The sequence below is a fragment of the Microtus pennsylvanicus genome, chromosome 2 (assembly GCF_037038515.1).
Source record: "Microtus pennsylvanicus isolate mMicPen1 chromosome 2, mMicPen1.hap1, whole genome shotgun sequence".
NCBI classification, from domain to species: domain Eukaryota; kingdom Metazoa; phylum Chordata; class Mammalia; order Rodentia; family Cricetidae; genus Microtus; species Microtus pennsylvanicus.
This window is the reverse complement of record NC_134580.1, coordinates 33,357,083-33,418,030: the sequence shown is the minus strand read 5'-3', so window position 1 is coordinate 33,418,030 and position 60,948 is coordinate 33,357,083. Positions and strand designations below refer to the sequence as shown.

Here is a 60,948-nt window from a genome sequence, read left to right as displayed (position 1 = left end):
AACGTGTGCTCATGTGCCATCACGCAGGTAGAACTCAAAAGACAGCTGTGGAAGTCAACCCTCTCCTTCCACCATGTGGATCCTGGGGACTGAATTTAGGACGTTAGATCATCAGTTTTGGTGGCAGGTATCTTTACCTTGCTGAGCCACTAGGAACTACACTTTTTTTTTTAAGACAGGGTCTGGCTCTATAGCCCAGTTGGTGCCATATGTGTGATCCTCCTGCCTCAGTCTCCTGGATGCTGACATTATAGGTGCATGAAATCATACCCAGAAAAAAAAAGCATCTCATGTACCTGTTAATTCTTCCTTATCCCCCCCCCCATGTGTGCACTGGCATGAAATCCAGGACTTTGTGCGAATCTGCCATTCACCCCTGAGTTATACCCAGCCCTCCTTTCTTCATCATTACCGCAAGCCCTTCCCTACTCTGATCTTTCATCCAGTCTCCTCCAGACCTTTGCAGAGGGAGGTACTTTGCAGCCCCGGACTCCCAGTCATGAACGGAAGCGTGCAGGCTGTGATCTCTGGCAAACTCTCCAGGGATGAGCTGGTTAGGATTATGCCTTTGTGTCTGGCCAGGAGGTTGTGTGCTCAAGCCCAGCATCTGCCTGAAAGCCTGCCTGTTGCCATAGCAACAATGACTAACCTTCATGGTGCCCCTCTGGGCCAGGCCTTACACCTTGCCAGTTAATTTATCACAAAAGAGATAGATGTCAAGGAATGTCCCATTTTACAGTTGGGATAACCAAGGCACGGAGAGGTGAAGAAACCTGCCAAAGTCCTGTTAGTAAGCGGAGAGCATCACCACAGATCTAACCCTGGCTCCGGACTATTGGCTTTCATATTAATGCTCATTCATTTGTGACCTGACTGGGAGAGAAGGTGTCAGAGCGTGGACACAAGCGCCAGAAAGTCCTTTAGAGTTCCCCAGGGAAGTGGTCAGGTGACACCTGGTACCCAGTGAGGCCAAAAAAAAACGAGGCCTGCATTGATCAGATAGGTCATCTTAGTTCTGTGCTGCCGAAGGCCCTCTACAGGGGATTTTCTGCCTGGCCTGAAGGTCTTAGGGAGGCAAAGCTAGCTCACCCAGCGGCCGATAGATGGAGCTCGTAGCCCAACACAGCCCCTGCGGCCTGCTGAAACCCAAAGGAAACAAGAAAGCTAGTTAACCCTTCCTAACCCAGGTGGGCCGAGTAGCTGCCTCTGGGCCTCAGAGGCCGCTCCACAGCCCAGCGCGCACCTGCTGGTTCTTCCTTGGCCACAGTCAGGATCTGCAGTCGTCCCTACCTCACAAGGCCATCAGGCACTGTCAGCCTGTCCCTTGAAGGCTTCTGGAGGGCAAGGCACCTAGGGAAGGGCTATGCTCGTCTTTCTCCTCTGGATCTCTTTCTAATGTCTTTAGCAGAGATCTGAGCCCACAGTTTCTGAAAGAGAGAAGGTGTGTGGGAGGGGATGTGTGTGTGGGGGTGTAATGGTAAAATAAAAAAATGCTGCGGATCCCCCACGGTGACAGGCAGCAGAAAAGCTTCAGGTCCCCAAGCGGTGACTGGTCCAGGGCAGGGAGACACGTGGTGGCGGGCAAGAGACAGAGACATGGATAGGCACACCATGCAGAGTGAGGCTGGATATTTATTAAGTGGGTTATGGGGGGAAAGGGAAAAGGGGAGAAGAGGAGAGAGAGACAGAAGGGAGAGACGGAAGGGGAGAAGTGGGGAGAGGCAGAAGCTGCCTCTTGGAGAGGGAGATGGAAAAGAGAGGGAACTCAGGCTGGAAGCTGAAGATCAGCCTGTCTCCGCAGATGGGGAGGGAGTGACTGGGTGAGGCAGAGAGGGTGAGCCTTAGCAGTTCATCTGCACCTCTGTTTCTCTTTCCCTAGGGACTCAGAGCTTCCAGGAGTCCATGGACTCACAGGGACAGAGGAGTTACTCAGTTCTATGGAAGTTGACATTAGGTGGTGACTGCCTTTTTTATTTTTATTTTTTGTCTTTGTTTTGAGAAAAGGTCTCACTATGTACTTTGGTGTAATGACATTTCATTTGTATTTTAATAAATAAAGCTTGCCTGAAATTCAAAGAGAGTAAAACAGCTGCACTGATCAGCCTTACAGACCAGGCAGTGATGACACACACCTTTAATCCCAGTAGCCGCACTAGTTTGCCATAGAAACCGGGTGGTAGTGGTGCACTCCTTTAATCCCAGCACTAGAGAGGAATATGAATCAGGAGGAGACAGCTCTCAGACACAGTCTCATTGTGAGATTCCTGGAGGCAGGATCGCCATTTCAGACTGAGGTATAGGTAAGAGCTAGTGACTGGATGGTTTGTTTTTCTGACCTTCAGGTTGAACCCCAATATCTATCTCTGGTTCTTATTAACTGTGCTACACTCCGGGCTGGCCTGGAACTCAGAGCGATGCTGGCATTAAAGGCAAGAGCCATCACAGCAGGCAGGTGGGGACATTTTGGACATTTTATAGGATCTCTGTTTTCCAGCTACTCACTTTTGTTATTGTTGTTTTGCCTGAGGCCAGTTTGGGGTTCTGAGGGACTGTAAAGACCAACAAATGGACTGGGGCGTGGGGTGGTGGTGGTGGTCCAGAACAGAGTCAGGCAGATGAGGTCTACAAACCAGGCCAGCGTGGTCTACACAGTGAATTCCAAGACAGCAAAGATGAGACCCTGTTTCAAAACAACACGGTTCCCTGAAACAGGGACAAAACCCAACTGGAAGAGCTGACAAGACAGTGTTGGGGAGAGGGCTTCCTGAGGAGGGTGGGGGCTGTAATTGGTTCCGTCCGTCTTTCCATCAACCCCTTTCCCTTCCTTTTTGGGCAAGATTTCACTTAGCTCAGGCTAGCCTCAGATATTTAGCAGAGGATAACTTTGAACTTCTGACACTTCTGCCTCCCTCATATGGAAACGGCCAAGGGTGAGGCAGTAGGAAGACGCTCAGGTGCAGTGGGTCACCCTTGGGGATGGATCAGTGGTAGGATCAGGAGCTCGCTGGGACTGCCCACTGGGATGCCCTGGTGGCCCCATGTCTCTGGGCTGGCCAGGTGGGCTGAGTCAGCAGGAGTCGCCTTGGGTGGGCACACTTTGGAAGCACATAGAAGGGTTCTCTCTCCAGGGTCTCACTGGCTTTCAACACGTCCTTCTGTTTCTGTCACTCTGAAAGACCCTTGGACGAGGACCTTTTGTCGGGAGGAGACCTCTCCAACGCCAAGGAACAGGCCGAGACTGCACGGATGCAAATCGCAAGAGGTTTATTGAGTAGACACACGTACCTGCGGGCGGCAAGATCTCTCAGAAGACTTGCGCGCCTGCCAACTGGAGGGCGGGCTTTTTATAGGGAAGAGCAAAAAGCAAGTTTACAGAAGCAAAAGCATGGTTATCGGAATGAGGCGGAGGGGGGGCATGAATGGTTTCCTCTCTCAGCATGGATGTCTGGCAACAGTCATCCTATTCCTATCTTATAGATATCCTGTTTTGCAGTCAACCTGCTTTGTTGATGTCCTATCTTATTGATATCCTGCCTTGCAGTTTTCCTATCTCATAGACATCCTGCTCTCTCAAGCACATGGGATGTTCTTACGAAAGCAAACAGGACGTTCCCTCGGGAGCATGCTAGCTGCGGGTTTTGAGGAGGGGGTCTATAGGGTCTTTCAACTCAAGTGGTTAGATTACAGGTATGAGCCACCACACCAGCCATACTAGCTTCCAATTCTGCCTCTTTGAAAACTGGGCATCCATATTTCCACCATCATGGAAACTGGTCTGAGGACCTTGGTTTGCTGATCTTTCCATTCTCTGAGGCTTCTGTCAGAAGTTTCTCTGTAGAACCAGGTCAGGCTCAGCCTGAACTACGAGGGCTTTCCTGGCTCTCCATTGTACAGACTGCAGGTTCCATATGCCTGCAAGCAAATTTCCACAATGCTTCTCCTCACAGAGACAGAAGAATGCTTTTGGTGCTGCTTCTATGGAGAACTCCAATCCAGGATACAGGCTGGCAGCTGTTAAGGGAGCCAGGTCAAAATGGTGAAGTTGTGGGTTTGGACACTAATGGTAATGAGGATGTGAGAGAAATGCCTTCTTGGATGTTATGCACACAGTAATGACCCATGGAAGGCTGCGGAGGTGAGATGTCATAACTTGGGGCAGCAGGAGGCGCTGGGAAGAGTCTCTGGTGGGTGAAGGATTAGGCACGGCTGGAAAGTCCAGATTGTTGTGAATGAAGTGACCTTTAACTTCCAAGACATCTTGGATTTAAATCGTACTATTAAACTACAATTCCCAGCGACCTGTGGAACTCATCGAGTTTTCCGGTGATTTGGGCATTTCCGGCGGAAGCGGACGCTGCTTGCCATTCTTCTAATTTAAATGCTGTTGACTACGACTTCCAGTGTCCTTTGCGCCCGGACGAAGAAAGGAAGCGGAAGCTGCATGGGGAGCTGCCGCAGGTGAGGAAGTAGGGGTCTGGATCTCAGCGCAGGGCGGAGGGCTCGCGGGCTCTGGAGGGGTGGTTGAGCTACTGCGCCGAGGTCTAAGGGGACCCCTATGAGCCCTGCTGCGCTGTTAATTTTGGTTTAAATCCCATGGATTCCTGGAGAGCCTATAAGGAGCAGGGGCTAACTAGTGGCTTGGGTTCTTGTTTTTATTTTACGTCTATTTATTTATATAACTTACACATTTGTGTGTTGTTCTGTTTGCATGTGCATCTACACATAGAAGAGGGCATTGGATCCTATAGGACTCGGTTAGACTGTTGTGAGCCGCTTTGTGGGTGCTGGGAATTGAACTCAAGACCTTTGGAAAAGCTACCAGTGTTCTTAACGGCTGAGCCATCTCTCTAGCCCACTGTGGCTTGGATTCTATTAAACTTCTTGGAGTTAATATCAGATAAACCGGATATGAGTATGAAGTTTATCCTTGACCACATATATCTCAGGGTCGCCAGCTGCTTTTAAATGTAATTTGAAATGGCTGACATGTCTTGAGCATCTGGGTTTTGACTTTTTGAGAAAAAAATTACATGTAGTTCAAACTGTCCACACCCTTGCTACAGGAGGATACTCCCGATCTGATCTTTCTGTCTCTACTTCCTGAGTGCTGGACCTATAGGGATGTAGCTTCAAACCTTGCTTATGCTGGGGGATTGAACCCCAAGGCTTCGTGTATGCTAGGTGAGCCCTCCACTGACTTGCAGCATCAGTCCATTGAGCGGATGGTGACTTTGGGTAGGACTGCTAGGCTTCCTGTTAGCGCTTCGGGAGTGTTTTGTCTGGGATAGGAAAGCTCAGGTTATACTGTGTGTCAGCTTGCTTGCCCATCTTTTTAGTTCATGGTTTACCCACAGCCTGTCTTACTTTTTATTCAATTTGTATTTCTTCTTCCAGCAAGAGACTGACACGTAGGAACTCATACATATCTAAAAGACAAACAGGTTAACAGCTGGTGGTAGGAGATGGAATATGAAGAGCCTAAATGACTTGTACAAGAGAACCTTCTGAGATGGCTCAGCTGGTAGGGTGCTTGCCGTCACACCTGATGACCTGAGTTCGATCCTCAGACCCTTGACTGTAGAAGTAAACCAGCTTTCCAAAGTTGTCTCTGACCACACGTGTGCTGTGGATGCCTGCTCTGCCCAATAAATAATAAATAAATAAATAAAGTTAAGGGAAAGAACAGCCAGGGCTAGAATTCAATTTAGCTGACTTAGGCTGTGATAGGACCGGGCTTTGAAAACTGAACAGTGAGAATGAGGTCTTGTCACTTTGTGTGTGCTCATCCGTGCTGCCTTCAGCACCTGAGTGCTGCTTTTTCTAGTACTGGTTCTACATAGGGAAGTGCAAAGCAAGGTCCCCGAAAGCATAGTTCATGTCACCATTTTCAGCTTTCCAGAATGTCCTGGATGCCTGTCTGCACAACTCAGTTCCAGACTTCAGGCCTGGTTGATGGTAACACACGCAGGTTCCCAGCACTTAGGAGCTGGAGGCAGGAAGACTGTCACAGTGTGAGGTGAGTCTAGTCTCCATCTTGAGTTTCAAGACAGCCAAGCCGTTTCCCAAAACTTATAACGTAAAATTAAAGTATAGCCGGGCGGTGGTGCACGCCTTTAATCCAGCACTCAGGAAGCAGGGGCAGGTGGGTCTCTGTGAGTTCGAGGACAACCTGGTCTAGAGAGCGAGTTTCAGAACAGCCAGGATAGTTTACACAGAGAAACCCTGTCTTGATAAAACAAACAAAAAATGAAGAAGAGAGACGGCTCAAGGTGCAGCTTAGGGATCGAGTACCTGCCTACCCTGTTCATAGGCCGGGCTCGTTCTCCCACACTGGGTTTGTGGGGTGGTGAGAGGAGCCCATCGGGAACAGCTCATTGGGGATGGGGCAGCTCAGTGGTAAAGTGCTTGCTTGGCCCCAGGGCTCCACTCTAACATGGGAGAAGCAAAAATGCATTGTTGGAAGGTAGCTTTAAACAAGATCAACAAAGTGGAAGTGGGTAGAGTCTGGCAGGGGCTACTGAATACCTGAGATCCAGGACCTTTTAGGTGCGGCAAGGAATTGAATAGAGCCAGGCTCCTGGTCTCCCTTCCTCTGGCTGGGGAGGCCAATGACTCTCAACCTTCACCAGGGCATCGTGAATTGCTTTGTTCAAGATACATATATCTTGGCTTCACAGCCAACTTCCTGTGTGTGGTATGCCAGGCAGTTCATTGCTGTGATAGATACCTGGGAAGAACAGCACCAGAGAGAAAAGGTAGATTTTGGCTCACAATGCAGAGGCTCCATTCTCTGGCTGTTTGACCTCTCATGGCTCCAGGTCTGTGCTGAGGTGGGTATCACGGGGGAAAGGTGAGTGTAGGGCAAATCTCATTTTATGTCAGTCAGGAAGCAGGGGGGCAGGAGGGAGGGAGAGAGACAGGACAGACCCTCCGGAGACAACCCCCCAGGTCCTGCTTCCTCGTTTACTCAGCTGTCTTAATAGTGCCATTGGCTGGGGACCAAACCTTCATCATTTTATAATCCTAGCTTGTAGGGTGGGGCCGCGCTCTGAGAATGTCTCTGTGCACTGAAGGAGATGGTTTGAGCTGCATCTTGAAGGATGAGTTTGAACTGGATGTGGGTCACCTTCTTGACTACTGGCTGATGTCCTGGCTAACTCAGTCATAATTGGTTGGGTTTCTGAAAATGACCTGTGTAGTTTTGGGTTGGGGTGGGAGAAGCATTTTGAAAGTGAGTGAAATGGCCAGGTACAAGCACTGGTTGTACGTAGAAGTGAGGACAGGGTTGTAGTTTAGAAGGCTGCTGCATTTCTTTTCCTTTTCCCATTCAAATACAACTTTATGAAGTGGGTATTATTATCCTTAACATTCAGATGTGAAAACCGGAGGTTCTGACCGTGGCTGCATAGCTTCGAAGAGTCTGTTCAGAGTCTGATAATCATCCTGTTCACCTCTGAGGATTCTTGAGTGTGGGAAAGAAGCTGGGCTGGGGTTAGGGACTTGTAGAATTAGTGGGGTGGCTGATCAAACCGTCTAAGGCAAGATGGTGTGGGTGGTTAAGAGCGTGGCTTTGTGTCAGATAGTGTGGGTTCAAATCCCAACTTCATTACCTGGTAACTGTGACCCTCGGCAACCTGCTGGATCTTGTTAAGCCTCAGTCTCCTGGCTTGCAACGTGGGAGCAATATTACCCACCTCATGGGGTTGTTATGAAGATCAATGGGGCGTACCTGGTGGAGAGCAATTGCTTACCACCTGGAAGCTGCTGTAATTAGCCCTCCCAAGTCTCTGGGCTGTGACCATGCACCTGCATCTCATTCGTCAGTGCAACATTTCCAGGACATGCTCATCCTGGACGGACTGGCTCGTTACAGATGTCATTGGAGAGAAAGGATGCCAGGAGATGTGTCCTGACAGTGTAGTTGGGCCTGGTTCAGGCTTTAATCCCAGCGCCTAAGAAATGGAGGTGAGCCAGCAAAATGGCTCAGGAGGTAAAGGTGCCTGTCACCAAGCCTCTGAGTTCAGTCCCTGGGATCCACATGGACAGTGACAACAGGCGTCTGTGAATTGTCTTCCATAGATGCGTTACAACTCATGTATCCTAAACACATGCATAAAAATAGAGTTTTATATGTTTGCCAGAACCAGGCAGTGGTGGTGCACGTCTTTAATCCCAGCACTCAGGAGGCAGAGGCAGGCGGATCTCTGTGATTTTGAGGCCAACCTGATCTACAGAGTGAGTTCCAGGACAACCAGGGCTACACAGAGAAACCCTGTCTCTAAAAAATAAGACTAAAGCCCCACACAAGCAAACAAACAAACAAACAAACAAAAAAGAAGTGGAGGCAGGAGGATCAGGAGTTTATGACCTTTATCAGCTACATAGCAAGTTTGAGACTAATCTGGGTTACGTGTGACCCTATCTCAATAAATAATAAGGAAAAGGCCAGAGATTTGACCTTGTGGTTAAGAGCACATACTGCTTTTGCAGAGAACCAGTCTAGTGCCCAGTACCCACCTAAGCGCACAGCTTCCTGTAACCCCAGCTCCAGGAGATCCAGTGCCGCCTCTGGCTTCCTTGACCACCACACATATGTGGCATGCATTCTCTCTCTCTCTCTCTCTCTCTCTCTCTCTCTCTCTCTCTCTCTCTCTCACACACACACACACACACACACACACACACACACACACACACACACACACGAAGATAAATTTTTTTCTTCTCTAGGGGCTGGTGGTTGATTTTTTTTTTCCCCCGAGACAATTTCTCTATGTAGCTTTGACTGTCCTGGAACTCGCTCTGTAGACCAGGCTGACCTCAGACTCAGAGATCTGCTTGTCTCTGCCTCCTGAGTGTTGGGATTAAAGGCACGTGGTTGGTTCTCCCTCTCTCTCTCCCCCCCCCCCCTTTAGACAGTCTACATAGCACTAGCTATGTAGACAAGGCTGGCCTCAAACTCACAGAGATGTGTTAGGATTGTAGGCATTAACACCACACTTGGAACAAAAAAAAATTTTTTTTAAAGAAAAGAAATGTACCTAATCCCCCAAAAAGAGAGAAGAAATCTATTAAGTAGCTGTGCCTGTTTTTTGTGGGCTGAGTTCCTTATTCTTATTCCAGAGACTGAGGCAACAGGATCACAAGTTCAGGGCCAACCTAGACTACAGCTTGAGTAACTTAGTGAGATGTATCACTCACCATCTAAATGAAAAAGGGTTTAGGAGCTCCTCAAATGAAAGGTATCTAGTGAGATTTAAAGTAAGCAGATCACAGGGCACCCTGTCTTAGGCCATGTGGAGGGCACTCCTCGTGCCTGGCACCATGCCCATGTTGAGCCGGCCAGTACAGCCTCTGTATGGTGTGCTGTTCAGGTGAGGATCCACACTAACTCCCGTCACTGGGCCCCTGCATCTATCATTAATGAAAAGATTGTGAGTAGCTCCTCAAACAAAAGATATTACGTATAGGTTGAGTAAAGATATAATTTTGGGCACCAATAACTCCATCTTCCAGACAAGAAGAAAGGGTGTTTTCCAAACCCAGTATTCACCTTTTAATCTGGCCTAAGGTACATCCTCCTTCCTAAATGCCTACTCCACAATAAGATTACGAGTGCTGCCTGCCAACAATTAGGGCAAGGACGGGTGACTTGTGGCAGGACTTCCCCCAACCTAAGACAGGATACTGGGAATCCTAGGACGGGTAAGGGGGATAAAGACCTGGTCCTCACTCGACCTAAGAATCATAAGGCACCCCTCTGTTCCCAGGAGAGGTAAATTGCTTCACCATTCGAGAGGAGGGTCTCCCCTTGTCCCAGTCCCTTCTCCTTTAGATCTGACACCATGGTTGGACTCTGACTTGATGCCCTCCACTTAATAGCTGCCTGTCTTTATAAAAGAAAGGGGGATCTGTCAGGAGCCAATTTCCTCCTAAAATCATTGCAGGAACCATCACCCTGGGGAGTCTGCAGAGAACCCCACACCCCTAATTGTGTTAAGAATGGTTCTATTGACAGAGCCTACCCCACACCCAAATTGGCTGTTAATGAGAGCTATCTGTTAGCGGAACCCACCCCACATTCCAAACTATCTAGGGAGCTAGGTGTGTCAACTCGTGACTTCCTGGCCTACAGTGACCTGACTGAAGGTAACCTCCTGCCTACGTGACCAACGAGAACCATGTGACCAACGTGAACCACGCGGCAAGAGCCCAGGCCCCTGTGCCCATCCCCCAACTCTTTACCATATATAAGCTGTATATATGGTACATCTCTAATAAACGGAGGCTTTGACAGGAAAAAAAAAAGAAAAAGGGTTTAGGACTGTAGATTAATTGTAAAGCGCTTGCCTAGCACGGCGAGAACTCAGGTTTAACCCTCAGGAGAGAGGCAGAAAGGAGAAATGGAGAAAGAAAAGTGCTGTGTGTTCCGCATGGCCCAAGAGCTGGTGGCTCAGGCCTCATCTGATGAAAGGCTTGGGATGGGGTGCTATTATGGCATTACCAACTTGACAGGGTCGGGGTCGCATTGAAGATGAATCTCTGGGCAGTCTGAAAGGGTTTCTAACTAGGTTAACTGAGGTGAGAGGACCTAAGCTTAGAGTGTGGTACCATTCCATGGGGCCGTGGGCTGTCCTAGCCTTTCTGTTGCTGGGATAAAACACCATTACCAAAAGCAAGTAGGGGAGGAAAGGGTTTGTTTTAACTTGATGTTTCACATTATCAAAGGTCAGGACAGGAACTCAGTGTAGGAACCTAGTGGCAGGAACTGAAGCAGGAATCATGGAGGGGTCATCCTTACTGGGTTGTTCCTATGGCTTGCCCAGTCTGCTTGCTTGCTTCCTTCCTTTTTTTTTTTTTAAGATATATTTATTTAGGCCGGGCGGTGGTGATGCCTTTAATCCCAGCACTCTGGAGGCAGAGGCAGGCAGATCTCTGGGAGTTTGAGGCCAGCCTGGTCTACAAGAGCTAGTTCCAGGATAGGCACCAAAGCTACAGAGAAACCCTGTCTCGAAAAACCAAAAAAAAAAGATTTATTTATTTATTATGTGTACAACATTCTTTCCATGTATGCCTGCATGCCAGAAGAGGGCACCAGATCTCATAGATGTCTGTGAGCCATCATGTGGTTGCTGGGAATTGAACTCAGGACCTCTGGAAGAGCAGTCAGTGCTCTTAACCTCTGAGCCATCTCTCCAGCCCTCTTTCTTTCTTTTATATGTACATCATACCATAGATATATGTTCAGGATTTCTTTTTTTTAAGATGAATTTTTTTTATTTACTTATTTTTATTTTGTGTACATTGGTGTTTTTCCTGCATGTGTGAGGGTGTTAGATCCTGGAGTTTCAGCCAGTCGTGAGCTCCCATGTGAGTGGTGGGAATTGAACTTGGGTCTCTAGAAGAGCAGTAAGTGCTCTTAAGTGCTGAGCCATCTCTCTCTCTCTCTCTCTCTCTCTCTCTCTCTCCTTTGTTTTTCAAAACAGGGTTTCGCTGTAGTTTTGGAACCTGTCCCAGAACTAGCTCTTGTAGACCAGGCTGGCCTCGAACTCACATCCACCTACCTCTGCCTCCTGGAGTGCTGGGATTAAAAGCACACGTCACCACTACCTGGCTCAGTCTGCTTTCTTATAGCTCTTGGGATCAACAGCCCCGAGGTGGCACTGCCTGTATTGAGCTGCGCCCTCCCACATTAGTCATCGATCAAGAAAATGCAGCACAGGCTTGCCCACAGGTCGGTCTGGCGGGGCATTTTCTCAAACTGAGGATCCATCTTCAGCATGACTTTAGCTTGTATCAAGCTGACATAAAAACAAACCAGCACAGCATAAAAAGGAGAGTTCTAGCCAGGTGTGGTAATAGACGCCTTTAGTCACAGGTAGAATCAGGAGGAACTCGAGTTCAAGGCCAGCCTGGTCAGTGCATGGAGAGGGAGAGGGAGAGGGAGAGTTCTAGTTGGATATAGGCATTCATCACTTTCTGAGTTTTGACTATGACTGCAGTGTGATCAATCACTTTATGTTCCTTCAGCCATGACGGACTGTACTTTCTGAGAGCTGAGATGAACCCTCCCTTCCTTCAGTGGCTATTGCAGCTACTTTGTTGCAGTGAGACAAGTAGCTAATGTAGGGATGCTTGAAGTATCAGAAAAAGGAGGACTCTGGAAGTGGGAGCAGAGGTCCCTTCATTCCCAGGAACCTGAGTGAGCTTGTAGTAACTGACAGAGCTTCCGAGGGTCTCTTCTGAGCCAGGAAACGACAGTGAGAACCGGTAGCTAGTACAGATCCCAATACTGGGGTGAGCCTGAAGGAAACTCTGTCCATTTCTTTTCCAGGTAACAGTGGCATGGCTGTGTCCCCGACTTTCCTGCCTGGGCCTACCCATGAACCTGCAGGTGCTTTGATGGAGCCTCTGCCTTGCACTCCAAGCTTGGCTGAGGGCTTCTTGGAGGAGGAGCTTCAGCTCAATGCCGAGCTTCACCAGCTGCAGTTTCCAGAGCCCGTGGGTGTCATTTATAACCCAGTGGATTATGCTTGGGAGCCGCACCGCAACTACGTGACCCGCTACTGCCAAGGTCCCAAGGAAGTGCTCTTCCTGGGCATGAACCCAGGGCCGTTTGGCATGGCCCAGACTGGGGTAAAGGCCTGGCTTCCTCTGGTGGGCGGTTCAGAGGTGGAGGTTTGCCTGGGCCTGTTGTAGAAGAAGAACCTAGAATTGGCTGGGAAGTGGGTGGGCCACCCACTCCCTCTCCTGCAGAGCATATATCGTCTCCTGTGGTCTCCACACACTCCCTCTCCTGCAGAGCATATAACGTCGCCTGTGGTCTCAAGCACTCTCCTTGCTTCTCTGTTCATAGTTAACCAAGCACATTAATGGCAGTCCCGTTTCTCCTGTGAGCACTCCACTAATTGCCTCTGAGAACTTTCCCTTCCGCCATCCTGCCCTGTACCTTACCTTGCCGGATCTCCCTTGTCCCTAGAGTGGTTGGAGTCAGGAGAGAGGCTAGGGCTGCTGGATCCTCCCGGAACACTGACTGTGGGCAGGATGGGGGGGATAGGAACTGTTGGCCATCCTGGTGGCAGCCCCTGGGTCTCCGAAAAGTTCCTAACAGTGTCAGGCGCAGGCCAGCCTGCTTTTCCTTAGGGATCTGGGTGAGGGTCTGTTTCAGTAGGCTGCATTACAGGTGGAGGAGGTAAAGAAGCCCCAGGGCAGAAGGCTCAATCGCTTTTATTGACCCCAGCCAAGTGATGAAAGGTGATCAATGATGATCGATGGGAATGACAGCCTGGGGCCTGGGCTGGGAGGGCACCCAGAGATCAGTGCTCAACCTGGCTTGTCTCCTTTCACCCTGGCCAGCTTTCTGTTTCAGGAGATCTGTCTGTCACCAGTATTCGAATCATGCCTCCTATTGGGCAAATGTCCCAGTGTTCCTAGTGCCAGGAGAAAGTAGAGGCACATGGGTTTTGCTGGTCACAGTTTACAGTGGGAAAAACGGGAGGAAACATGGACGGGGGCAAACCATAGGGCTGGGAGTCCCTCACAGACTCGATGGTGAAGGTGAGTGAGATCATCATGACAGCCTGACCATCTCCAGCTGAAATCACCTTGTGTCTCTCTCTCTCCTTCCCCCACAGGTACCTTTTGGGGAAGTGAATGTGGTCCGGGACTGGTTGGGCATTGGGGGCTCTGTGCTGACCCCTCCCCAAGAGCACCCTAAGCGACCAGTGTTGGGACTGGAGTGCACACAGTCAGAGGTGAGCGGAGCCCGATTCTGGGGCCTTTTCCGGGCCCTCTGTGGACAGCCCCAAGTCTTCTTCCGGCATTGCTTTGTCCACAATCTGTGTCCTCTGCTCTTCTTGGCTCCCAGTGGACGAAACCTCACCCCCGCTGATCTGCCGGCCAAGCAGCGGGAGCAGCTACTGGCGCTCTGCGAAGCAGCCCTGTGCAGGCAGGTGCAGCGGCTAGGGGTGCGGCTGGTAGTGGGAGTGGGACGTCTGGCAGAACAACGGGCGCGAAGAGCTCTAGCTGGACTGGCTCCAGAGGTACAGGTGGAGGGGCTCCTGCATCCCTCTCCGCGAAGCGCACAGGCCAACAAGGGCTGGGAGGCGGCAGCCAGGGAAAGACTCCAAGAGTTGGGGCTCCTACCTCTGCTAACGAGTGAGTGTTCAGCCAGGCCTAGCACACCTTAGAGATCACTTTGCACGCAGGCTTTGCCGGGCTCCCTGTTGGAGGAAACGTGTTCAGCACTCTGGGCTTTTGTCTAATGCTAGGCAGACCCTGAGCGCAGGGTGGGCAGCTCTCCTCCCTTAAGCCTCACCCTTTCGTCTCCAGTGGCTTGTTCTGTTCAGTGTCCACAGAGGGGGGCCTCTGCACTCGCCGGCCACATCAGTGTCCACAGAGGGGGAGGGGCCTCTGCACTCGCTGGCCACACCATTTCCGTGGGGACCTCTGTGTGCAGAGGGTCCTTGATAGGGATGTCTGGGGTCATATTTGAACTTTTGGAGGAAAGATAATTTTAATTTTAATCTTTCCTGTTTTGTTTTTATTGGCATTGTCTTTGGCACTGCCTCATACACACTAGGAAAGCTCATACTGATCTACCTCAGACTTTTTGACACTAATTGTACGTATTAGTGGGGTTCAGTGTGATGTTTCCACACATGCATTAAGTGTGATCGATTGAGTTTGTCCTCTCCACAGCTCCCCCTCCCCAACCAGAGGGCAATCTTTGATCCCTACTCATCCTTACAGAACACTTGCCTCTAGCCGGCTTCTCTCCTCTCCTCCCAGGGACCAGGACAGACATCACATTGAGAATGAGCTTCTGAGCCAGGTGTCCAGGCATACCCTTGTAATCCCAGCACTCAGAGACAGGAGGGTCAGGTTAGGCTCTGTCTCAGAAACAAACAAATAATAAAAAGTGAATTTCTTCAGGGAGACCGAGGTTGGATCCGAGGGACACTTATATGTGGCAGACTAGGAAAGATCTAGATCTTCATTCCCCTTTCCCTGTGAAGCCTGTGAACTTTTTTTTTTAACCTCTCTCAGTTGGGCAGTGGTGGCACATACCTTTAAACCCAGCACTTGGAAGGCAGAGGCAGGCGGATCTCTGAGTTCAAGGCCAGCCTGGTCTACACAGTGAGTTTCAGGACAGCCAGAGCTACACAGAGCTACTCCTGTCTTAAAAAATTAAAACTCCTGTTTTGTTTTTGTTATTGTTGTTTGTTTTTAAAATTTGAAGCAAGGTCTCATTGTGTTGGCCTGTAACTCATGGTATAGACAAGATCCAGCCTTGACCGCATAAGAAATCTTCCACCTCTGCCCTGAGTGCTGGGTTTAAAAGGATGGGCCACCATATCCTGTTCCCTTCTGAATTTTGAGACACGGTCTCACTGTGTAGGTGGCTGTCCTGGCACTTTCTCTAAAGACCGACCTGGCAGCAAACTTGTGGTGATCTTCTGCCTAATGCTGGGATTATAGGCATCTGCCACCCTGCCTGAGCTGCTTATGAACAACTTTTCTAAGTCTCAAGATTCTCTGTGAAATGGGGTTTCTGCCTCCTGCCCCTGATGTGAGGTGTGAGGACTGAGGGAACACTGTGGTGCCCACCACACACTCTTCTCGCTTGCCTCTCTCTGAGCTGGGGTACCATTGCACTATGAGGGCATTCCCTGTCCGCCCTGAAGACCTTTCCTTACTGGGGAAGCCAATGTTAGGAAAATTTCAACCTGTGACTTTCAGATTAAGCATTAAAGACCCCTAAGCCTTCTCACGTTGGTTCTCTTTCCCCTCTGCGCTTCATTGGTGGGAGAATGTTGGTTTTAGGACATTCCCTCCCGCCTCCTCTATTCACTTTTGGCAGAAACTTCTCAGGTAGCTTGGGGAGGGGTATGTGAGACTTCTAGCCAACCTAGCCAACCTGCAGGGGGGTTGATAGGGGGCCTGTCCAGTAGTTCATCAGGTACTTGTGGCACTGTTGGGGTTGATGGGGAGGCTGATGTCTCCTCTATCTCTTAAGTGGTTGGTTGGGTGATGTGTGGTAAGGGCTAGGGAGTAAGCTACAGTGGGAACGTGGGACCACCTTAATGAGGGGCATGTGGTCTCCTTATTTCCTGGGACTCAAGTCATCTCCAGCATTCTAAAAACTAGTAAGATTTTAATCAGCTGTCTCAGTTCCTGAGAGGGAACTTTGAGGTTTCCTCAACAATAGAAATGTCAGGGGGCGGGAGAGATAGCTCAGAGGTTCTTCCAGAGGTCCTGAGTTCAATTCCCAGCAACCACATGGTAGCTCACAACCATCTGTAATGAGATCTGGTGCCCTCTTCTGGCCTGCAGGCATAATGCAGGCAGAACACTGTATACATAAATAATAATAAAATAAATTTTTTTGTTTTTTTAATATTTATTTATTATGCATACAATATTCTGTCTGTGTGTATGTCTGCAGGCCAGAAGAGAGCACCAGACTTCATTACAGATGGTTGTGAGCCACCATGTGGTTGCCGGGAATTGAGCTCAGGACCTTTGGAAGAGGAGGCAATGCTCTTAGCCACTGAACCAACTCTCCAGCCCATAATATTTTTAAAAAACCAATAGAAATGTCAGTATTATTCATGTCTGAACCTCAAAGTACAGGAGGGTTTGTTGAACTTTGCTGCGGGATAGAGACCAGCCCCCTAGAAAGACCAGCTTTATGTTTTGATGGTTGGAACTTTGAAGGGTGATCTCAGCCTGAATGTCAGGGTGGGACAAGGCTAGAGATTGAGTTCAGCTGAGTGGCCCATGATCTCTACCAATTATCCCTATATAGTGACCCTGACCAGAACTTTGTACACTGGTTTCTGCCAAGCTTGCTGGTTGGTGGACACACATATGTCTGTTTCGTTTTGGGTAGTTGGTGCTGGTTTGTGTATTTAGTCGTGTTTTCTGTGTGTCTTTTGGGAGTTCAGGGGACTGATTTGGATGTACAGTGCTCACTGCTCTATCACTGAGCTATATTCCTAGCCCTTGATTTGTATTTGTGATAAAATATAATAAATACAGTGTTTTTATTTCTTGAGTTTTGTTTTGCAATTTACTAAAGCTGAAGGGTTTCCGGGAAGACTTGTGTCTATAGATAGTTGGCAGAAGTGTGGACAGCAGTCACGTTGTTGGGACCTCCCTAAGCTGGCGACTCTGCGGACTCCAGATCATCGTCAGAGCTACCTCGCAGCATCTCGTCATCACGAGTGGTCTCCTGTCTCTGTAGCTCCTGCTACGGGTGGACGATTGTGGTGGCATCGTGAAAGCTGAAGAGGGGAAGCCGCTGCACGCTTGCGTGTTTGGCTGAGGTGGGGAGGAGACGCTCTGGTGGTCTTGAAGACTGGAAGAGTCAGAGCTCTTCAAGGGATTAAGGAAGGGGTGGTCAGGTGAGAGAAAAAGTGAGGACAGTCAGATGCACAGAACACACGTGCAGAAACACCTGATAGAAGCCCACGTATGAAGAAGCCCAGTCAGGCAAACATTTTGCTCACATTCGAGAACTCCCAACCCATAGATACTCGCACAGTTTATTCATGTTTGGTGTGTGGCAGAAGAATCCTTGCCTAATGGCAGCTGGTAAACAAAGAGGTAGGCACTGGAGTCCCAGTATCCCCTCTAAGGACATGGCCTGTGACCTCACTTCCTCCCATTGGGCTCCACCTCTTTAGGCTCTGCCACCTCCCTGTGGGACAGTAGGCTGGTGGCCAAGTCTAAGAGGCATGGTTTCTGGGGAACGTTGAAGATCCAAACTTCAGCAAAGGAAGTGAAGGCGATGCTGTCGTAGGGATGTTGCAGGGAGAAAGGGCCCACTTGTTTAGCCCTGCCGCCGGGCTAGCTTAGCCCCCAAAAATCACCACACACAAAACTGTATTCATTAAAACACTTTTTGGCCCATTAGCTTTAGTTTCTTATTGGCTAATTCTTACATCTTAATTTAACCCATTTCTATTAATCTGTGTAACACCATGTGACTGTGGCTTACTGGCAAGATTCTAACTAGCGTCTGTCTCAGTCAGAGGATACATGGCCTCTCTCACTCTGCCCTTCTTCCCAGCATTCAGTTCTGTCTTCTCTGCCTACCTAAGTTCTGCCCTATCAGGCCCAAAGCAGTTTCTTTATTCACTAACCAATAAAAGCAACACATGAACAGAAGAACCTCCTACACCAGTAGGGAGGTATGAGAGATGAAGGGATTAAGATGTAGTGAGGATATGCAGGCCTAGGGGAAGCCTGGCCTGGCATACTTGGCGGGGAAAGACTAGTATGGTGCCTGAAAGGTCTTCCTACGCAGGGTCACTACATGCTCTGACTTGTCAGTGTTAGGGTAGGGTCCCAAGCCTGCTGAGGTTGCCATAACAAAAACAACACAGTCTGGATGGCTTAAACAAAGGTTTATTTTCTCATTGTTGTGGTCACGGTGTTAACAGCTCAGGCTCCACTGAGGCCTTTCTTCATGAGGCAGCTGATGTATCCTTCCATAGCCTTTCTGCCATGTGTGGCTCCGTTGCCCTCTTCCTGGAAGGAGAGCCATCACTGGATTATTGCTTTACCCCCAGGACTTCATTTAACCTTTCTTTAATGCCTCTTCATTTATTTAAAGGATTTATCTCCAAATATTAGGGCTTTAGTATATGGATTTGTGGGGCATAATTCAGTTCATAGCAGCAAAGTCATTTTATCTCTCACCAAGGTTAACTACAAGTAAGAAAGTGCACTCAGGAGAGCCCTCCTCCCCTTGCTTGGAACCTGGTCTGGGTGCTTACCTGGCTGTTCAGACTTAGTTCCACTGGACTGACTTATCAATTAAATAGGAGGTTTCCTAGTGCAGATAAGAGTATCCTTAGGGGAAGGAGTCTCATGGCTGTGTGGAGAGATCACTGGGGCTTGCTGGGCAGTTTGTCCAGCTGAATAGCAAGCTGTTTTCACTGAGAGACAGTAATAGAGGTAGAAACAGGTCTACACAGGTATGCACACACACACACACGCTCTCACAGGTCTAACAGGTGTGCACACACACACACGCTCTCACAGGTCTACACAGGTGCACACACACGCTCTCACAGGTCTACACAGGTGTGCACACACACATGCTCTCATAGGTCTACACAGGTGTGCACACAATGCTCTCACAGGTGTACACAGGTGTGCACACACACACGCTCTCACAGGTCTACACAGGAGTGCACATACACACGCTCTCAAAGGTCTACACAGGTGCACACACACACGCTCTCACAGGTCTACACAGGTGCACACACACACGCTCTCACAGGTCTACACAGGTGTGCACACACACACGCTCTCACAGGTCTACACAGGTTTGCACACACACACGCTCTCACAGGTCTACACAGGTGCACACACACACGCTCTCACAGGTCTACACAGGTGTGAACACACACACGTTCTCACAGGTCTACACAGGTGCACACACACACGCTCTCAGGTCTACACAGGTGTGCACACACACACGCTCTCACAGGTCTACACAGGTGTGCACACACACACGCTCTCACAGGTCTACACAGGTGTGCACACACACACGCTCTAACAGGTCTACACAGGTGCACACACACACGCTCTCACAGGTCTACACAGGTGTGCAAACACGCTCTCACAGGTCTACACAGGTGTGCACACAATGCTCTCACAGGTGTACACAGGTGTGCACACACACACACGCTCTCACAGTTCTACACGGGTGCACACACACACGCTCTAACAGGTCTACACAGGTGTGCACACACGCTCTCACAGGTGTACACAGGTGTGCACACACGCTCACACAGGTCTACACAGGTGCACACACACACGCTCTCACAGGTCTACACAGGTGCACACACACACGCTCTCACAGGTCTACACAGGTGTGCACACACACATGCTCTACAGGACTACACAGGTGTGCACACACACATGCTCTCACAGGTCTACACAGGTGTGCACACACACACGCTCTCACAGGTCTACACAGGTGTGCACACACACGCTCTCACAGGTCTACACAGGTGTGCACACACACACGCTCTCACAGGTGTACACAGGTGTGCACACACACACGCTCTCACAGGTCTACACAGGTGTGCACACAATGCTCTCACAGGTGTACACAGGTGTGCACACACACACACGCTCTCACAGTTCTACACAGGTGCACACACACACGCTCTAACAGGTCTACACAGGTGTGCACACACGCTCTCACAGGTGTACACAGGTGTGCACACAGGTCTACACAGGTGCACACACACACGCTCTCACAGGTCTACACAGGTGCACACACACACGCTCTCACAGGTCTACACAGGTGTGCACACACACATGCTCTACAGGACTACACAGGTGTGCACACACACATGCTCTAACAGGTCTACACAGGTGTGCACACACACACGCTCTCACAGGTCTACACAGGTGTGCACACACACGCTCTCACAGGTCTACACAGGTGTGCACACACACATGCTCTCACAGGTCTACACAGGTGTGCACACACACAAGCTCTCACAGGCCTACACAGGTGTGCACACAAACATGCTCTCACAGGTCTACACAGGTGTGCACACACACACGCTCTCACAGGTGTACACAGGTGTGCACACACACACGCTCTCACAGGTCTACACAGGTGTGCACACAATGCTCTCACAGGTCTACACAGGTGTGCACACACACACGCTCTCACAGGTCTACACAGGTGTGCACACACACACGCTCTCACAGGTCTACACAGGTGTGCACACATGCTCTCACAGGTCTACACAGGTGTGCACACACACACGCTCTCACAGGTCTACACAGGTGTGCACACACACACGCTCTCACAGGTCTACACAGGTGTGCACACATGCTCTCACAGGTCTACACAGGTGCACACACACACGCTCTCAGGTCTACACAGGTGTGCACACACACACGCTCTCACAGGTCTACACAGGTGTGCACACACACACGCTCTCACAGGTCTACACAGGTGTGCACACACACACGCTCTAACAGGTCTACACAGGTGCACACACACACGCTCTCACAGGTCTACACAGGTGTGCAAACACGCTCTCACAGGTCTACACAGGTGTGCACACAATGCTCTCACAGGTGTACACAGGTGTGCACACACACACACGCTCTCACAGTTCTACACGGGTGCACACACACACGCTCTAACAGGTCTACACAGGTGTGCACACACGCTCTCACAGGTGTACACAGGTGTGCACACACGCTCACACAGGTCTACACAGGTGCACACACACACGCTCTCACAGGTCTACACAGGTGTGCACACACACGCTCTCACAGGTCTACACAGGTGTGCACACACACACGCTCTCACAGGTGTACACAGGTGTGCACACACACACGCTCTCACAGGTCTACACAGGTGTGCACACAATGCTCTCAGAGGTGTACACAGTTGTGCACACACACACACGCTCTCACAGTTCTACACAGGTGCACACACACACGCTCTAACAGGTCTACACAGGTGTGCACACACGCTCTCACAGGTGTACACAGGTGTGCACACACGCTCACACAGGTCTACACAGGTGCACACACACACGCTCTCACAGGTCTACACAGGTGCACACACACACGCTCTCACAGGTCTACACAGGTGTGCACACACACATGCTCTACAGGACTACACAGGTGTGCACACACACATGCTCTCACAGGTCTACACAGGTGTGCACACACACACGCTCTCACAGGTCTACACAGGTGTGCACACACACGCTCTCACAGGTCTACACAGGTGTGCACACACACATGCTCTCACAGGTCTACACAGGTGTGCACACACACAAGCTCTCACAGGCCTACACAGGTGTGCACACAAACATGCTCTCACAGGTCTACACAGGTGTGCACACACACACGCTCTCACAGGTGTACACAGGTGTGCACACACACACGCTCTCACAGGTCTACACAGGTGTGCACACAATGCTCTCACAGGTCTACACAGGTGTGCACACACACACGCTCTCACAGGTCTACACAGGTGTGCACACACACACGCTCTCACAGGTCTACACAGGTGTGCACACATGCTCTCACAGGTCTACACAGGTGTGCACACACACACGCTCTCACAGGTCTACACAGGTGTGCACACACACACGCTCTCACAGGTCTACACAGGTGTGCACACATGCTCTCACAGGTCTACACAGGTGTGCACACACACACACGCTCCCACAGGTCTACACAGGTGTGCACACACACACTCTCACAGGTCTACACAGGTGTGCACACATACACGCTCTCACAGGTCTACACAGGTGTGCACACACACACATGCTCTCACAGGTCTACACAGGTGTGCACACACACACGCTCTCACAGGTCTACAAAGGTGTGCACACATGCTCTCACAGGTCTACACAGGTGTGCACACACACATGCTCTCACAGGTCTACACAGGTGTGCACACATGCTCTCACAGGTCTACACAGGTGTCCACACACACATGCTCTCACAGATCTACACAGGTGTGCACACACACACGCGCTCACAGGTCTACACAGGTGTGCACACACACATGCTCTCACAGGTCTACACAGGTGTGCATACACACACACGCTCTCACAGGCCTAAACAGGTGTGCACAATGCTCTCACAGGTCTACACAGGTGTGCACATACACATGCTCTCATAGGTCTACACAGGTGTGCACACACACACGTTCGCACAGGTCTACACAGGTACACACTCACGCTCTCACAGGTCTACACAGGTGTGCACACACACACGCTCTCACAGGTCTACACAGGTGTGCACACACACACGCTCTCACAGGTCTACACAGGTGCACACACACACGCTCTCACAGGTCTACACAGGTGCACACACACGCTCTCACAGGTCTACACAGGTGTGCACATACACATGCTCTCATAGGTCTACACAGGTGTGCACACACACACGTTCGTACAGGTCTACACAGGTACACACTCACGCTCTCACAGGTCTACACAGGTGTGCACACACACACGCTCTACAGGTCTACACAGGTGTGCACACACACATGCTCTCACAGGTCTACACAGGTGTGCACACACACATGCTCTCACAGGCCTACACAGGTGTGCACACACACATGCTCTCACAGGTCTACACAGGTGTGCACATACACAAGCTCTCACAGGTCTACACAGGTGTGCACACACACACGCTCTCACAGGTCTACACAGGTGTGCACACAATGCTCTCACAGGTCTACACAGGTGTGCACACAATGCTCTCACAGGTCTACACAGGTGTGCACACACACACGCTCTCACAGGTCTACACAGGTGTGCACACACACACGCTCTCACAGGTCTACACAGGTGTGCACACACACACGCTCTCACAGGTCTACACAGGTGTGCACACACACACGCTCTCACAGGTCTACACAGGTGTGCACACACACACGCTCTCACAGGTCTACACAGGTGTGCACACATGCTCTCACAGGTCTACACAGGTGTGCACACACACACACGCTCTCACAGGTCTACACAGATGTGCACACACACACTCTCACCGGTCTACACACTTGTGCACACACACACGCTCTCACAGGTCTACACAGTTGTGCACACACACACGCTCTCATAGGTCTACACAGGTGTGCACACACACACGCTCTCACAGGTCTACACAGGTGTGCACACATGCTCTCACAGGTCTACACAGGTGTGCACACACACACACGCTCTCACAGGTCTACACAGATGTGCACACACACACTCTCACCGGTCTACACAGGTGTTCACACACACATGCTCTCACAGGTCTACACAGGTGTGCACACACACACGCTCTCACAGGGCTACACAGGTGTGCACACATGCTCTCACAGGTCTACACAGGTGTCCACACACACATGCTCTCACAGATCTACAAGGTGTGCACACAAACACCCGCTCACAGGTCTACACAGGTGTGCACACACACATGCTCTCACAGGTCTACACAGGTGTGCACACACACACACGCTCTCACAGGCCTAAACAGGTGTGCACAATGCTCTCACAGTTCTACACAGGTGTGCACATATACATGCTCTCACAGGTCTACACAGGTGCACACACACACGCTCTCACAGGTCTACACAGGTGCACACACACACGCTCTCACAGGTGTACACAGGTGTGCACACATACATGGTCTCACAGGTCTACACAGGTGTGCACACACACGCGCTCACAGGCCTACACAGGTGTAACACACACACACACGCTCACAGGTCTAAACAGGTGTGCACACACACATGCTCTCACAGGCCTACACAGGTGCACACACACACGCTCTCACAGGTCTACACAGGTGCATACACACACTCTCTCACAGGTCTACACAGGTGTGCACACACACATGCTCTCACAGGTCTACACAGGTGTGCACACACACACGCTCTCACAGGTCTACACAGGTGTGCACACATGCTCTCACAGGTCTACACAGGTGTCCACACACACATGCTCTCACAGATCTACAAGGTGTGCACACACACACCCGCTCACAGGTCTACACAGGTGTGCACACACACATGCTCTCACAGGTCTACACAGGTGTGCACACACACACACGCTCTCACAGGCCTAAACAGGTGTGCACAATGCTCTCACAGTTCTACACAGGTGTGCACATATACATGCTCTCACAGGTCTACACAGGTGCACACACACACGCTCTCACAGGTCTACACAGGTGCACACACACACGCTCTCACAGGTGTACACAGGTGTGCACACATACATGGTCTCACAGGTCTACACAGGTGTGCACACACACGCGCTCACAGGCCTACACAGGTGTAACACACACACACACGCTCACAGGTCTAAACAGGTGTGCACACACACATGCTCTCACAGGCCTACACAGGTGCACACACACACGCTCTTACAGGTCTACACAGGTGTGCACACACACATGCTCTCACAGGCCTACACAGGTGTGCACACACACATGCTCTCACAGGTCTACACAGGTGTGCACACACACACGCTCTCACAGGTCTACACAGGTGTGCACACACACACGCTCTCACAGGTATACACAGGTGTGCACACACACACGCTCTCACAGGTCTACACAGGTGTGCACACACACATGCTCTCACAGGTCTACACAGGTGCACACACACACGCTCTCACAGGTCTACACAGGTGCACACACACACGCTCTCACAGGTCTACACAGGTGTGCACACACACATGCTCTCACAGGTCTACACAGGTGTGCACACACACATGCTCTCACAGGCCTACACAGGTGTGCACACACATGCTCTCACAGGTCTACACAGGTGTGCACACACACACGTGCTCACAGGTCTACACAGGTGTGCACACACACACTCTCACAGGTCTACACAGGTGTGCACACACACATGCTCTCATAGGCCTACATTGGTGTGCACACAGACACGCTCTCACAGGTCTACACAGGTGTGCACACACACACGCGCTCACAGGTCTACACAGGTGTGCACACACACACGCTCTCACAGGTCTACACAGGTGCACACACACGCTCTAACTGGTCTACACAGGTGTGCACACACGCTCTCACAGGTCTACACAGGTGTGCACACACACACGCTCTCACAGGTCTACACAGGTGCACACACACACTCTCTCACAGGTCTACACAGGTGTGCACACACACACGTTCTCACAGGTCTACACAGGTGTGCACACATGCTCTCACAGGTCTACACAGGTGTGTACACACACACGCGCTCACAGGTCTACACAGGTGTGCACACACACACGCTCTCACATGTCTACACAGGTGTGCACACACACACGCTCTCACAGGTCTACACAGGTGTACACACACACACGCTCTCACAGGTCTACACAGGTGTGCACACACACACGCTCTCACAGGTCTACACAGGTGTGCACACACACACGCTCTCACAGGTGTACACAGGTGTGCACACACACACGCTCTCACAGGTCTACACAGGTGTGCACACACACACGCTCTCACAGGTCTACACAGGTGTGCACACACACACGCTCTCACAGGTCTACACTGGTGTGCACACACACACGTTCGCACAGGTCTACACAGGTGTGCACACACACACGCTCTCACAGGTCTACACAGGTGTGCACACATGCTCTCACAGGTCTACACAGGTGTGCACACACACACACGCTCTCACAGGTCTACAGAGATGTGCACACACACACTCTCACCGGTCTACACAGGTGTGCACACACACGCTCTCACAGGCCTACACAGTTGTGCACACACACACATGCTCTCATAGGTCTACACAGGTGTGCACACACACACGCTCTCACAGGTCTACACAGGTGTGCACACATGCTCTCACAGGTCTACACAGGTGTCCACACACATGCTCTCACAGATCTACAAGGTGTGCACACACACACGCGCTCACACGTCTACACAGGTGTGCACACACACATGCTCTCACAGGTCTACACAGGTGTGCACACACACACGCTCTCACAGGTCTACACAGGTGTGCACACACACATGCTCTCACAGGTCTACACAGGTGTGCACACACACTTGCTCTCACAGGTCTACACAGGTGTGCACACACACATGCTCTCACAGGTCTACACAGGTGTGCACACACACGCTCTCACAGGTCTACACAGGTGTGCACACACATGCTCTCACAGGTCTACACAGGTGTGCACACACACATGCTCTAACAGGTCTACACAGGTGTGCACACACACACGCGCTCACAGGTCTACACAGGTGTGCACACACACATGTTCTCACAGGCCTACACAGGTGTGCACACACACATGCTCTCACAGGTCTACACAGGTGCACACACACACGCTCTCACAGGCCTACACAGGTGTGCACACACACACGCTCTCACAGGTCTACACAGGTGCACACACACACGCTCTCACAGGCCTACACAGGTGTGCACACACACATGCTCTCACAGGTCTACACAGGTGTGCACACATACACTTACTATATACATTCACATATGCACATGACCACTCATACCCAACATCACACACATACACACCCTTGTGCCTAAGTGGAGAAAGCAACTGAGGAAGATACCTGTTGTGATTCTTGGTCACTATAGGCATGAGCGTACATAAAGGAATGGTCATGTACACACTTACAGAAATACAAACATATAAAGCCTGTTATAGTGAAGTCTATAATCAAATTAGGAGGTTGTCCAAATGGTTCACTGGATGAAGACACTTTCCATACAATCCTGGCAATCTGGATCAGATCCCTAGAGCTCACGTAGAAGTGTAAGGAGAAAATCAACTCCACAAAGTTGTCTGCTGACAGACACACACTAAATATATACACATCCATCAGACACACACAGTGATTTTTTTTTGAGATTGGGTTTCTTTGTGTAGCCTTGGCTGTCCTGGAACTCACTTTGTAGACCAGGTTGGCCTTGAGCTCAGAGATTCACCTGCTTCTGCTTGCCTAGCACTGGAATCCCATGCCTGGCCTTAAATTTTTAAAAACCAATGGGGGCTAGAGACATGACTGGGTGCCTAAGAGCATTTATTTTTGCAGAAGACCTGGTTTCTATTTCGGTACCCACATGGCAGCCTACAATTGCTTATAACTCCAGTTCGAGGGGATTCAAAGCTCTTCTGACCTGTGGGCACCAGACATACATACATGAACATATAAGCGTTCAAACACATAAAATAAATGAATCTATAAAATAAAAACAATATGTGGAATTTAGGGTCATCTAGAATTTTGTGGTCTGATATAACAATCAGTAACCTTGCGCAGTTTATTGATTGATTAATACATCTCCCGTGGCCCAGGCTTGACTTGACGTTGCTATGTTGATGAGAGTCTACTCTTTGAGTGCTGGGATAGCAGGCGTGCACTTCCACACCTGGTGTTATATAGAGCTGGAAATCGAACCTAGGGTTTTTGCTTGCTGGGTAGGCAACTTACCAGATGAGCTACGTCTCCTGCCCTGTATGTGAAGCCGTTTTAGATGACTAAGAATTAAGTAACATTTCCTTCAGTTCAGTTCACTAGCCATACTTCAGGTGTTCATCCACACATGGCTGGTGGCACAGATAAAGAACTGCATTACTGCAGAAGTCCTCTTGGGTAGCTCTGATGCAGAGGTCAGTGACTGGCAACCCTGCTGTGAATTAGAATTAACCATGGAGGTTCAGAAAAACTCAAGCCCCTCTGCTTTACTTCAAGAGATTGTGATTTGAGAGACCCCAGGAGCCTCCTGCTCTGTGTGCTTCCCTTACACAAGCCAGGTTAGTTCTCCGATGTACTGCCAGGGCCCTGAGGGCCAGGAGGAGAGCAGAGCTCATATCCCTCTCCTCTGTATTAGGAACACGCTAGTGAGCATGAGCCTGGTACGGGAGGATCCATATATCCACCCATGACCATGAGTTTATCTATTGCCATTGCTTTTGTCCTGTGACGGTGTTTAGGTTCTGATTTAGAGAAGTGATGAAGGCTTAGAAGTTCTTACTCTAACACACACACACCTGCACACACGTGCACAGATGCATGCATGCGTGCCAGCATGCACCCCATAAAGAGCAAAGCTGTGCTTGGTTGGGATGGTGATGCTTCTGAGGTTGAGGGGTAGAGTTGTCTGGGAAAGAATTCTCTTGCCTCCCTCCCTCCCTTTCCCAAACAGAGCTGCTTAAAGGGAGACACTGTGTGTGCTCTTCTCACCTCGGTGGCTGCTCGCTGTGTGCTGTTGTCCAGTGCTAGGAATGCAAGCATATGCTTTATAGGATAGATCAAGCTGAAAGCATGGTATGAACAGGGTGTTCACACGGCATTCTGGACATCCCTAAGATGGACGCGTACTGGTGGGACAGGTCAGATACTGTCAGCCCCAACTGCCGTGGGCTAGGACACAGGTTGAGGGGAGAGACTCTGAGGAATCAGGCAGGAGCCAAAGGTCAGTGTATCACTAAGTAAGATGGGGAGTCGAGTTTGCTTTCTATATAAGCAGGCCTTGATCAAGTAGCTTCTGAGGTGGAAAGCTGCAGGACACTGTTGGGGTTGTTACGGTCCTAGAGCAAAGGTATCTGGACAGGCTGGCTGCAGGTCTGTTGAAGAGAAGACAGTCGGTGTGATCTCTCTCCACTACTGTTGAAGAGAAGACAGTCGGTGTGATCTCTCTCCACTACTGTTGACGAGAAGACACTCGGTGTGATCTCTCTCCACTACTGTTGACGAGAAGACACTCGGTGTGATCTCTCTCCACTACTGTTGACGAGAAGACACTCGGTGTGATCTCTCTCCACTACTGTTGACGAGAAGACACTCGGTGTGATCTCTCTCCGCTACTTTTGACGAGAAGACACTCGGTGTGATCTCTCTCCGCTACTGTTGAAGAGAAGACACTCGGCGTGATCTCTCTCCGCTACTGTTGAAGAGAAGACACTCGGCGTGATCTCTCTCCGCTACTGTTGACGAGAAGACACTCGGTGTGATCTCTCTCCGCTACTTTTGACAAGAAGACACTCGGTGTGATCTCTCTCCGCTACTGTTGAAGAGAAGACACTCGGCGTGATCTCTCTCCGCTACTGTTGAAGAGAAGACACTCGGCGTGATCTCTCTCCGCTACTGTTGAAGAGAAGACACTCGGCGTGATCTCTCTCCGCTACTGTTGAAGAGAAGACACTCGGTGTGATCTCTCTCCACTACTGTTGACGAGAAGACACTCGGTGTGATCTCTCTCCACTACTGTTGACGAGAAGACACTCGGTGTGATCTCTCTCCACTACTGTTGAAGAGAAGACACTCAGCCTGATCTCTCTCCACTACTACCCCCCCAACATGCTTTATAAAAGCAAGACTAGAGATGCAGCCTGGCCATAGCGGAGGTCAAGAGCTAGTGGTAGAATGGGAAAAAAGACTAGAGATTAGAGCCGGGCAGTGGTGGCACACATCTTTAATTCCAGCACTCAGAAGGCAGAGGCAGGTGGATCCCTGTGAGTTCTGGGCCAGCCGGGTCTACAGAGTGAGTTCCAGGACAGACATCAAAGCTACACAGGAGAACCCTGTCTTGAAAACAAAACAAAACAACAACAACAACAAAAAAAATAGAGATTAGAGATTGTGGCCTATCCCAGACCAACTCTCAATTCTTCTAATATTCCTATTTAGGATGTCAGCTCCCCTCACCCCCAATTCCCCAGAGAAGTAAATACCTTCAACTGGAGCATGAAACATTGAGGTTAGACACATAGGTAAACTGCCCAGCTATGGTCATCAGGTGATGCAGAAATAAATTGCTTTGGGGCAGCTGAACTGCTTTCTTTTTCAGAAGCCTCAGTGGCAGCCTGGCCTGGACCAGTGCTTAGCAGTCAAGGTTGAATTATCATGTCTGTGGGGATACTTTCTCGTCTTTGATTGGGCCCTCACAATGCAAGTAGGCCAACTGCAATAGAATACACACATTCTGCCCATTCTTCTGTCCCCAAAGCCAGCGCAGAGATCCTTAGGCTGATGTCATTCTCTGGGCCCTGCTTGCAGAGGGGATGGCGGAAAGCCCAGAGTGGGCCAAGTCAGGTTCCCGTCTCCATTTTCATTAATTGAAGTAGTGTGACCCTGATCATCTTTGGTTGGGAGTGTGTGGAGGATGTGCCTCTGCAGGACACGCTATCCTTCTGTCTGCGTGGCGGTGCTGGCTCCTTATCTAGCTTCCTACTGCATTGAGGTGGGAAAAACTCACCTTCCACAAATGCCCAGCCTCACCCCTTGGGGTGTCCTCTCAGGAAGGCCCTCTTGGTGTCTGTCTACCCTACTTGTAATTTGGACTCGTTTGTTTATTTGTTCAGTTTAAGGAACTTCCTCACCAGTTGCCTCTTGAAGCCTTGCTTGCTGTGGTTTTGGAAAAGGACCTACCACTGAACAAAAGGCTTTGCTTTCCAATCCTAGGAAGGCACGACAAATGTGTGGCAAGTGTGGCTTTGGCATCTCCTTGTGCCCACGCTTGGCAGTGTCACTTTGTGAGTGCCATTATTCCTGGAGAAGTCAGGTGGTGTGTTCCCTTCAAGTATGACCTTCCAGTGTGTTGACATGCATTTGTGTACGTCTGGGATCCAGGGGACCTTTTGTGTCTGCTATTCTTAATCTTCCAGGTGGACACTCAGGGTTATGAGTATAGCCCAGTTTTTGCTGCCGCAGTGTCTTTGTGTGTCGGCAGATTTTTTTTTTGTGTGTAGCCTCTGACTTTTCCATCTTCATAGAGCGGTGTCTTTCCGAGTGTCCTCTGGCTGGGTTCTGAAAGGAGGGAGAGAAGCTGTGTGGTGGTGGTGGTGGTGGGGGATTGGGCAGGAGGGGGTGCACGGCAATCTGTGACTCGGGAAACAGACGTGTGGCACGTGCGGGGCGGAGGCGGGGGCACTCTGGCCCCCAGCTCCTCCGCAATCCAATTAAATAACATTTAAATGCATAACCAGCCCGCGCGCCGATGAGGCTGGAGATTGGAGCGGGCGCGGCGGCGGGCCGCGCGGGCGGCGTTTTGTGGAGCTCAGCGATTCTGGCGGCAATTTCCCCGCGCGGCGCGGCTTTTACGAGCCCGCTCCCGGCGCCCGCCCGCTCCGCTGAGCCCGCCGCCGCCTCCGCCCGCCTCCGCCCGCTCCGCCCGCCCGCGCGGCCCGGCAGCGTGTGGTCCTGCTGCCCGCGCCGCCCGCGCCTCCCGCTCCTCTTCCTCCTCTTCCGAGCCACTGCTGGTCCCTTCCTCTAGCGTCCTCTGTCAGCCTGGACCTCTGGGCAGGGCCTGCTGGCTGCGTTCACCTCTGACGTGGACCCCTTTTAACCCAGGCTATCCCGGCCTCTCACTGGGTCACCGTCTCCGCACAGCTTGTGTTCCTTTCTGCCTCAGTTTTTCTCTCTGAAGCCTCCTTGTCCTTTGCCCTGAGTCCTTTCCCTTTTCCTCTTAAAGCCTGCCTCCTAGCACCAGAGTAAGAGACCTGAAGAAGGAGAGGTGGGTGGTAGGGGGAACAAATGCATAATTGGAAAATAGCTTTGTCTCTGCATCCTTTAGTCACGGAAAGGACTGGTCTGTCCGATCAAGGTCTTCAGAGAGCTCCTGTCCGGAAGTCTTGAGGGTGCGAGAGAGATGTGAGTCCGTTTGCCATGGGATGGAAAGGGGCCACTTGCTGAAGAACCAGAGCAGCCCCACCCTAAACTCCCTGAACTTCTGAAGACAGTGTTCCAGGAAGATAGAAAGCAAGACAGGGCATTTCATGTTTTGTGTGGAACCTGACTCCACTGTTTCCTCTTCCTTTTCCCTCCCTGATTATCTGTGTTCTGGCCCCGGCATAAGGAGTCTGGTGTTTACCAGATGCTGTAGGCCGGTGCAGTTAGGGAAGACCTTTCCTGCAGAGAAACAGCAAGGGCAAAACCCTCCAGTGAGCATGTCCTGCACGATGGAGGAGCAGTAACCAGTCCCTTATGACTAGAGCCAGGAAAACAGGGAAGGGAATGAATGGTGGCTTCTAAAGCAGTTACAGGAAGCTAATCATGATCGTGTAGGGACTAACGAGTCACAGCAAAGCTTCCACTCCACTCGGATAAATGGGGAGCCACTGGAGAGTCAGGACCTGAGAGTGACGTTTATTTCCTTTGAATGCTCAGTGTTGCTATGCTGGGAATGCGGTGGGAAACAAGGGCAGAAGCAAGATGTGCAAGAGTGCGCTGCAGGGGCAGGGCAGATGCAGTGGTGGTGGGAAGGGCTGGCTGAATCCTGCAGAGTCAGCTGGGCTGGGGCAGTGGAGATCAGGTGGAGAGTGGAGGCAAGCCAAGGATAGACTAAGAGGGTTTGTTTGTGTCACGTGGGTGACCAGAGCACGGAACGTACTGTTACCTGGAATACGGAGGAACTGGCTTCAGGGGACATGCTTTGGGTACATTAGGTATGAGATGCTTGCTAAATATCCAGGTAGAGGAGGCTCGTGGGTCTTAGTTTCCTGTGAAGACCAGGCTGGAGGTAGAGATTTAGGTGTCCCCAGTGATGCGGGATAAGGTCCACCAGAGGGTGGAAGCAGATGGCAAGGGTCCAGGCACTTCGCTACAGAATAAAAAGGATCTGGGCAAGAGATGCGGACTCAGGACTCTTGATCTGGTCATTCTTCATCCTGAGCAGCCCTCATGGGCCTGATCTGCATGGTTCTGGCTACTTGCAGGCTCTGCTTCTCCCAGGAACTCCACAATCAGCCACATCGGCCGCCCTGTGCCACTCATGACCAGGACCTGCAGGGATTTATGAAGCTCAGCATTCTGGCCCAGAAAAACACCGAAATCAATAGGGTTTGAAATCCTGACTCATCTTTACTGCTTTGCCGATAGGGAAACTGAGGCCTTGAGAAACAGCTTGCCCAGGGACTTCTGCCAGCAAGTCCCCGGGGGTCCTAAAGCAGAGCTGTTCTTCATGTTCCCGCTCTGCCACAGGCAGCGCAGACTTCCTGAGCACAGGACTGTGTCCATCCACGAGAGGGAGACTCGAGACAGTTCTCACTCTCCAGAAATGTTCACAGAGGTGTCATCTGCTCTTGCTTTTATTCTTGGTGACTTCCCAGTATGGGCTCTCCTCTCTACCCATAGGTCCTTGCTGTTCTCCAAAACTCACTCTGCCCCTGTCTTTCAGAACCAGTTCCAAGATCCTCTTGGATTGCTGAACCAGTCAGGTGACTCCGACCCTGAATCCACAGACCAGGAGGTATAGGTAGTTTCTCCACCCGAAGAATTTCAGCTGAAGCCTATTTTGCTCTTCTGTGCTGCTGACTGCTGCAAACCCACAGCTGGAGAGTTGGGAATTATTGCAAACACAGGCTCAGTTCTCTCTCCATGTGTGTGCTGTGTGTGTGTGTAAGCTGTGGATGAGAATTTCATCAGGACACAGGTGTTTGGAGGGGAGCTTCTGGGAAGGGTTCTGGGCCTTTGTCTGTGGCCTGCCTTGCCGGTTTTATGAGCTTTCGATCTCAACTTCAGATTTTGCTCAGGAGCTCCCCATAAGAACCAGTTATGACAGTTCTTGTTTCTTTGAGACAAGATGCCTGTCTAGTCTAACTGACCTAGTACACACGGTGTCACCTAGGCTGGGCTCAGACTTCTGGCAAACCAGAGGCTGTTCTTTAGAATGAAGGAGCTTCATTGGTCCATGCTGGCACATGCTTTTATCCACCTGCCCAGGACTGTACTTTCCTCCAGGACCCCATCAACTGCTTAGCTATCTTTCAACTCAGCATTTAAGGCCCTGGAGAGGGTGCTGCTGCTCCTATGTTTGGTGCCAGAGGGCTTTTCATGCCTGACAGTCTTTCTAAGAGCCAGCTTAACTTTAGTAGCGTGTATAGCATGCACACAGGTGCAGGCTGCCAAACAAGGGCAGCATCTTTCTATGTGGGAAGGAGCTGGGCTTGCAAGTCTGGCTTTTTCCCCTTTCTGTCTCTGCACCTGACCTCACTTTCTTCCCCGTGTGATTTCTTCCTGTAGGCTAGAAGTTGTGCCAACCAGGAGGGCAGACTTTGTTCCTGAGGAAGGTGTGGGATGTTATCTTCCTTTAATTTGTTTTGGCTGCACTGATCCTCATGCTGGGCAGAGGTAGAGAAACTGGCTAACAGGGACTTAGTTCCCATGGGGCATTCGGGAGCGGGTGTAGGGGCTTGGAGGCAGGAAACCCACTGGGAGGACTGGCACCTTCCTTCCCGGATTTGGCTTCTCTGTTCTGTTCTGGAAGGGCTTTGTGGGTCTTGTCCTTTTCTCTCAGATCCTAAGCCCAGCTGCCTTCCAGTTCCACAGCAGATGTGCCCTGCCTCACATGTCAGGAAAATCTAGGAGGTGTATAGTAATGAGACCCTTGCTGTCGATCACATCTTTTTCTGATTTGTTTTTAGCTTTGAGAGAGGTTCTCTCTGTGTAGCCCTGGCTATCTTGGATCTTACAGAAATCCTCCTGCCCCCACCTCTCTGATGCTGGGATTAAAGGTGTGCACATTGAGAAGTCTTTAAAATAAAAGATTTATTTTTATTTTTAATTATGTGTATGAATGTATTTGCGTGTAGGTGTATGTATGTGAGTGAAGGTACCCACAGAGGCCAGAAGAGGCTGTTGGATCCCCTGAAGTGGGAATTTTGTCCATCATGGACATGCTGGGAGCAGAATTCATGTCCTCTGCAAGAACAGAGGTCACCTTTAGCTGCTGAGTCATCTTGCCAGTCCTTACATTGTCCATCTTCCTCCCTCCCTCCCTCCCTCCCTCCTTCCCTCCCTCCCTCCTTCTTCCTTTTGAGACAGGGTTTCTCTGTGTAATAGCCCTGACTGCCCTGGAACTTACTCTAGAGGCTAGTCTCAAGCTCACAGAGATCCTCCTGCTTCTGCCTCCCAGTGCTGGGGTTAAAGGTTTGTGCCACCATGCCTAGCTCCATTGTCCTTTTTAATTTTTTTGGAAAATACTTATTTTATTTTATGTTTGAATTTTTTTAAAAAAATATTTATTTATTTATTATGTATACAATATTCTGTCTGTGTGCATGTCTGCAGGCCAGAAGAGGGCACCAGACCTCTTTACAGATGGTTGTGAACCACCATGTGATTGCCGGGAACTGAACTCAGGACCTTTGGAAGAGCAGGCAATGCTCTTAACCACTGAGCCATCTCTCCAGCCCATGTTTGAATGTTTTGCCTGAATGTATATACCACATGTGTGCCTGATGCTCTTGAAGGCCAGAGGAGGGCATCAAATCCTCTAAAATTGGAGTTATGGATGGGTGTGAGTCGCCATGTTGGTGCTGGGAATTGAATCCAGGTCCTCTGCAGAAGCAGTAAGTGCTCTGAACAACCTCTCGAGCCCTGTTTTGTCTGTTTTCCCCTTTAACTTGGTTTGTGGGATAGAGAGACATCTAAGTGGTTTAGAGCGCGCTTGCCACTCTCATAGAGGGCCTGTGTTTGGTTCCTAGTACTGATATGGTGGTTCATAACCATCTGTAGCTTCAGTTTTTAGGGATCAGACACCCTCTTCTGACACATGTGTGTATGTGTGCACACACATGTGTGCATGTGCCAGGGATCTAACTTAGCGCCTTTACTCACTGAGCATCTTGCCGACTGTGTTTGATCAATGCTTTTGATGCCTGGCAAAGAAGTGGTGCTGGAAAGGAATTGACAAGCCTTCTTGTCAGGGGACACTTTTTGCTATTTGGAACAGAGTCTCGTGTAGCCTGGGCTATCCTGGAACTTATTATGTGTCCAGGGACAACTTCTAACTCCTGATCCTCCAGGTTCCATTTCTAAAATGCTAAGTATGATTGCTGGCAAATACCCCCATGTCTGGCTGGGGAGATCTTTCCAGCTGATGTTTGGTTCGCTTTACTTTTAGGCTTGGCCTCTAAGGGCTGAGTCCTGGGTTCCTCTTCAGTAGCTGTACACACTTGGCTTTTTTTCCCAGGAATGTTTCCCACCCTACTTCTTTATTTGTTCCGGTTCTGTCATGGGTGGGTCATCTCTGATCCTGTGGTGTGGAAAGTGGGGAGATGGAGGTCCTGAGGATACTGTCACCTGCCACATTGTGCTGCAGCTGCTGTGTGATTTCTTTTGGGCTGTCGCCTTCCAGTTCATCCAAGTGAAGGGGCTCCAGATTGTAAGCAGACGCACCAGACTCTGCTGGGAAAGCCTGGAAAGTGAGCAGAAAGCCAGTCTGAGATTTGTGAGGTGTCATGATAGCAAGGAGAAAGGAAGACTGGACAATAGAAAGAGGATCAAGGGAAGAGGCGCGGTGGGGCAGGGGCATGGAGTCTTCTGATCTCATGATAGCCGGCCCTGGACAGGGCTGTTTCAGGAAACAGTCAGTATCCACAGCATTCTGGAATATATGGGCGGTAATGAGTAAGGGAGGGCCGTCTGCTTCCCAAGGTTGTTTGAGACTGGGAAGCCAGTCTTCTTTCGGTTTGTGGTAACTGCTGCCTACATTACTGGGGGTGTACCAGAAGGAGGCTGTTATCCGGCTTCTGCTCCACCTTGGGACTCTTCCTCCCGTTATCTGGTAACCAGAGTCCAGGCGCCCCATGCTCCTTACTGCTCTGCCCTGCAGCAGGGATGTACATGAAGATGGAGGTGGTGGGAAGGAGACTGAGGGAAGCCAAGTTGAAAGTGAGAGCTGGGAGGAGGCTGTGGAGCAGAGGCAGCTTGAAATTGCCATCTGGTGGAAGCCTTGCTACTCTGCCTTGCCAGTTCCCTCCTTTGTCTTTTTTTTTTTTTCGAGACAGAGTTTCTCCGTAGCTTTTTGGTTCCTGTCCTGGAACTAGCTCTTGTAGACCAGGCTGGCCTCGAACTCACAGAGATCCGCCTGCCTCTGCCTCCCGAGTGCTGGGATTAAAGGCGTGCGCCACCACCGCCCAGCTCCCTCCTTTGTCTTAAACCTGTTCTCTGGGCTCTTGCTTCTCCCTTCTGCTTCCTTTGCTCTCAGTAGACCTGCAACCCCTGGCTCCTCCCCTCTCTGCCTCCCTGGTTGCAATTCCAGGCTCCTCTGTTGGCTTCCATGTCCCTTTTCCATCTCTACCTTCCTGTCTGTTTCTATTCCAAGGGAGTTGTTGCTCTTTATCTCTTCCTGGGCTTTCTCTTATGTACTTCTAGCCCATCCTTCTCTCTCTCTCTCTCTCTCTCTCTCTCTCTCTCTCTCTCTCTCTCTCTCTCTCTCTGCTGTAAGCCTGCAGTCTTTTCTGTTCCTGTCCACTCCTATCTTCCTCTTATGTTTCTGTCTCCTTATTGACCCTTCTACCTATCTACACATCCTTCCTCATGCACCCCTCTCCTTACTTTTCCTTTGGTAGCAGCACCCCATTGTTGGACACACTATCGGATGCAGGGGGCTGTTGCCTAGATTCAGGGTCCACACTTACCTTCACTTGCTCACCTGATGAAGTCATAGTAACAGCAGAACCTATATTTAATGAGCACTCATTACAGAGCAGCGTCCAATCTCATGTAGTTCTCTCAGTAACTCTGGAAGAAGTATTGTTGTGTCCATTTTGTAGATGAGAAGAGCAGGTCTAAAGAAGCTAAATAGCTTGCTGAAGGCTTTTCAGGAAATCACACTGGGCAGGCAAATGCAGGCTGCCCTCCTATAGAGCTCTTAACCATAGCCCTGGGAAAGGCTGTGTTCAATCTCCCAGTGAGATTGAGAATCTCAGCCAGAATCAGAGTCTCTGTCTCCTCTCTGTCTGTCTGTCTGTCTGTCTTTCTTTCTTTCTTTCTTTCTTTCTTTCTTTCTTTCTTTCTTTCTTTCTTTCTGTCTCTCTCTCTCTGTGTATGCACACACATATATGAATGGATGGCCTATGTGGAGGCTGGAGGTTGACTTCAGGTATCTTCCCACCTTGATCTTCACCTTATTTTTGAGACAGTTTCTTTTTTTTTTTCTTTTTTTTTTTCATTTAAACACTGCTTTGGCCCATTCCTATCTAGCCTCTTCTAGGCTAACTCTCGCACCTGGACTAGCCCATTTCTTATCATCTATATAGCACCGGTCTTACCGGGAAGATTCTAGCCTAAGTCCATCCTGGGTCAGAGCTTCATAGCGTGCGTCTTCCCTGGAGCAGGTAGCATGGGCGTCTTTCTCTGAGGCGTCTGCTCTCGAGAGGAGAGCTGTGGAGTCTGACCTCACTTCCTCTTCCTCCCAGTGTTCTGTTCTGTTTATTCCTCCCACCTATCTTCTAACCAATGAGGGAGGACCAAGCAGTTTCTTTTTATTTAACCAATGACCTTCCTCCATCATTTCCCCTTTTTCGGTTTAAACAAAAAAAAAGGCTTTAACTTTAACATAGCAAAATTACATATAACAAAACAGTTATCAAGTAAAAGTTACAATAATCTTTATCATAACTAAGGAAAACTATAACTATAACTAACTATTCTTAACTCCATCAAAGACTCCGGAAAGATACAATACTACATAAGCAAACAAGAAAAAAGCAACTTTTAAAACTCTAGAAATGACAGAGACATCTCGCTGCCTGGACAGTCACCCAAATTGAGACAGTTTCTTAAGGAGCCTGCAGTGTCTCAGCTAGACTGGCCAGAGAGCCCTGGATCTTCCTAACTCCACCTTCTGGCACTAGCATCACAGCATTGGGGTCACAGCCATGCCTGGGTTTTATGTAGGTGCTGGAGAGCCAAACGCTTTCTCATGCTTGCACAATAAGCTGTTTTTTCAGTCCCCTTCTCGTGGACCTATTGTCTTTCCCCCATGAGGAGGGAGCTGAGAAACATCCTTGGCACCTCCAGTCTTCCAAGAGTCTTGGGACCCCTTTTCCTTTTCACATCCCTAGGTTGGCCCTAAGACTTTGTTCCGTAACGCCAGGCACAGATCGAGACACATTGTCCACTGTATCTCAGTCAGTCACACCAATCCTGGGAGGTGTCTTCTGCTCATCACCTTACCAGTGATGAGACAAAGGCATAAGGAAGTGGAGCAACTTGACTGGGGTCACACAGTAAGTGGCTGAGAAAGGCTCTGGGTCCAGCATTCTTACTGTCCAGGACCTGTTCTCATTAGAGACGCCACTTCACACAGCTCTTTTTTTTTTTTTTTCGAGACAGGGTTTCTCTGTAGCTTTTTTTTTTTTTTTGAGCCTGTCCTGGAACTAGCTCTGTAGACCAGGCTGGCCTCGAACTCACAGAGATCCACCTGCCTCTGCCTCCCGAGTGCTGGGATTACAGGCGTGCGCCACCACCGCCCGGCTTTCACACACCTCTTAATGCAGAGTAGTGGCACACACTGTGACTAGCCAGATGCTGTAAGCTGTTCTTGTAGTCTACACCAGCCCTCGGCTACAGCCTGCTTCTGCCAGCACTGCCCGCAGTGGCGTCTTCTGTGCCACCAGCACTGAAGTCTGTTTGGACTGCTGGCCCTAATGGGTACCTGAAGGGATTTATAGACAGCTATCCCCCGGGAGCAAGGACAAGTGTTTTCCTCTCCAGCCCCACTGTGCAGCCTCCCAGCCCAACATCTTCCTCGTTCCGGCCCATTGCAGCAGTTGATTTAACTCCGTGGCTGGGGGATTTAGCTGTCGCCCTGGTTCTTACTATAAATTCCTGGGCAAATAACGAAGTTGTGCATCAAAGCTGCCCAGGAGTGAGGGGGAGCAGATGGCTGTGTAGCCATGGGGGGGGGCAGGTGGGGAAGGCTCCTGGCCACAAGACCAGGCCACACAATGTTCATCTGGAGGGCTTACCGGCCCTATGCCTCCATCTTCGGGTGCAGGCTCTGGCAGAGTCTGATCTGGAGTTTGTTCACCTGACACCCCGCCCCCTCAAGGACAAAACTGACAGCTACCCTAGGGTCTGTTTCTGTGCCTCAACTCCCTGGCTCAGTGGGAAGGGGTGAAAAGCTTAGGATGTAGGAACCAGTGTTGTAGACCAGAAAAGGGCAGATGAACTCCGGAGGGTAAGGAGAGAGGGTGGGTAGCTATAATTGGGATCCCCAAACTTTCTACATACATTTGGACCATACTCAGAAAGGCAATGTGTCCTCTGTGGGTCTGCCTGGATCTGGAGGTCACATTCTGTCATGTCTGCTAGTTTTTCTGATGCTTCTGACACCTCTTTTGCAGTGGCTCCTCCTTGTGGGTCCTCCTTACTCCTGCTTTTCTCCCTCCATACTCTTCCCTGGGGTGACCAGTTGGCGGTGGGATCCTGCTGGAGCCCTGGTTCTGCTCCCTAGAAGCCCCCTCATCCACAGCCTGGCCCTGGTGTCCATGCTATTCTCTTCCTCATCCATCTTTCCTGCCCCCTCCCCGCCTCCGCCTGGGAAATTACAGACACTGAATCAGCAGCCCTAACCAGTGTTCTGCTGACAGGGGACTTTTTGCCTCTGAGGGCTCCTGGGTGAGACCAGGGTCCCTCCTGGGGCCTCAGACATGGAGTGGGGGGAAGGAAGGAAAGGAGGAAGGAGGGAAACTGGTGGATGGAGAGGGAGAGGTGAAGGACAGAAGGTAAGAGGGCAGAAGGGACCTTGGAGAGACTAAAGGAGAGTTGGACAGGGAACTGGGAAGACGTGGTTGCAGTGGCACACGCCTTTAATCCCAGCAGAGGAGGCAGAGGCAGGTGGATCTGTGAGTGTCTGGTCTACAGAGCGAGTTTCAGAACAGCCAGAGCTACACAGTCAGACCCTGTCTAGAAAGAAAGAAAGAAGGCAAGAAGGAAGGAAGGGAGAGAGGGAACCGGGGAGATGCCTCCGTGGTAAGAGCACTGGCTGCTCTTCCAGAGGAAGAGGTCAATGCACAGGACTCACATGGCAGCTCACAGCTGTCTGTAACCCCAGTTCCAGGGCTCTGACACCTCACACAGACATGCATGAAGGCAAAACAACAATGAGCATAAAATAAAAATAAATAATATTTTAAAAAGTAACTCCTAACCCTATTGACAGGAAAGTAAAGGATAATTAATTTGTTTGAAAAAGAAAAAGCTGGGAATGGTGCTGGACATCTTATGTCCCAGCACTTGGGAGGCAGAGGCAGATGGAGCTCTGTGAGTCTGAGGCCAGCCTGGACTACAGAGTGAGTTCCAGGACAGCCAGGGCTACACAGAGAAACCCTGTCTGCACACACACACAAAGAGATGACACATGAAGGCTGGGAGACAAGTGCAGGATGGGAAGAGAGGCGAGGATGAGATGGAGAAAGGCAGAGGAAGAAAGAATGGGGGTTGTGATAGCTTGTCAGACCAATGTGTGAGCCCTTTGCCCACCCCTGTGCTTGCTCCAACCACCCTTGTGCCCAGCAGGTACCTTGGAGGCCCAGGTTCACTGGGCCCGGGTTGAGGGGTGCAGGCTGGGACCTAATGGGCCTGGGCCTGGGGCTCTCCCTTGTACCTCCCACTCTCCCTCTCATGCGGTGGTTTGCACTTCATCTTGTTTGCGGGGCGGCTGGGCCTGCTCTCGGGGTTTAATGATCTGTGCCATTATTTATAGCTTTGCGCGCGGAGAAACACACTGAATTTATCGCTTGCTTCTATAAATAACCCTGGCAAACGGGTGCCCAGGGATGAGGGAGGGAGAAGGAGGAAGAAGCAAAGAAAGGAGAGGTAGGGGGTAGGGCAGGGGAGGTCTCTGTGGCCGCTGTCCCTAAAATGGGATGATATGCATGCACAAGGACAGCAGACACCGGAGAGAGCGTGGGTGTGTGTTTAAGAGCAAGTTAATATGAGCAGGATGCCTTGTGTCTCTGTGAGGGGAGGCAGATGCCTGTGAGTTTCTGAGGATGCTCGCTGGCTTGTAAGGTGACTGTTACTGTTTGTGTTTGTTTCTCGTGCCATGTTGGTGACAGGCTGAAACAACACAAATGAGCCCCAAGAAATGGCTCATTTGCACATCACTGTGTGCGAGAGGCAGGGGCAGGGAAGGAGAGTCTGACTCCTCTCTCTATAGCTGGGGTGACAGACTGTGAGACTCTTCTGTTTCTGGGTGTGCAAGGTCATAGGTGGGAAGAAAAGAGGTCAGAGTGCAGGTTAAGCCAGTAAGAGGGAGGAAGCTCCCAGTGTCCTATGGGGCTGGGATCAGGGTCACCCTTCACAGGAACCTGAAGGACCACAGCATTTGGGCCTGAGGGATGAAGAGGTGCGGGTGTGGATGAGCAGAATGGTGAACTTGGCACCAGCATTCCTCCTGCTGGTCCTGGTCCTGAAGGGAGCTGTGCTGTATCCTGTCCAGTCTACTCAAGCACAGCCAAATACCGTATGCAAAGACCTCCAGCGGCAGAGGCCTTCTGGTTGCCTGCCCGCAGCTGCCTTTGGTCCCTGTAGTAGACTCCTCCTCAGTCCCCTTCTGAAGCCTGTCTAGGATCAGCCTTAGGGATGGAGAGCCCTGGCATGCTTCTCCGGACCACAGTCCCTGCTCAGGAAAAGCTACAACCATTAGCTCAGGAAGTGTTCTGCATTGCTAATGAGTACATTTGCATGTGTAATGAAGACCCTTCACAGGTGTTGGGAAGTCCCCCTCCTTTTCTCCCTTTCTTCTCTCCTGCCAGCTTCCACTTTGACCTGTGGCTCTGGGTTTGAGGAGGGGGTTCCTTATCTGGTGTGGAGGTAAATGAGTGACAGGGGTTCCCTTACCTGGATCAGAAACAGTCAAGGTGAAAATCCATTGTGTTAGTGTATGCAGACAGGTCCAGGGACATGCGACATGCCTGTGCACACTCACAGAAATAAAGTACAAGGTCGTTGTGTCCAACTCTGCCTCATGCACTGCGGATGTGTCCCATCCGTGTAAGCATTCAAAACACGTCCTGGGCTGCACCCATACCATATGTACAGCTGCCAGCACACACTGGCTGGCATGGCCTGGCGTGCACATGGGCAGCTGGGGATTACACCTGCATTGGCATTTTCTCCACTCAGCGCTTCTGTTCTTTCCTTTCTCCCTCGTGGAGGCGTCAGCACCTACCTAATCAGGCTGGAAAACTGTCTCCTTCTCCTTCTGACTAGGAAAGCACGCAAGAGGCATTGTCCTTTAAAGGGAGAAAGAGGAGTCCCAATCAATGATGTGGAAGGCAGGAGAAAATGCTGGACTGGGGAGCTGGCCTCAGATGAGGAGCTGGGGGAGATGTCTGGGGAGACAGGGCCGAGCCAGGGGCACTAGAATCTGTACAAGGTCATTCTCAGGTTATCCCCAACAGCCCTCAACTCTCCTGCTTCAGCCCAGCCAATCCCCAGCTTAGAGGCTTCGGCTCACCCTCCTATTGGCCCTGCCCCGTCACGTGATCCTTCCCATCTCTGACAGCTGCCCCTGATGATGGATGCTGCTGCTTAACTGTACCTGTTGGGGGACAAGGATTGCACAGCTCCTAATTACCTCCTTCTAGAACGAGGGCTGGGGGATGGGCAGTCGGAGACAACTTTCCCTCTGGGGCCAGGGCTGCCATCCTGAGCCCGAGACAGGTGTTCCCCCAGTGCCCCTGGTGATGGGGTTACGGGAGCATTGGTCAGAGGTGTGAAAAGAGGGGAGCGCTTCTGGAAGGCCCGTAGAATGAAAGCTTGTCAAAGCCACAGGGCAGTGGCCTGGCACACCAGCGCAGGGCTTTAAATAAACGGCCCACGGCCTCCCACAGAGGGCAAGATCAAGGACAAGCGTCGCATCTCAGTGGGTGGCCCGCAGGCGTCAGTTGTGGAAGTAGTTTGAGTTAAAGCAGGAGGGCGTGAGGAAAAGCCCAGGATTGTCGCTTGGAGCAGAGGAGCGGGTGATAGTGACTGGCATTTTGAGAAGGGTGTTGTGCTGGGGCAGGAGCTTCGGTCTGGCTTGGCTTGGGAAAGGAGGAAGGAAGCTCCTGCTGACCCTTCCCCAGGGGCATGAAGGCTGTAAGGGTCAGAAGAATGCATTCAGCAACTCCTCAGCATCCCGAGTCAGGGGCAAGCCTAAAGAGATGGAAGCTATGGGACCTCCGCCAGGTTTGCTGAATCTGAGCTGCTCTGAGCCCCCAAGTGAGGCCACGCGTGCCAAGAATGGAGGCTGAAGAAGGGCGAGCACCGACCTGGTGGCCGCACCAGGACCCAGCCTGTCTCTGTTCTCCAGGTGGCAGAGGCTAGGATGAGGTAGCCATGATAATTGCTAACCACTGTTAATTGCTACATCTCAGTGATGATAACCCTACCAGGACTCACTATTTGCAATCACCTATCTTTGGGGGTCTTGGGTGAGGGAGGAAGGGTAAGGCACCTAAGCACCTTGGCATCCTGGGCTCCCAAAAAGAACAAGGGAAAAGAGCTGTCTGGTGGTATAGCATGGTGGTGTCCTAATCACTACAGTACTGTCTGTGGTGGTATGGGGACATCCTAATGACCACAGTACTGTCTGTGGTGGTATGGGGATATCCTAATGACCCCAGTACTGTCTGTAGTGGTATGGGGATATCCTAATGACCCCAGTACTGTCTGTGGTGGTATGGGGATATCCTAATGACCCCAGTACTGTCTGTGGTGGTATGGTGACATCCTAATGACCCCAGTACTGTCTGTGGTGGTATAGGGATATCCTAATGACCCCAGTACTGTCTGTGGTGGTATAGGGATATCCTAATGACCCCAGTACTGTCTGTGGTGGTATGGGGATATCTTAATGACCCCAGTACTGTCTGTGGTGGTATAGGGATATCCTAATGACCCCAGTACTGTCTGTAGTGGTATGGGGATATCCTAATGACCCCAGTACTGTCTGTAGTGGTATGGTGATATCCTAATGACCCCAGTACTGTCTGTGGTGGTATAGGGATATCCTAATGACCCCAGTACTGTCTGTAGTGGTATGGGGATATCCTAATGACCCCAGTACTGTCTGTAGTGGTATGGGGATATCCTAATGACCCCAGTACTGTCTGTAGTGGTATGGTGATATCCTAATGACCCCAGTACTGTCTGTGGTGGTATGGGGATATCCTAATGACCCCAGTACTGTCTGTAGTGGTATGGGGATATCCTAATGACCCCAGTACTGTCTGTAGTGGTATGGTGATATCCTAATGACCCCAGTACTGTCTGTAGTGGTATGGTGACATCCTAATGACCCCAGTACTGTCTGTGGTGGTATGGGGATATCCTAATGACCCCAGTACTGTCTGTAGTGGTATGGGGATATCCTAATGACCCCAGTACTGTCTGTAGTGGTATGGGGACATCCTAATGACCCCAGTACTGTCTGTAGTGGTATGGGGACATCCTAATGACCACAGTACTGTCTGTGGTGGTATGGGGATACCCTAATGACCCCAGTACTGTCTGTGGTGGTATGGTAGTATCATTATAACCACAGTACTGGCAATCAGCTGAAAGGAAGAAAGATTCATTTTGGCTCCTGGTTTCTACTGTCATGGTGAGGAAACCATGGTGGTAGGAGTGCTTGGCTGAGGGGCTTCATGTCATAGCAGACTAGGAAGCTGCCCCTTGTGACCCACATCAGTCAGCTAGGCCCACTTTCTCTGTGTATGTTCACATGTGTGCAGGTGCTTGTCTGCTTGTACATGAGTGTACCTGCATATGGAGGTGAGAGGTCATCCTCAGGTGTTATTCCCCAGGAGTTTTGTGTTCAGAGCTTGCTGATTAGCCTAGGACAGTTGACTAGTAGCTATAAGCATCCTTCTCTCTCCATGTTCCCATTGTTGAGGTGATAAGTGTGTACTACCACCCTTGACTGTCCTGGAACTCACTCTGTAGACCAGGCTGGCCCAGGTTGGCTTTGAACTCACAGAGATCTGCCTGCCTCTGCCTCCGGAGTGCTGGGATTAAAAGCGTGCGCCACCACCGCCCAGCCTACACTTGACTTTTTACTTAGGCTATGGGAATTGAATTTCAGTCCTCATGCTTCTGTGGCAAGCACTTCACTAACTGAGTCATCTTGGCGTCCCTCTCCCCTTTAGCCCTCCCCCAAGGTCCCCATGCTCCCAATTTACTCAGGAGATCTTGTCTTTTTCTACTTCCCATGTAGACTAGATCTATGTATGTCTCTCTTACTGTCCTCATTGTTGTCTAAGTTCTCTGGGATTGTGATTTGTGGGCTGGATTTCTTTGCTTTATGTCTAAAAGTTACTTATGAGTGAGTACATATGATAATTGTCTTTCTGGGTCTGGGTTATCTCACTCAATATGATGTTTTCTAGCTCCATCCATTTGCCTGCAAAATTCAAGATGTCATTATTATTTTCTACTGTGTAGTACTCCATTGTGTAAATGTACCACATTTTTCTTATCCATTCTTTGGTTGAGGGGCATTTAAGTTGTTTCCAGGTTCTGTCTATGACAAACAAAGCTGCTATGAACATAGTTGAGCACATGTCCTTGTGGCACGATTGAGCATCCTTTGGATCTATACCCAAAAGTGGTATTGCTGGGTCTTGAGGAAGGTTGTTTCCTAATTTTCTGAGAAATCGCCACACTGACATCTAAAAGGGGCTGTACCAGCTTGCATTCCCACCAGCAATGCAGAAGTGTTCCCTTTTCCCCACAACCTCTCCAGCATAAGTTTTCATCAGTGTTTTTGATCTTGACCATTCTTACAGATGTAAGATGGAATCTCAGAGTTGTTTTGATTTGCATTTCTCTGATGACTAAGGATGTTGAACATTTCCTTAAGTGTTTTTCAGCCATTTTAGATTCCTCTGTTGAGAGTTCTCTGTTTAGGTCTGTACTCCATTTTTTATGGGATTACTTGTTCTTTTGGTGACAAATTTCTTGAGTTCTTTGTATAGGCTCACCTTCTAAAGGTGCCGAAGCCTCCCACTAGCTGAGCAGCAAGCATTTATACATGTGGCTATGAGGGACGCTGCAGATTCGAATCATGCCAGCGGGTTTCCCCTGACTTCAATGAGGAGTGTAGTAAGCAGGAGGGAATGGGCAGGAGACCCCTAGTTCTGCCCCTCCATGAGGAGTGCAGTGACCACGAGGGAATGGGCAGGAGGCCCCTAGTGCCCCCATTGATTCCTCTTCTGGATAATTCTCCAGATCTACTTACATCTTTCCAGGGTGTCATTTTTCAGAGTTTATACGAGTCCCCATCAGCTGGCCTGCCCTCTTTAGCAATATCCCTCAGCCCCTCCAAGCACCTGACTCCTCACTACACTTTTGGAGCTCATTAAGATGCAGGATGGTCCATCTCCAGCCCATGCCCTGGCACTGGTGGCATTGGATTTGGGGACATTGCCGGGTGCAGGCATGCTCACTCTTGTTTCTGGCTGCAGAAATAGACTGGAGTTAGAGCAGGAGGTTGAGGGAGACCCTGGATACACAGGATGCCCGGGGAATGTGGCTGCGTTCTTGCCCAGCCAGGCAGTTAGGAGGATGAGGATGAAAGGGGAAGGGAGGTGATGATCCCCACCACAGCAGGCTGGGGAGTTTGATGAAAGCAGGCATTCCTAGGCTGAGCACCAGCTTATGTAGGAGTGTGTCTGTGGGAGCACACACTCACCTCCAAAGACAGTATTGTACCAAAACTCTTGTTGCTTCAAGTTTTCTCACAGGTCCTGTGTGCTGCTTCCAGGGCAAAGTCTCTAGTCCTTTTGCATGAGACCTCATTTCACTCCAGATGGAAGCCTCAGTAACTCCCCAGTGCTGATGGAGAAGTGTTTAGACTTCCAGTAGGAATTCACAGCACTCTCTGGTCCCATCCCAGCTTGCCTCCAGCCTTCTTTCATAAGCCTTCAATGAGGACTTGTGATTTACGTTTGTTTGCACTGCCCCTGACTGAGTGCCAGAGTCACAGCGCCACTTGGGGACAGGGCAGAGGACAGCCTTTGGTATCATTTCTCAGGCTAGCTCCACTTTTTAACAAGTATATATATTTTTAATTTTATGTGCGGGTGTTTTATCTGTATACCATGTAGTACCTACAGAGACCAGAAGAGGGCACAGGATCCTCTGAAACTTGAACTACAAATGGTTTTAAGTTGTCCTGTGGTTGCTGGGAATGAAGCCTGGTCCTGTGGAAGAGCAACAAGTGCTCCTAACAGCTGAGCCATCTCTCTAGCCCCTCTCCAACTTGTTTTTGCTTGGTTAATTTAATTTAATTTAATTTAATTATTTGAAGCAGAGTCTCACTATGTGGCCCTGGCTGTCCTGGAACTCATTATGTAGATCATGCTGGCTTCAAACTCACAGAGGTCCACCTGCTTCTGCCTCTTAAAGGTGTGCACCACCATGCCTGGATCTCTCCATTCCTATTTACGAGTTGCGGTCTTGCCACCTCACTCCCTCTTGAGTGCTGGGGTTACAGAAGCGTGTCCCTGTACTTGGCTCAGGAGGTGACTTAGGATAACCTTAAACTTCTGTTCTGCTTTTATTTCCCAAGCATCAGGATTACACGTGTCCCATCACAGCCCCTGGTTTATGCTGGGCTTCATGCGTCACAGGTAAAAGCCTTACTGATTTACTGACCGAGCTACATCTCCAACCCTCAGAGGTTGTTCTGACCATTTTTGCTTAAAGTAACTTCTTCCTTAGGAGTTGGTGCTTTGCATTTGGAGAGGGTGAATCTTTCTGCAAGTTGATGTGGATGGTCCTCTCTTCTTCGGGTTCCTGTTAATTTTCATTTACTTGACCTAACATGGTGCCTGGCATCTGTGTGTGTAGATGGCAGAGCGCCTGGCTCCGGAGAACAGCATCCTGATGAAGTGGTTCAAGTCCCTGTCCTGTCTCTTCTTTGCTGTGTGACCTGAGCAAGCTTGAGTTTCTCCTCTCAGTTTTGGGGTGGTACCACGAGGTGCTTGGGCTTCCCTACTCTGAGATTTTGTGTGTATGTGGTGACAAGATTGGAGACAGGCTCAGCTTTACACGGGCGCAAAGACAGCCACTTCCTAGAGTGGAGGGAGGGTAGGTGGTAACCCATGGACAGCACTGAATCGAGCTGGAAACACTCTGGATCCAGAGAAAGCAGGTGAGCATGACAGTTTAGACAGATCCACATGATAACAGTCACTTTTTATTGCTTATACTTCCAGTCTATTTATATTAAAATGATATTAGTGTTACAGACTGTTATGATTTTGTAAAAATGCTGCAAGAGCCGAGTGGTGGTGGTGCACGCCTTTAATCCCAGCACTCGGGAGGCAGAGGCAGGCGGATCTCTGGGAGTTCGAGGCCAGCCTGGTCTAGAAGAGCTAGTTCTAGGACAGGAACCAAAAAAGCTACAGAGAAACCCTGTCTCTAAAATAAAAAAAAAATGCTGCAAGATTCCTGGCGGCAGTAGGCAGCAGAAATGCTGTAGGTACCCAAATGGTGGTAGTGGGCCATGTGGTGGCAGGCAGCGGGCCCTGGGAGCAGCTAGTCCCAGGCAGAGACAGCCGCTGGTCCCCAAGCAGTGGCTGGTCCCAGGCAGGGAGACACATGGCGGGAGGGCTGGTCCCAGCTAGCCTGGCAGTGTAAGCAGGCTGTGGGTAGGAGGCACACGGACAGGTACATTGTACAGAATAGAATTGGATGTTTATTACTTAGAGGAGAGGGGAGGGGAGAAGTAGAAGAGGACAGAAAGAGAGAGAGAGAGAGAGAGAGAGAGAGAGAGAGAGAGAGAGAGAGAGAGAAAGGGGGGAGCAGAGAAGTGGGGACAGAGGCAGAAGCAAAGCTGCCTCTCTGAGAGGAAGACAGAAAAGAGAGAGAGCTCAGGCTGGGATATGAAGAACAGCGGATGGGGGAGGGAGTGGGTGTGGCTTGTACGAACAATCATAACACAGACTGCTTTTGGAATTCGGAGGTTAAGTAGATGGGAACTAAAGCAGGCTTGGTGGCACATATTTTTCATTCCAGCACTTGGGAAGCAGAGGCAGGTAGATCTTTGTGAGTTCGAGGTCAGCCTGGTCTATATAATGAGTTCCAGGATAACCAGAACTATGTAGAGAGACTCTGTCTCAAAAAACAAACAATGAAACAGGGGCCCCAGTATTTGTGAAGTTGTGTCTGGTCCCCTCCCTCTTATTTCCTGCTCTTCAGCTCTGTTCTATTTCTCTTTCCCGTGGCCACTGCTGCGGAGAACATACACTTACCTCCCCTAGAACCAGCCCAATGTCCCCACGGGGAAGCCTGGGCTGCAGAAGCTGGGCAAATTTCCAGTGGGCGCCCCTGGTGAGGTCTCCTCTGCTACTGTTGCTACCTCGGGGACCAGAATTTCCCATCACCCTGAGTTCCCATATTCCTGCTCCCTGGCCCACAGCCAACATATCCTGCCTTCCATCCCTGACCCTGACCTCTGGGGCCCCTTACAGCCTGAGAACAACCCCCTTGCTTTATCACCCTTCCCTGAGAACACAGGCTAGGATTCTAAGAGACCAGAAAAATCCTTCCAAAGTCTGAGGAAGGAGGAGGGCTCCCAAGTGAATGAGAGCCCTATCCTATATTTCCATTTCTGGCTGGTCCTCATTTTCCCACATCACTCCTGGGAGAGGACTGGGTAGAAACTCCAGAGAGCACCTCAAACTCCTGAGCTTCACAGAGGGACAGGGAGCCGAAGAGGAGTACGTTCAAGGCCCACTAGAGTCCTGTGTTTCCTGAGGATCTTGGATATATCCAGACCCAGGAGCAGCTGCCTTTCAGCCCTGCTCTAGAAAGAGGAGGGGAAAGGCCATGGGAAAATCCTGGAAAGAAAGCATTGAGGGTGGTGGCTCCCTCCTCAGAGCAGTCAGATAAAATTCACCTTTGGAGAAGATAGGCAGGGCATCCCAGGGGGTGAAGTTGAGGACAGAGGGTCTGTGTTGCTGGGGGGCTGTCATTGCTCTTACTAAGAGCTGGCAAGATCCCAGAAAGGAAAATGCTAGGACTGCAGATGCGACTATCAGAGTATCTCATCTTAAGTAGGCGTGAGCCCTGGAGAGGGAACTGAGTCCCACGCTCTCTCTCTCCCTCCCCCCTCCCCCCCCTCTCTCTCCTTCTTTCTCTCTCTCCCTCTCCCTCTTTCCCTCTCTCTCTCCCTTCCCCCTCCCCATCCCCCCTCCTTCTCTCTCTCCCCCCCCCTCTCTGTGTCTCACCCTCTCTCTCTCCCTCCCCCTCCCCATCTCTCTCTCTCCCTCCCCCCCTCCCCATCCCTCTCTCTCTCCCTCCCCATCCCTCTCTCTCTCCCTTCCCATCCCTCTCTCTCTCTCCCTCCCCCCTCCCCATCCCTCTCTCTCTCTCCCTCTCTCTCTCTCCCTCTCTCTCTCTCCCTCTCCCCCTCCCTCCCTCCCTTTTTTCTTTTCTTTTTCTTTTTCTTTTTTTTTTTTGGTTTTGGTTTTTCGAGACAGGGTTTCACTCTAAAGTCCTGGCTATCTGTAGACCAGACCGCCCACAAACTCAGAGATTCACCTGCCTCTGCCTCCTGAATGTTGGGATTAAAGGTGTGCACTGCCACCCCCTGTCAAACACACATTTCTTATTTTCTGGGTGGGGGGCTGATCTTTGCTTACAGGAAACCCAGGAGGGAAAAGATCTGGGCTGTCATACACTGTTGTCTGTTCTTCATGGCAGGCTGGGCCTGGCTTTCTTCTGCTCCCATTTTCCCAGCCACCCTCCATATAACTTGAAAAATACATGTGTTCTCCACTCTCAGCAAACCCATGTTTATTCCCAGCCCTCTTCCTCCTGAATGGATACATGTGAACTCTGACCTCAGTAATCCACTTTGGGGAGGACACAGAAAACATGAGAGGACTTCTTAACTCCCAACAGCTTGCAAACAGCCTGTGCTAAATTGCCCCTTCACAGGAAAATTAAAGCAATATCCGTTTTATGGCATGTTTTCTTGGGCTGTAGCTAGGGTAGAGCATCACTCAGGACTGAGAGGAATGGCAGTGTATAACACCTGGATCAGCAGAACCTGATATAGCTGTTCCCAGAGGCCATCTGCTCCACTCCTTGGCACCCCGCTGCTGGTCAGAGTAGACAAGTCCAAAGAACCTACCCCGGGAACTCTTTCCTGGGGCCTTGCTTCTCTCCCAAGGAGTCCCTGGAGAGCCCAGGTCCTTTCTGGGACCCACCTTCTGGGGCCTCAGAAGTGGGAATTCTGAGACCACCCTGCCAGGGTCTAAATGTGGGGTCTGTGACACCCCAGTGCTTTCTGACAGGCCTCTGAGGTAGAGGAAGAGGACCCTCAGCTTAGCTCCGGGCTGTCTCGCTCTTGTTTTCTTCAGATAGCCAAACCATTTCTTTCACTTGTCTCTCTTTTGTGACAGGGTTCCACGTAGCCCAGGCTAGCCCGGAATTTGATATATAGTCAAGGATGACCTGGAATTTTTGGTTCTCGTACCTCCACTTCCTGAGTGCTGGGGATCTAGGCGTGTGTCATGGCACCTGGCTTATATGGTGATGGGGACTGAACCCAGGGCGTCATGCTTTCTAGGCAAGTACTTTCACAATGAGGCTGCAATGCTCCAGCTCCTTGATCCACTTTTGCTGTGGGATTCAGAGTGAGTTATTTTGTTTTTCTTTCCTTTCTATTTACTTTTTGAAAACAGGATCTAAAGTACTCACCCTAATAGAATGGTCATGACACCAGGCCACTGTGTACTTGTTATGGTTTTAATATGAAGTGGGCCCCACGGGCTTGCATGTGGAACAGGTTGGTCCCCAGCTAGGAGTATTGTTTTAGGAAGTGGTAGAAATATTAGGAGCTGGGTCATACCTCTGAGGTATCATGTACTTTTCTCTCTGTTTCCTGGCTGCTGTAAGGTGAGCAGTTCTACCCCTTACACCATCCCATTTATGGCATTGCCCAGCCGTAACGGAAAGGTCTGAAACTGTGAGCAGAGACATGACCCTTTAAGGTGTTCCTCAGGCACTGTAGCAGTGACAGGAGACCCAACAGCACCCCATTGCTCCACTAAGGGCAGGGGCGTGTCTTAGGGAAAGGTCAAAGGAAATCTGGGTTCTGATTCTGACCCAAGTCTCTTCTCCCTGGGCTGTAGTTTCTCTATGTGTAAGACATGAAGCTAGTATTCTGAGAACTTCAGAGGAGAAAGCCTGGGCAAATGGGCACATGACAATGATAACACCCATGGTATGTGACCCTTAGGGTATACTGAGAGCACACGACAATGATAACACCCACGGTATGTGACCCTTAGGGTGTACTGAGAGCACATGGCAATGGTAACACCCACGGTATGTGACCCTTAGGGTGTACTAAGAGCACATGACAATGATAACACCCACGGTATGTGACCCTTAGGGTGTACTGAGAGCACACGGCAATGATAACAGCCACGGTATGTGACCCTTAGGGTGTACTAAGAGCACACGGCAATGGTAACAGCCACCCCTAGGATGTGCTGGGTCCTAAGAGCTGTGCACTAACCACAGATTCGACTGCATGATGACATAGCATTATTTCTATGAGGAAGCCAAGGCACAGAGAAGCTAAGTGACTGAACCTGTAAGTGGCAAAGGTAGAATCAGAACCTTGTCTAGGGCTTGGCTCTCAGTCACTCATACAAGGACTGGATCCAGGTCTCCTAACCAGGGTCAGGAACTTGGCCCTGCTGTGTGTGGGACAGTGTTCCTTTTCCCTGGTTCAGCTACCTGCTCAGCCAGGACAGTGAGCCTCTAGCTTTCCAGAACCCCCAGGGTCTGCTGAGCTCAGGCTGGGGGACAGAGCATTCCACAACACATATTTGAGAAGAGGCCTCAGGGCAGCATGGGTTCCTATGATTCCTTGCTGTGTAGTCCAGCCTGGTCTTGAACTAGAGATCCGCCTGCTCCAGCTTCCTAAGTTCAGGGATTGCACCCAGCTCTAGAACATGACTTCTTGGAGGAGGCCATGTCAGGGTGAAAGGAGCTTGTAGCTTTGTGAAGAGGGACCCTAGGGCGTGCTGAGGGTTCTCAGCCAGGGCATTGCATATATATTATATGTAAATATCTATCTATCTATCTATCTATCTATCTATCTATCTATCTATATCTATCTATCTATCTATCTATCTATCTATCTATCTATCTATCTATCTATCTATCTATCTATCTATCTATCTATCTATCTAATGCTGTGTGAGCTCTCTTCCCCAGGCTGGGGATGTAGTTCAATGATAGACCATTTCCCTAGCATCAAGGAGGCCTTCGGTTCAACTCCAAGAACTGAAAGAAGAAAAGCTTGCTCTTTAGTCAGGGCTGTAGCTGCATCTCTGATCCCAGCACTTGGTGTGCTAGGCAGGATTACAGGTTTGATACTGGCCTGTGTTACACAGTGTGACTTGTTCTCCAAAAGAAAGTCCAAACTTCGTTCCTGCCTCTCATTCAAGGCCAGTAGCTTGAGTGGAGCCTGTAGATCCCTACAGAACCTCTCGGCGACGGCTCTCTCCCCACCCCAGGCCACAGTTCCTCTTTCAGCCTGGGTATCACCGCCTCTTCTTTAGGCTGCTCATACTCGCGTTGGATTTGGCTTCTTCCTCAGAAGACAATTTATGGCGACATGGCGGAGACTCAGTTTTAATGAAGTTGCAAAAGTAGGTTAATGGGCTGTGGGTGTTTTTCATCCCCTCCCCCTGCCCATGTCTACCCCTGGGCAGATGAGCGATGCATCTCCCAGTGAGAAGCTAAGTTGGCTGTGGATCCGTCCTGACCTCACAGGCTCACTCATCTCCCCCTGCCCACGTCTACCCCTGGGCAGATGAGCGATGCATCTCCCAGTGAGAAGCTAAGTTGGCTGCGGATCCGTCCTGGCCTCACAGGCTCGCTCATCTGCCCTCGGCCTCGGTCCTCTCTACCACTAGGTAAATGCTCTGAATGTCTAGCCTGAGTCCCTGCCGCTGTAGCCAGGGCCCAGAAGATGCCCAGGTGAATTTTCCTCTCCTGCCTTGAGGGAGGGGCAGGTCATAAGTTGAATGGTAAGGCCAGGTGCTGTCCCTGCCTCTCAGGTCATCTCTGCTCCTTCTGGCCCTGTGCCTACTATCTAGCCACTCACCATGATGCATAGGCTCTGTCTCTGCCCAAAGTCTCCAGGGCATCCTTGCTCACCTCTGAATGACCTTAGCTTGCTGTTCAAACTTTCCCTAACTACCTTTCTACCCAATCCGTGCTCTGTATATTCATCTCAGGAAGTCTGATGGGATTAAGCTGTGAAAAACTTACCTTTTTGTTTGCCTGGAATATAATGAAGGCCTATCATCCCTGAGAGTTTGGAGTCAACTGGGAGAAGGCTCTAGATCTTCCCTGTGGACTCTCCCTGTCTCATCAGTACCCACGGCCGGGATCTTAGGGAGAGGTGGAAGCTCAGAGCTTGCTTGGGAATATACACCCAGGAGTTCCTTGCTGGGAACCACACCCCTCTGCCCAGTAGGAAGTCTGCTCTGTGGTCACTCAGGGAAGCAAAGGTCCATCTCCATCCAGGACCCTCACTACCACAGTTTGGACTTGGATCCCAGGGCAGGGTAGAACAGGACCTCATTTCCCCCTCCCCTAAACACCTCTGTCCTCCTTTTCATGCTTCCCAGCTTGCTCTCTTCTATCATATAAACCCTTTGCCCTGGAAATCTCAAACTGCCTGGAACTCTGTAGAGGCTGCTGCAGGTGGTCTTCCATACTGTCTTTTCATCCTCTCCAGCCTAGACAGGACTCCACTAAGTGATACTGTAGGTGAGGCGGAGTATGTGCACAGGGCACCCCTGGGCTAGTAGTGCAGGACTTCAGTTGGGTCTGGTGGAGATCCAGCCAGTACCACCATGTCAGAGGGTCTAAGGAGTTCAGTGGAAATCAGCTGGGTCTGGTTGTGTCTGGAGATCGGTGACAATGTAGCATCTCTTTCCCTAATTCCAGTGTCTGGAAATCGGCGAGTGACAATGTAGCATCCCTTTCCCTAATTCCAGTGTCTGGAGATCAGTGACAATGTAGCATCTCTTTCCCTAATTCCAGTGTCTGGAGATCAGTGACAATGTAGCATCTCTTTCCCTGGTTTCAGCTGAGGGACTCCTTCACTTGAGAGGTTAGACAGGACTCAAGAGTAAGACAAGTCAGTTGTCTCCTGGATATAGAAGGATATATGCAGTCCCTGGAGTTTCTGTGGGATTTCCATTGATGGAGAAGGGCCAGAACTTCCGTGGCCACACATGCACACATGTAAAGAGCTGTTGGGGTGTGGGTTTGTAGGGAAGAGAGCAGTAGTAAAGACGAGGGTTAAGGGGAGCAGAACAGTGGAGGAGACATGGACCCAAACATCCCATGTCTGGTGAGAGAAAAGAGACTCACATCTAGGAATAGCTTAAGCAACAGGAGAATAGAAACAAGGAAGAAGAGAGCTGGTCTCAAGCTGAGAAGGAAAGGCGTCAGCAAAGGGCGTTTCCGAGACAGAGGCCGGCACATGGAGTTGAGTCAGGAGACTTTGGGACTGTTGACTATTGCTTTGAGGGCTCGATTCCCCGTGTTTGTACAGTGGGGATAGATGTATGGAATAGTCTTGATTTTATTCAAAAAGTTCTCTCTCTCCCTCTCCCTGAGTGTGGGGTGTGTGTATATGTGCGTGCATGTCCGTGCATGTGTGTGTATGTGTGTGTTCCTGCTCTACAGGAAGCTGCTTGGGCCTGAGGTTTAATAGCTATAAACACTGTCAGCCGCTCCCTGTGCGTGACAAAGTTAGAATGGCTGTCCAGTTCGAGCTCTGCCACCTTCCAGTCCTTTCAGCCGGCCTCAGTTTCCCTACATCAGTCTTACATGTAAAACAGCCTTAAATTGTAAAATTTAAGGTCTTATGACTGTGTGTAGGAGCTCATGAGTCCCAGGAGTCATGGGCGGCTCTAGGGAAGGGTGAGGACTCCTTGGTGGGAGAAACAGGGGCTTTAACATCAATGTGGGTCTCAGTCTTTCTCTGCTGGGACCCCTGGCAAAAGAATGGGCATGTACCCCTCCCACAGCTTGTGGACCAAAGCTACATTTCCTTCCCTTTCCCAACCCACTCAGGACGGAGGTGGGCAGAGGGGGGGGGGTGAGAGCCCCCTCCCAAGTGGCTTCGAGCTGGAGCACAGCAATTACGCAGGAGGATTTATGTCCCTCTGCCTTTAATCGGAAACTCCGTGTCAAGAAGAAAAATCTGCACTGTCCTCTGGCCCAGCTTCCTGCTTTATCATTATTATTGCAGGAAGGTTGATTTGGAAACTTAAAGAAAAGTGGGGTTGGAGGTGGGAACTAACCAGGAAAGGGAGGTGTGGGCATAATGGTGGCCTTCCTTCTGTTGGCTGTGGCATATTTGTCTCTATTTCTAGACCCTCATTGCCAATAGATGAAGCTGTGGGCCGTGGTTTAGACTTCAATATCAAGGCAGTCTGGTGCAGGGCCTGACTGCCTGCAACCTCCTTGTCTCTTTCCCCTGGTCACTTCTGGCCTCACCCTAAGCTTCCTAGCTCTCTCTTACTGCTGCAGATCCTTCTCAGGAGACCTCAGACTTTCTGAGGTGACAGACCTTCCTCATGAACCTAGCCAAGCAAACAGGACTTTGCTGCAGATGTTTTTTTCTGGTCAGGCAGTGTGATGGGCTGTGGCCTCTTGAAGTGAAATCCCAGAATGTGAGAAAGGGCAATGGCTGAGGTAGGAGTTCTGAGGGCAGGCTAGAGTCTAGAAGGACATTAGGAAGGGCCAGGGCTAAGTATCCCAGGAGGCAGGACATCGGAGAGGGAGGTGAGCAGTCACAGGAGACCGATGAGGCAGCAGGGACTTGCTTAGAGAATCAGAGGCCATGCTATAGGGAAGGAGAAGCCAGGGGCTGCAGGGTCTCCAGGTGGGAGTGGAGAAGATGGATTGACCCGAGGAGACAGCGGCTGTTATGAGGAGAAAGGCAGGGTGGGGGTGGGGAGAGGCTGGAGTCTGCTAAGGAAAGGGTACTCAGGAGATGAGAGAGAGAGCAGCAGAGATCAGAGAGACAGCAGGCTGATGGCTTGTGGGGTCTTGGACCAGGGATGCTGGAACTAGCGGTTGTTGTCTGTATTCCTTCCCCCTGAGATCTCTTCTGCCTGATCCACCCAGAGCGCCCGCCCGTATCCAAGAAAAGAGGGGCTCTTCCCTTAAAGCACCCTCCACTTTGAAAGCTGTCTGTCTGGGTGGCTGGGAGGAGTAAGTCCCAGGAGAAAAGGTCCCCTTCAGCCCCCTGACCTCCAGGTTTTCATTCTGAAAGATGGGAATGGCAAGGACACCCCCACCCCCGTCTTGGAGTCAGTTGTCTGACACTGCTTCCCTGTACACACGTTCAGGGCCTCAGATTTGACCTCAATGAGGTGATAACAGTAATAGTTACATGTCAGGGTGTTATAGATGAGAGATGACTGTATCCAGCTTGTGTGCTCTCCAAATACACGGCACCCATCTCCAGACTGTGCCCAGTGCCTGTACTAAATTTTTTTTAATGGGGTGAGTTCTTGGGGTCATGGGCAACTGCCATCCTGATCTTAGTGATAGGAAACATGGCATAGAGTTGCTGAATAACTTGTCTAAGGCCGCACAGTACATCCCAGGAGCAGTGAGGTTTAACACGAGGGGCTTCAGGACCTTCTTCTGGGTCACCTTTCTCCATCCAACACTGGGATGCAGGATTAAGTTTGGGGTGCAGGAAGATCGGAAGCTGAGCCACTTCCCATCTTCCTGCAGCTTAGGCTCTACGCCTCCTTCCCAGCTCCGAGAGGTTTTATTGCTGTTTATGAGCAATTCCTGCCCGTATATCACTGGAGATATACGGCCAGCAAATATTAGGAACTAGAGTGGAGGTTTTAAGAGGCACATTTTATTGCTACTGAAAGTAGGCGTGATAGACAGCCCGTGGAGACCCGCCTTCCCTCCTATCTGGCAGCGGCCGGGTGGTGGCAGCATGGACTGGGGTTCGGTTGAGTGTAATGCTGGCACTCAAGTGTCCTAGTGAAGGGTGATACTCAGGGATATACTGTGGCTCTCAGGGAGTCATGAAAGTGGGCTGGTGGGCAAGGAAGTCAGAGGGTGCATCCTGGCTTGAACAGAACTCTCTCTTCAAATTCAAGACACTGAATTCCAGAGGATTCCCTTCACAGAAATGCAGATTGAATCAAGACATGTTTGCTGGGGGTGGGAGCTTTTGTGTGTGTGTGTGCACGCGCGTGCGTACAAAGCACACACACACACATGAACCTTTAATTCCAGGAAAGGCAGGTGAATTTTTTGAGTTCGAGGCCAGCCTGGACTAGAGAGCGTTCCAGGACAGTCAGAGCTACACTGGGAAACCAGGTCATGAGAAATCAAGTGTAAACAAACAAACAAAAATACAAAAAACAAAACAACAACAAAAACCTAAAAGGAGAGCTCCTGACAAGGCCCCCAGGGAAAGGCTACACCTTTATCTTCATTATTTCTGCTGAGGGTTTCTGAACTGTTATCTCACCTGGAGACCCCTGGCCAGATGTCTGGGCACTGTGACCGTGCCTGCTTCCAGAAGCAAGCCTGCCCTGTATGAGCTGCATGCTGGGGCGCAGCAGAGGGACAAGAAGGGGCTTCTTGGTTTGCAGCATATGGAGAGAAGATGTCTGGGGGAATCCTCATTCCTGATTTAAGCAGCTCCGACAGCTTTATGTGCCTCCTCGAGTGAGCCCCCAACGTTGGCCGTTTAACTTTTTAGCGTCATTTAACGCTTAGGCTCCAGTGGACAGGCAGGCCCCTTGGCCCCAGAGGCAGATGCACTAAATCAGGACACTCTGAGGCCTCGATAAATAATTTTTACAGGGCACACAGCCCATAGATCACCAATGGGGGAGGGGGAGGCTGTGATATTCAACCAATCGTCATATGTGACTATCCCAGGCTCTGACTCCAGATTGTCCGCTCACAGGCTGGCTTCATAGCCTGAGGATCTCTGGGAATGGTATATGGAGATGGACCGGGCCTGAGAGTAAGGTGTGTAGCCAGAGAACAGCAACAACCTCCTGAGCCTCCATCACAGAGGAACAGGGAGCGTTAAGCAGAGTGCAAGAGAGGAAGAGAATAAACATCCTAGCCAGAACGTCGCTTTTCACGCCGGACCGTCCTGTTCATTCTTGGAACCTAAGGATTCACAAGAGACGAGCACAGAGCACGCAACTGGAAGGAAGATCATGCCAGGCCTGGCAAGGAAGAAGGGAGGCAGGGGGACCAGGGCCAAAAGAAACCAGGCAGGCTCCTCAAGCTGTTTATGCCTTGAGGGACAGAAAAATAGAGATGGGAAGATACAGGAAGACTGAGAAGACAGGACAAGGGGGAGGGGACCAGCGGACTTACAGTGGAGGAGGAGGAGGAGGAGGAGGAGGAGGAGGAGGAGGAGGAGGAGGAGGAGGAGGAGGAGGAGGCCTTTCTCTAAAGCCTGGTGCCAAACAGGGAAGAGAGAGTGTGAAAGAGCCAAGGTGCCCTGCTGCACCCCTAGGCGTCCTCTGCAGCTCCGAGCTTGTGTGTGCTTCTCTGTTTCACTTGCATGTTGTTCCCTCCAGTGCCCTTGCCCTGGACCCTCATCTGTAAGATCCT

The 60,948-nt window shown here is 50.5% G+C and overlaps 1 protein-coding gene across 4 annotated transcripts; it reads left to right on the top strand.

Annotated features, from left to right (window-relative positions):
• Window positions 1-3,211: 3,211 nt before the first annotated feature.
• Window positions 3,212-17,057, top strand: Smug1 (single-strand-selective monofunctional uracil-DNA glycosylase 1). Of its 4 annotated transcripts, XM_075960843.1 has the most exons (6): window positions 3,230-3,271; window positions 3,948-4,135; window positions 4,296-4,458; window positions 5,892-6,016; window positions 12,335-12,636; window positions 13,635-17,057. In XM_075960843.1, the coding sequence occupies exons 5-6, from the start codon at window positions 12,346-12,348 to the stop codon at window positions 14,187-14,189; spliced, it is 846 nt and encodes a 281-aa protein (XP_075816958.1). In that variant the 5' UTR covers window positions 3,230-3,271; window positions 3,948-4,135; window positions 4,296-4,458; window positions 5,892-6,016; window positions 12,335-12,345; the 3' UTR covers window positions 14,190-17,057. The 4 variants fall into 4 exon arrangements, with proteins under 4 accessions (XP_075816957.1, XP_075816958.1, XP_075816955.1 ...); XM_075960840.1 differs by lacking the exon at window positions 5,892-6,016 and having other exon boundaries at window positions 3,232-3,271; XM_075960842.1 differs by lacking the exons at window positions 3,948-4,135; window positions 5,892-6,016 and having other exon boundaries at window positions 3,212-3,271.
• Window positions 17,058-60,948: the final 43,891 nt, after the last annotated feature.

Excerpts from the sequence above, each read along its gene's own strand:
- Smug1 (XM_075960842.1), top strand. The coding sequence starts at position 12,346 with ATGGCTGTGTCCCCGACTTTCCTGCCTGGGCCTACCCATGAACCTGCA. Across the intron at positions 12,637-13,634 it reads TTGGCATGGCCCAGACTGGG|GTACCTTTTGGGGAAGTGAA; the intron begins GTAAAGGCCTGG and ends CTTCCCCCACAG.